The 69,830-nt window shown below is 40.7% G+C and overlaps 7 protein-coding genes across 12 annotated transcripts; 3 read left to right on the top strand and 4 right to left on the bottom strand.

The window, feature by feature from the left end:
- Positions 1-19,807: 19,807 nt before the first annotated feature.
- On the bottom strand, positions 19,808-22,826 carry ECB2 (Tetratricopeptide repeat (TPR)-like superfamily protein). The gene has a single exon (XM_078576189.1). The coding sequence runs from the start codon at positions 22,809-22,811 to the stop codon at positions 20,025-20,027; it is 2,787 nt and encodes a 928-aa protein (XP_078432315.1). The 5' UTR covers positions 22,812-22,826; the 3' UTR covers positions 19,808-20,024.
- Positions 22,827-35,441: 12,615 nt separating this feature from the next.
- LOC144703890 (P-loop containing nucleoside triphosphate hydrolases superfamily protein) lies at positions 35,442-40,215 on the bottom strand. Its single transcript, XM_078576188.1, has 12 exons — positions 40,013-40,215; positions 38,882-39,234; positions 38,622-38,701; positions 38,453-38,504; positions 38,343-38,384; positions 38,147-38,225; positions 36,858-36,889; positions 36,695-36,763; positions 36,537-36,611; positions 36,218-36,334; positions 36,090-36,140; positions 35,442-35,636 (listed from the first exon to the last, which is right to left on the bottom strand). Exons 1-12 carry the CDS (start codon positions 40,149-40,151, stop codon positions 35,493-35,495), a joined length of 1,233 nt encoding a protein of 410 aa, XP_078432314.1. The 5' UTR covers positions 40,152-40,215; the 3' UTR covers positions 35,442-35,492.
- A 95-nt stretch (positions 40,216-40,310) lies between these two features.
- CYCA2;4 (Cyclin A2;4) lies at positions 40,311-46,152 on the bottom strand. Of its 3 annotated transcripts, XM_078576186.1 has the most exons (14): positions 45,910-46,152; positions 44,726-44,861; positions 44,603-44,630; positions 44,215-44,537; positions 43,889-44,102; positions 43,642-43,787; positions 43,470-43,562; positions 43,258-43,391; positions 42,941-43,016; positions 42,771-42,847; positions 42,654-42,687; positions 42,413-42,580; positions 41,462-41,596; positions 40,311-40,515 (listed from the first exon to the last, which is right to left on the bottom strand). In XM_078576186.1, the coding sequence occupies exons 4-14, from the start codon at positions 44,479-44,481 to the stop codon at positions 40,459-40,461; spliced, it is 1,401 nt and encodes a 466-aa protein (XP_078432312.1). In that variant the 5' UTR covers positions 44,482-44,537; positions 44,603-44,630; positions 44,726-44,861; positions 45,910-46,152; the 3' UTR covers positions 40,311-40,458. The 3 variants fall into 3 exon arrangements, with proteins under 3 accessions (XP_078432312.1, XP_078432310.1, XP_078432313.1); XM_078576184.1 differs by lacking the exon at positions 44,603-44,630 and having other exon boundaries at positions 45,910-46,151; XM_078576187.1 differs by lacking the exon at positions 44,603-44,630 and having other exon boundaries at positions 42,413-42,562; positions 45,910-46,151.
- Positions 46,153-46,498: 346 nt separating this feature from the next.
- Positions 46,499-50,190, top strand: LOC144703888 (uncharacterized). 2 transcript variants are annotated; one of them, XM_078576182.1, is made up of 3 exons: positions 46,499-46,641; positions 47,196-47,531; positions 48,219-50,190. In XM_078576182.1, the coding sequence occupies exons 2-3, from the start codon at positions 47,209-47,211 to the stop codon at positions 50,071-50,073; spliced, it is 2,178 nt and encodes a 725-aa protein (XP_078432308.1). In that variant the 5' UTR covers positions 46,499-46,641; positions 47,196-47,208; the 3' UTR covers positions 50,074-50,190. The 2 variants fall into 2 exon arrangements, with proteins under 2 accessions (XP_078432308.1, XP_078432309.1); XM_078576183.1 differs by lacking the exon at positions 46,499-46,641 and adding an exon at positions 46,676-46,774.
- A 578-nt stretch (positions 50,191-50,768) lies between these two features.
- LOC144703887 (uncharacterized) lies at positions 50,769-55,745 on the top strand. Of its 3 annotated transcripts, none has more exons than XM_078576180.1 (6): positions 50,769-50,926; positions 52,734-53,052; positions 53,135-53,233; positions 53,348-53,461; positions 53,562-53,660; positions 53,740-55,745. In XM_078576180.1, the coding sequence occupies exons 2-6, from the start codon at positions 52,736-52,738 to the stop codon at positions 55,493-55,495; spliced, it is 2,385 nt and encodes a 794-aa protein (XP_078432306.1). In that variant the 5' UTR covers positions 50,769-50,926; positions 52,734-52,735; the 3' UTR covers positions 55,496-55,745. The 3 variants fall into 3 exon arrangements, with proteins under 3 accessions (XP_078432306.1, XP_078432305.1, XP_078432307.1); XM_078576179.1 differs by lacking the exon at positions 50,769-50,926 and adding an exon at positions 50,971-51,168; XM_078576181.1 differs by lacking the exon at positions 50,769-50,926 and adding an exon at positions 50,995-51,113.
- Positions 55,746-59,373: 3,628 nt separating this feature from the next.
- LOC144703885 (Pyridoxal phosphate (PLP)-dependent transferases superfamily protein) lies at positions 59,374-64,059 on the top strand. The gene is made up of 9 exons (XM_078576177.1): positions 59,374-59,680; positions 59,763-59,810; positions 60,809-60,937; positions 61,337-61,396; positions 61,879-62,035; positions 62,741-62,853; positions 62,947-63,005; positions 63,169-63,277; positions 63,422-64,059. Exons 1-9 carry the CDS (start codon positions 59,618-59,620, stop codon positions 63,872-63,874), a joined length of 1,191 nt encoding a protein of 396 aa, XP_078432303.1. The 5' UTR covers positions 59,374-59,617; the 3' UTR covers positions 63,875-64,059.
- Positions 64,060-64,061: 2 nt separating this feature from the next.
- Positions 64,062-65,747, bottom strand: LOC144703886 (2Fe-2S ferredoxin-like superfamily protein). The gene is made up of 6 exons (XM_078576178.1): positions 65,438-65,747; positions 65,256-65,369; positions 65,142-65,195; positions 64,994-65,056; positions 64,615-64,677; positions 64,062-64,202 (listed from the first exon to the last, which is right to left on the bottom strand). Exons 1-6 carry the CDS (start codon positions 65,678-65,680, stop codon positions 64,167-64,169), a joined length of 573 nt encoding a protein of 190 aa, XP_078432304.1. The 5' UTR covers positions 65,681-65,747; the 3' UTR covers positions 64,062-64,166.
- Positions 65,748-69,830: the final 4,083 nt, after the last annotated feature.

The raw sequence follows: 69,830 nt of genomic DNA, 5'->3' as shown, positions 1-69,830 counted from the left end.
GAAGTAAAATCAGAAGGAAAAACCAAAAATTCTTACATGATAATGTGCATAATTCCCCAACCACTGTGCTATTTGATGAATGTAACTATGCAATAATTAAAATAAAAAATGCGTAGCAACAATAATACTTCAAACTCACTGAAAGATGAAAGAATTCAAGTATAAGAATGAATAAAGGTTAAATCTACGAAGAATAGGGGTAAATCACAATGATTTAATGCACTCAAATGTAATATTGACAATTTGAGAATAAAAAATGATCAGAATGGACAGATCAATGTAGATTTAGATAGAGGATGAAACAATATTTCTAACAAACCCAAAATCTCACAGAGAAGGCGTAGATCGAAGGAGACAATATAGAGAGAAGTTAGAGATAGAAAAGCGTGCATGGTGAGAGAGAGAAATAGGGAATTCTGTCCAAGTTTCCTATTCAATTAAAACCTAATTAAGCATCCAATTGATGAAATAACTTAATGCTAAAATGAATGTGATGTAGAATTTATCCAATTGATACTAGATCAAGGCTTTTGATTGAGAATTCTGGTTCAAGCACCACATTAATCCATTGAACATACACTCTTGGCTCTTGAGGGTTTTCTCCCCGTAGAGGAGGAGAGGAAGTATCAGGGATCACCAAGAAGCAACGACGAAAACAAAACCATGACTAATTTGACATTAAGAGGAGACCCCATCAACATTTGGGAAATCCCTTTTTAAAAAGGATCGCTTCCATTCCTAGTCATCAGATTATCCTTCAAAAATGTCCCAGTGGCTTAGATTATACCATGTGAATGGAAGTCAATAAGAGGAAAGGTAGAGGATATCTAGCCCATTGGATTGGTGGAACAAGTGGCGTGAAATGAGCCTAGACCATTGGCGCAATGGCCTAGATGCTATTGTGTCATCATTAGTAGAAGAAAGAGAGAGATCCTACGATGGACATGAAAAAAATTATGGCTGTCCCATCAGAATGAGTGAACGAGATGGACAGCCCTGATCACACCACACATATGCCATCTTTTGGTCTTCCTATCTTTGGATTTCCTCCTGATCAAAACAGGCCACAACCCCCATATTTTAAAAGTACAATGGACACTGATTTTTAAATCACCCTGATGGGACAAAATGTACAAGACCTTAGTCCCACAATGAGAATATTTGCAATTTAACATCTATTTATTAGCATTACTTTTTACGAGTTAATGATTCTTCACTCATGCATAGTACCTGTATCTCTCCATGACATCTCTAATGTGCACCACATAGGTGCATCACATATGCAATCCTAACATGTGCCAACTAGGTGCCACTTTGGCTCCACCATGCAGCAAACCTCACACAATGTTAGTGTAGTGCACAGGTGACACATGCTACAACATGTAGCATGTGCATCCAAGGGGTCCCACTCTCCGGTCACATGGGGTGAAAAATCAGAAATTTTCATTTAGACTCATAATATTTTATTTTGAAATAAAAAATAATTAAAATTTATTAAAATTTTCTAGACAACTTAGAGTCATATCAATTTTCCGCCTCCAAACAATGATGTTTTTCAATAAATAGATTAGAATTGGGTTAAAATTTTACCAAAATCTTCTATTAGAAATTATCATTCACCCTGAATTTAAAAAATATATGAGTAATTCATCTGAAAATCATGCCAAATATGGCACTGTGGTTGAGATTTATCAGGTTAAGTCTTGATGCATGTGACTTTATCCATGATTGATTTCATTCCGCCCCCTAAAATGATGTGAACTCAAGTTCTATGATTAGTACACGGTGGTTCATTCTTAAAAAGGTCAAACAGAAATATTATCATTTTATTACTAATTTATGCAAAATAGCTGGATGAGTAACATGCATTAAATACATACAATATATATATTAAGTTGGCTATGATGATTAGAATGAATACAATCATATCACATATCAACTGGCTATCATCCACTTCATGCTCCTTGGACAACATATGGTATGATCAACTATCAAACCCTAACTGGCCATGTGAGTTAATGTTGATGCCTTAAAAAATCATTAGAGAAATCTTCTTTCATATTTTGTTGCCTTACTCGAGGACTTCATTGCATCATCTTACTAGAGTTGTCTTATCTTCTACCGAGGTAAACAATCCCATCTTGATCACTCAATCATTTTTGTAAACTTCTTGCAACACTCCAACTAAGACTATTCAGAATTCTATGATTAGGAACCTATGAGTCATCGACCAAGTAGAATTTTTCATCCACAAGAACTTTGGGATCTTAAGTCTGGGGACCACATACACAATTGTGATTTGATTCAACCTAATTAATACTTTGAAATAATAACATTCAGGAATTCATACTAATTAATTCAGTGAACTCTTCACAGTAAAGAGCACCTTATATCTATCCTTAATGTCTCCACATTAATGGCTACTAGATCAACCATACTTTTCATCTAGATTTTTTTTTATATCCTACTTGAGTACCCTTTGAATATGAATATTTTTAACACATGCTTAAAGACCAATGGTCTATGTATTATGATATCATCATGATTCACTCAGTTAGGTTATATATTCATGGACTTCATCATAAGTATCACACATGCATTATAATGAGCAAAATATATTATTGAATATGATTCAGATATAGAATGTGTAATTGGCTTATCTACCAAATATATTTCCATCAACAGTGCCACATTTACTGTTGACTATGTCAGGAAAAGAAACCTAAAAGTGGGTAACATGCGCAAATGTAGATATAGTCGAGAGAGAAAAAAAGAAAAATAGAGATTGGGGGGATCTAGTGGGTCAAGTACAAATGCAGTGGGAACTGATGGCTGAATAAGGTCTTGCATTTGTTTTATGAGGAATCACCAAAGCTTGTTTGTTAGAATTATCTTTCTAGGTATCCAAATTTAAAATTTTATATTATGACTAGTTAGATTCTCTGCTTTTGTATTTTTTGTTGACATTATCATTGGAGATATGTCTTTATTGCCTATTGACACCAAAGTTTCAATTGAATTGCTAATACATTTCAATTTTGAAAGTGAATATTCCAAGTATATATCATGTCAAGACACTAAAAGTTTGAACAGAAAAGGTCTAATTTAAAAAAGTTTATCACATTAGTTTATAAAGTGTCTATCACAATCAGCACTTCAAATACTTTCTGAACAAGTTCTCGATCTTAAAAAATTTAAATTAGAGAAGATGCAATAGGAAAATGCATGTAAATCTATGTCAAAAAGGTTTAGCCAATATATTTTTCATGTTTTAGCTTAGTAGGATATGGCACTGTTGACACATATTTATACTGTGCATCTTAACAGAAAAATGTAGCACAAATGCAAGATATTATGGATTCAGTTATTGGTTATTAATATTGTGATCATTTCTCATGTCCTAGTTATTGTGATTTCATTGGAGTTATAATGTATTTTTTACTAAGGCACTTGACTTCATAGAAGTAAAGTGGTTTTTTTTCATATTGGTATATTGAGCTTTAACAATATTTGGACAAAGCATTACTTAAATATCAAGTGATGATTTAGAGGAATGAGATGACCCAAATAGGGAATTGGGCTTCGAGCCAAATTTTGACAGAATATTTGGGCAAAAAATTGTATTGTCTCAAAAGATATTCCCTAATTTCCTTCCTTAAGAATATGCATGAAAATTCAGATTAAATAAGACAATGTTTAGGAGGAAGAAAATTGATGGGTATTATGTGGTTGTCAAGCCAAATCAGACTACCATGTTTATTTAAGTTCATTGAATAAAATATTATGTTCATTATTATTCTAGTGTGATGTTTATAATGAAATTGAAGTCCATGAATACGTGCAATGTCATAGTGAATTATGATTAGATCATAATACAATTATTAGTAGTCTTTAAACATGTATTTTAAGTGTTTCTATTTGATGGATAGTCGAGATGGACATCGAATTATCCAAATAGAATAGCACTAACTGATCCTACTTATACGATAAGTATAGATGATCTTGTGGCTACAAGTATGGCAACATTAAGGACAAATAGTGAGTGTTATTTGGAGAAAGAGTCCATAAATTGATCTGTATGAATCCCTGACTGGTATTATGCCTAAATGAGAATCAGGTTGATTCATGTCACTGTTGTATAAGTGATCCATTGACCTACGACACCAAGGGCATCTTGTGGATTGACGACTACATTTTGACTAAGACTTGCGAGCATCTAATCATGGGATTCAAGCAAGTCATAACTTGGATGTAGTAAGAAACAAACAAAGGTGATTGTGTGGTCAAGAGGAGATCATTCACCCTCTATATAAAAGGAAATTGACTAAAAAAAGATGATGCAACAGATCCCTTTCCAGGGTAGTGAAGATTTTGGACAAAGAATTCTCCAATGATCCCCACACACATCAATACTAATTGAATGATGGATTAAGGTTTGACGATCAACCCAATACCTTAAGTCATTCGAGAACTTAGCACCCCACGGGCTAGAAACTTAACTTATCGATTGGGTTAAATTGATCCTTCGTTAATCAATCTATATGTTGGTGTAGTTAATTAATAAGGTTCTTCAATAATTGTTATCGGGTCACTAGAATTATTAACTAGAATAATACATAAGCCTAGAGTGTCATATGCATAAGATCATAGGGGCATTTGAAACTATATATTTTGCTTTATGGGGTTTTTAAGAAAAAATAGATAAAAATATAAATAGAGTAGGGACACTCATCTCAAGTACCCATGACAGCCAGAATTGAGATCCCCCCTTTTCTCCACTCTGCTTGAAATTAACCTTAGAAATTTATGTTATTTTGAAGGTAATATTACATTTTAAAATCATCATGAAACCCTGCATGAAATGTTAAGCTGAGAAATGCAAAAGCTTTACCCAATATGTCTGAAGTTGAAAATCAATATTTAATGGAAAATCTCATGAAGAAGTGGGAGAACCTCTAAAGTACTGATAAACTCAAGAATAAGGGTTAAATATGTCATTTCTAGTTTTGAATTTAATCAGTAAAATTACATTTTGAATTTAATACACAGGTTATAATTCTAGATAGTGGATGAGCACATATCATCTGAACATAAAATATATCTTAAGGATTTAACACAATGTGTAGTTATTCAAAGGGATGAGAAGGGATCCATATTGGATAAGAAATAATGATGTGAGTGATCTTTGTTTTTGTTATTCAAAGGGATGAGAAGAGATCCGTATGGGATACATATGGGATAAGAAATAATGGTGTGATGAAAAGGTGGAGATGAGACAGAGATAATGACTAGGTAATATCTAGAGAAGAAAAATAATAACAGGAAAGACATAGAAGAGATTTCTCTGACCCTTGAAGGACCATTATGGAAGTATATTATTATGTTGAAATTTTCTCCCTCTCAGTGTTGTCTTTGTTAGAGAGTGCTCTTTGTTTGTGGACTCAAGGGTTGGATAAGCTAGTTATATGGATTCAGGACTTGGTTGCTTGAATTAGAGAAGGATTTTGGATTGAAGTCACATTTCTGTACTGCTACTATATTAAGGCTGTGTTGATTCCCCCAAGCATTGGCCAAGATTTGTCCTTTTCTAGCTCAATTGCTGACGGATTGTAAGCCACATGTATCTGCGCATGAAAAAGATGAAAAAAAAATCATATATTAATATTGATGAGCATGTGACTTGGCACCGTGTCCTCATCAGCCAAATCCATGCTCAATCTTTCTTCAACCAATGAAATATTGACACATAAATATCACATATATATATTTGAGTTGCCATGCGTACATGTGGGCTCATTCAAATGTTAATCCATCCTACAGTATATATGTTGAGCAGACAATGAATAACAGTAGAAAAGAGAGGTTCTCATTATTTTATTTCACTTTCTTTTTTTTGAAATTATATTTGTAGTGAAAAACCGCTGTTCATTTTTATTAGGCCACTTCACCTCCTGTGCTTAAAAAATAATATGTCTGAGTAATGATTTGTAATCATTATAATTACATAGAAGCCATTTTCACAAAGTTGCATAAATCATTACAGAAAGCAGTAACTGGTCACCATTTGATAAATCGAATGGGGTCATGTGGCATGGCAAAGTATTCACCCCATAACTCCTTTTTAAATTTATATGAATTCAAGCATAAGTTCAAAAATATGAAAAAAAAATCAACTTATAACAAAGAACATCATAATGACCTAAAAGAATTTTATTTTAGAAAATAAGTCAGAACAGTCCCTAAAAAATCCTAAAATTAAGACATTATTGTAAAACAATATAATCATTTTTTACTTGACAACACACATAGGTCATCCACTTAACACAAAATAAACATGTAAATAAGGTCATATTAACCCACTAAATATGCATGTTTTCAAGAACCTGATCCTAAAGATTATGTTTTTCCTATGCTATTTCCAAATGCTTTGAAAAAATGGTCAAATTGAATGAAAGCCTCCTTAAATATATTTGAAATAGTAACGTAGAAAGTTCATTTGATGAAATCGATTCAACATATTACTTCTTATGATAAGTTTTTGAAAATCTATGCACACTTAGTTGAAATGAGATAAGAATGAAATTGCTAGAAAATTGAAGTTCAACTATTCCAAATATTTCTGTAAAATGTAGGGACCCTGGAGTTCTTTTATTTAAGCATGAATTAGAGTGGAACTCTTCTTTCAAAGTTAGTATTTTTTTAGGTTCTAGTGTTAAAATTTTGCCTATAGGTTGATGGGATAGATCTAAGTTTGGAGATTAAAACCAATATTTTGTCTATGTCTTAATGGGATAGTTTTAATTTTGGAAATTCAATCATTAGATGGACCTATCAGGCAACCCTCTGGATTGTAGTTTTAATTATGAAGAAAGAAAATTGTAATTTTCTAGTTAATTTCATCTTCATTTCAAAGCAATTGTAATTGAAGATTCTAAGAGTGCTCCTAGTATTTTGGGTCAAACCTTACTGGCTATTGCAAGGAGAAACACATATTGGGAAAAAGGAATAGCACAATTGAAATTTGGAAAAAAGGTTAATGTAAATATTTCAAATTACAATAGCTTACCTCCTTTACGTCATGACTACTGGTTACTTGATGGGTATTTTGGTGCATCTATCTTGGTGGGTATTTATGTTGAAGCCACATTGGGAGGATATGATGATGATGAAGCGACTTGACTTCTATATTTTCATATGTTTGAGTTCATGTCTCTCTCTTCATATTGGAACAGCATTATGCAGATATGGTGATGGTGGAGTGCTTTAGTCCCATAGTTGGATTTCACTCCTCTCTCTCTCATCCAAGGTGTGTCTCTACTCTTTATTGTAGTATATACATCCTCCTTGGCACATTGACTAGTGTGATATGCTTCATATGGCACAAAATCCCAACCACTTTATCACTTACGAGTCATACGATGACCATAATCTTATCATGGGTAGTCCCCTAACCCAGAGTTCCATATCAAAGATGAAATAAGAACCATAAATGGTTTTTTTATGGCCATATTGTATGTCTCCCCCTCCCTTCTGCCTCATTGTATATGGAGGCAGTCAAAGAAATCTAGATTAAGTTGGTGAATTTCTTAAAAGTCTCAATTCATCTCCCTCTTAGGCTTCTCCCTAGATGTTACCAACATGAGGTTCATATTGTAGTTGATCTATACAGTTATATACATATACCTAGACTCTAATGTGATAGTGCCTTTGTGCGCACAAATTTATGTGTGCTCTTAAGGCACTTCAACTTCCGGATTAGAATTGAGTTCTCTCATACCTCAATAGGACAGTGGAACACAACCTTTTATTATGGCGCAAAAGACATCCATTCACAACTTGGGGAGTGTTGAGATATATATACCTCAGTTTTTTAAGGCTTTCATCTTGTTCTCCTCACTTGGAGCTCATTTAGCACAGTGCCTGGTGGTGTTTCACCCCTATTTCATAATCACGGTTGAGCTTCAGAAGAAGATACGAGGATGCTACAAATGTGCTTAGAGCGGTGCTAGAGCCAATGAGTGATATGTCAACATATAAAAGCATCACAAAGGTTCCTAGATCAGTAAGAGGTCCATGAGGCTGAGGACTAGGTAGTCAGGCCCAAGACATGGCCATTATGCTTGAGTGCTTGAAATGGTGGGTGTAGTTGATGGTAGGGAAAGAAAAGTGTATGACTTGGGAGAGCATCACACCAGGTATGATGGGATTGGGCATGAGGATGTAATTGATGGACACAAGGCCAGCGGTATCTAAGTTGAAAAGACAAATGGTAGTAGATATGAAAGTGGCCATGAGTCGGGGAATGTTGAAGCTAACAAATTAGAGTAGAATAGGACAGATGAGAAATAATAAAAAAAGGATAAGGACTGGAGAAAAGATACAAAGAAGAAAATGTTAAAATTTTTGGAGTGACCTGACTATTCAATACATATGCCTATTATGAGGTATGGACATGAAGTTTTTGAGTCTATACAGTTATCTTTTTTTGTCCACATCCATTATCATGGAAGCTTCCATATGATAAGGTGAGAGGTTGTGACATAGGGCAGTTGAGCCACCATGCTCTATAATGGTGAGATTTAACATCACTTTGTATATGGAGAAGTTATTTGTTCTACCACCTTGATGTATATACCTTTTTTAGTGATTTTATCCAGAGTGCTCATTTTTCCTATTGCCCTGGTGTCTTAAACATGCCACAATAAACTCAAGCTCTGATCAACATTGAATTTGGGTGTAATCTGGCTGAAATGTACATCAATTAGGGTTTTTGTAAGTGTCTTAGTGATTTCAATAAAAAATGATCATTTTTCCTACCAACTTGATGTCTTTAGCAGGGATGGTGAGGTGGACGGTAACTCATAGATGGCCACCATAGCAGTAGATTTCATGGGCTAGAAAAAAATGGGCACACGAAGGCTTTTTTATTAAGTAAATGAAAGTGAGAAAATTATAGATGTTGGGTTTTTAGATATTTTACTAAGTACTTAAAATCAAATTTGATGTAGAATCAGATTCAAATTAATGTGCAATTGATATATTAAACCATATCTAATTGCATCAGCTTGTCAAGGACCAATTCCACTCTCAGTTTTTGCATTTATATATTTTCTCCAAGTCATTCACATGTTTGGCCTCTAGATCAATGTGATGTTGGATCCCTTAACTTATTCAACTTGTTGGTTTAAGTGGCTAAGTAATAACCTAAGAGGGGGGTTCAATTGGGTTCTCTATATATATTATAGTTTTATTTGTAATTAACCTAGGATTTTTCTATCCAAGAAATGAGGTAGAGAAAATTTGAGACACAAATTTTTTTTTAGACAGTTTAGGCTAATCCTTAATGCTGTTAGGGGGTATCCGTCCCAAGGTGATGATGTGCAATAACTGTGTTTGTGTGAATGCCCCCCAAACAAATCACTCCTAAATAGGGCTGAACAAGGATACCAAAAAGGAAAAAGTCAATGAAGGTTTATCGTTTTCAACCCCCAAAGGCTTCCACAAAATGACAATGCTTGATCTACTTCAATTTGTCCTCCGAAGCCTTCTTCTTCTGGCCCCCAAACTCTTAACCTTACTGAGCTCAAATATCTAGCAAGAAAAATATATTTCTGAAAAATATCTTCTCCTCAACAACAATTAGTATTAAAACTTCTAAAATAGTATTCTAGGCAAGAACCAATTTTCTATATTTCAACAAGAATGTTTTTAGGTCAGAAGTTTACTAATTTAAAGATAAAAATTCATAAATGTAACAATGACTTCCCTGGATTAATACCTCCCTGTTTCTGGTCGTTCTTTCTTCAAGTCCTATTCTCCTCCACATTTTTCTTTCGATGAAATTATTTGATTTGTGTTTGACATTTGGTGCAAACTCATATATCTTTTTCATTCATGCACCAAATGTAAAGATTCTACCTGGAATAGTTCTATAAAAAAAAATTTCACAACCCAGATAAAATACTCAAAATAAAATCAGATAAATATCTGGAGATCATCTTTCCACATTCTAAATTTACCAACCAATTCCTTCATTTCCAACTTCAAACCCCTGTTACTCTTACAAAACTCAACCAAATAATGTGATTCTAAGTTATTTGGTTTCATATGGATGTTAAAAACTATTCATATGTTTAAAAAAATCACAAGATCACTGTAAAAGTTATGCTAAAGATTGTAAACTTATCACAAGGTCAAGGATGTAACAGTTTTACTAACCAGCCTTCTTAACTTTGAATCTTGAAACACCCTGCACCAAAACCCACGATTCCAAGTTCTATGGACTTGGAATGATGTTAATAACAAATGATCTCTGAAAAAGGTGCTAAAAAAATTCTTGACATTTGCTCCAAGGATTGAAAGATCTCTCTAGCGTTTGGACTGTGATTTTGAAAGGGCATGGAGAAGGGAGTTCAAAATTAGGGCTCAAAAATGTATTTATGGACTAAGAATTCCAAAAGTGCATAATGGTCCAACAGTCCAACAGTCAGATATATTGATTGAGATTAAATAATATTAAAAAATAAGCATTTTAATTTTTAGTTATATATTTATTATTTTTCCATAAGTTCCAAATATTTTTCAAGTGTTAAGAGAAAAAAACTAGTTGTTATGCCAGGATTTCAGGTTTAAAATAATCTTAAACTTTCAGGTATGTTTAATGCATCATTTTAATTAAGGTATCAACATTTGATAGTAATACCTTTATGTGATTAATTTTCATCAAACCATCAGTAAATTGAGTCTTAAATACTCAAAGGTAGTAATTAGGAATTTAAATACATTATTTAAAAAATAAAAAAAGAATCAAATTCAAACAAGTATTTGAACAGTGTTCAAAAATATGTTTATTTTAATGTCATAGAAAATACAAGTCCTTAATACATGATTTGACTTGTTCACCGTATGGTCCAACTAAATAGCCTTTTTATATAACTAAGGCTGCTATTTTCTCTTCACTTACAATCGGTCCAATAATTGATGGAGGACCTTTTGGTATTTGATCATTAACCTTATTGAGGAATGCATTACTTTAAACACTCATCAAAATACACATTAAAGCATTGTACTAAAATGCCCTTAAAGCTTATTATTCACAACTCTTCTCTAAGATTTTGTAAATATTCTTATCGTTTAGTCCCTCTAGAGGAAGAACTGGTTTGAAAAGAAGAGAAAACAAGGGGAGGGTTTGTCCAGATATGGCTAGTATGGGCACCTCAAATGAATGCTCCCTATATTTAATAAAATATAGGGAGAAATCATTTGATACAAGCTCTTATAATTTCAATAAAAATTTTCTATGGAAGTCCTTTTATATTCATGAATCAATAGATTTAATAATTTTAGAGGCCCAATACATTTATTGGACAACCTGATTAATTAGATATATCAGCACACATATTAATTAATAAAATAAGTTTTCATCCCATGTTGTGCTAAGCTACACCTCATGTTCTAGAATACATGATTTCCTCAAAAACCTCTGAAACATATTCGATACATAGAAACGACTCCCTTCAGATCCTATGTAATTTGTGTTGTGAATTATCTTAAGTGTTTTTATAAAAACTTTCCCTCAATAAATTTTTGATAATAGATGAGATTTTAAATTTTGTGATTTTTTTTATTTTCAAGACATTGAGCGGAAAATAAGTATGTTCAGATATGAGACTACATTTTAAATTAAAATGATGCCTTTGAAAACATACTTGCATTTTTATACCCTTTTGAAAATGCACCCCGAGGAAACCAATCAGATGTAATGTATCTCCTTGATGTGGAATTATTTATCTTCACTTAATTATTAAATTTTAATATATTATCTAAGCATTATCTGTTTTCTGTCTTTAGTTATTAAGAGTGAAAGGACTGAAAGGCCTTAGGCTTTCATGATTATAGCATTTATCAAATATTTTTTAGATAAATGCCTTTTGTCGTGCAATACGAATTATAAACAATAAAATTTATTTATTTATATATTTATATATGTTTAATCAAAATATTGATCCGTCTCTACGCATTCCACTCGTTAGCATATTTGAATTTACTTATACCTAGCTTCTTTGGTTATTTGGAGAGAATTCAGAAGAAACTTTTCTTGACAAAAGTTTATTAATAAATTCATATATGTAAACTTTCTCAAATAGTGTTGACTCAAATTATTTTATATAGTTGTCTAGTTAGAATATTTTATGTTTCAAATTGGCCGATAGAATTGGTCATCATTTTTAAACCTTTGATACTAATTCAAAAATTGTGAATATGCTGGATCACGCCTGCCTTTGGCTGACTATGAATCTGCCACACATGGTTGACAAGTCGTCCTCTTAATTTCATTCCAACCAATGCAGTACTAAAGAACAAGAAAGACAAAATAACATAAATCAAAATATAATCACTATCAGAATACAGACGCCATCCCCTTAAATTCTATAAAGTCAATGCAGATAACCCAGGATGCCAGAGGGGGTTTGAAATTGGTTGCTATAGAATTTATTTTAAAGGTGTCATCTGGGATTATTCAGGGAAGAAGCACACATGAAGCAATCATAATAAAGCAAAAATGACTTTATAAAGGATAGACATACAAGGGAAGGCTGCTCATGAGGAGCTGGTTATTGAAGGTCATCTGATTCCAGTGAGGAGTCACAGAGATTATGATTCAAAGTGACAATAGATATAATACAGCCATAGAACTACCAATGAATGCCTCAGATGAGATTCAATGAGGAATGGTAGATGATATGCTTTTTAGTAGGGAAGGTCCTTTCGTGTGACCAGTGCAAAAAGCATGCAATGTGTGGTCTGGTTCACTTTTCTGAACTGCACATCAAACGTATCCAGGGTAATTAGCACCATGCATTATGCAAGGTCCTGTGCAGTGAAAATGTAAATTTTTGTGCGAAAATATGTTACAAAATTCAAGTTCTAACAAATGTGGCAGCACTTGTCCAAATATGGCGGCACTTCATGAATTATCACGACTTTCTGGGATCGATCAGCTCGTGTTACACCACAGGGAGAGTGACGAAAATCATGATGCAGCTCGTGTTGATGCAAATTTAGTAAGATAAATGGGAATATATGACAGTAGCCGTGGACCTAAGGAATAAGACCAAGTAATGACAAAAGGGGTTTAAGGTAGCCGACATGCTCCCAATGGTTCGATGAATCAGCTTGAGGACCAACGGGGTGGGGGATAATCACTGTCCATGGCGTCCACGACTGTCATCAAGAGCAACAAGGGTCTGACACAGAGAATGAAACTCCTAACCATTGGTGCGAGGGCTATTCCTATTACTCGTAATTTCATGGCAGAGGAGCAAGCAAGGCCAACACTAACGGAAGTAATGATAAAGGCCTAGGCCGGGGGTGATTGGGACGTACGCAAGTTCTGTTCCAGGGTGGGTTGACGAGGCTGACACGAGTCAGCAGCGTTCTAGCAGGCGGGCGGTTGAGTGCAAACGAACGCACCACACTAAGTCTTGGCGTGAGTCGTCGGCGGTTCACCCTCTCCCTAACTAGCAGAGAGGGTAATGGTGGCCAAGGGTCGATTCGACATCAGACAACCGTGCGAAAGCTGAAAGAGCACTGGTCCGCGCGTTCATCCACCAACCTAGGGTTCAGATGATTTAGCAAAGGGTGAGGAAGGCCCGCAGGGATGCAGGTGACCGAAGAATCCCGAGAGTTTTCAGTCTCGACTGACAATCGCTTGCAGTGATTTGGGCAAATCAGCACGCGGGTATCGTCCGACGCACTATGGAGTCGAGCATGGTTGCCTGTCAAAGAGTGGCTGCACCACCTTGGGCAGAAGCTTGGCAATGACTGCGAGTGCAGGGTCTGATGGTCAACGATGACGCGAGGGAATTGGGGTAGACGAGAGCGTCCCCCCCCCCTCCATGATATGGTTTGGAGTGGGGCATCTATAGTGCTCATGGCTTAGCCCTGACGTCGTCGGTGCCTAATTGAGGGCGCCTGGGAAGGGATTAAAAAATCATCGATGGTTCAGTGCAGCAACGTCGGTAAATGGTACCAAGAAGTCTTGGCAGTGCATGAGGATGGGCGACGACAGCGAGCAGCAACGGCTATTCTTATGGCGGCAGTAGTGAATCTGGTGGCAATGAACGCGACGGCGGGGGGTCCTGTGGCGTTGCCATCCTCTGAATTTCTCTAGAATACGAGAAGGGAAAATCTCCATTAAAGAAGAACGGTGGGAACCCCTCAAGAGAGGAGAACAACAAAAGTCAAATTTTCATAAGGAGTTCCAACCGTATCCTTGGACATACTTCCCTTATAGTTGACTTTAAAGATCAATGAATGTGTAATCTGTTTACTCTCAGTTTATTAGGAAAATATGATTAGAAAATAAAATACTTATTACAATTGAGACATCTGATTAAAATCAGCTGTCTTGAATGTAATAAGGTGGCTAATTACATTTGTAAATGAGACTATAACACTAGTTGAATGAACAGGTGATAGAGTTCTTATATCTTCCTCCCTACCTCACCCTCTCTCCCTCTCTATCTCTCTCACCTACATTGTCTCTCTAAAACACACACAACACCTCTCATCTCTCACACCAGAATCACACATGACATCCCTCTATATATCTGTTCTTTAAGACACATACACTATCGCTCTTTCATTTGTCATGTTACAATCGAGACATCTAATTTTAGTCAGATGTCTCAAATGTAACAAGATTAACGGAATCCATTAATGTTAATATCGAGAGATCAGATTAAAATCAGATGTGTCGATTGTAATAAGGTGGCTAATTTCATTTATATTATTAAAATTAACACGTCTGATTTAATTAGATGCCTCAACTATAATAAGATTAATGGAATCAATTAATGGTATTATAGTCGAGACAACTGATTAAAATCAGATGTGTCATCTGATTTTTATAAAATGGCTCAGCTGTAATAAAAGTAATGTTATGAGATATAGAAGATGGCATAGAATTATTGATTATTTTTTAATTTTTTTAATTTTGAAAAAAAAAAAATCAATCCATGGAATTAACCACTCCATGGATAATAAAACATTGGGAAAAGAGTTCTTGGAATGACCTCTTCCAAGATTCGCTACTCATCTGCTTTTTCTTATTACAGGTACAATATCCCTTATCTTAGAAATGATGTCCCTTTCATCTATGTCATAATGTTGCTTCCCCATGCATCTACACTCATTTCATAATACTTCAACTACAAGGATGGAACACGATGAGTCCTCACATGGACAATACTTTATAGTCATGTATACAAATGAAATTTAAAGCGATAACATGACATATCAATAATGTCATGCGCTTAAACAGTGTCAACCAGGCTTATAAAATACGCCCATGCTTCCAGTTAACAGTGTCATACCATCACCACAACAAGATTCTCTCTACATTTTTTTTTTGGCAATGAAGACCAAGCTGACTAAACATGCAACTACCCCCACGATCAACCAGGCCTGCACCATTGCTGCACTCATCGATTCATCCATGAATGTATGGTTAATTGACAATGACTATCAAAACATAGTCATAAGTAATGTGTCAAATTTATTAACTATGCATGGGGTCATCAATGATCAATACATATATGATTCAGTTTCTTTTGGATGTTTTTGTACCGCTTGGACAACTATAGGTTTTTTGAGTGAAGCACTTGATTTGTTTCCTGATAATGAGAATACACCTACCACTGATCTAGCATACAAACTAGATGTCTACATTAGCTCACCTTCTATCAAGGGAAAGGCCTTAGTGCTTGGACAAGAACACTAAGCAACCTTCCATTGTACAGCAGTCGTGTTGAACAATAGCTTTAGAATGCTTGGAGGTTAAGGAGAGAGGACGGGTAAATGAATTGGGTCACTACATTATGTATCATCATATATTACATTGTAGTCATAGCCATTACATGGGGGAAGACCATGGATGATACCGAAGTAACGAGATGAGGCACAACTTGCCCAGGAAGTGTCATTCTTGCTCTGTGACACCTGCAGCCCACGCATGCACTTATTAGTACCGCCACTTCACGCGTGCATCTCGGCCGGGCGCCGCACACGCATGGGCCTCGGCACTCGACACACCTGCCAGCCCAACCCCAGCCTTGATGCTCTCCACGCCACTAGCACCTCTCTGACACCATCGCGTGTGCTCCACGCAAGCATCACCATATTTAGCACCTCAATGCAGTACTACTCACATCAGCGATGCGTGCCCTGCGGTCGTCTTGGCGCTCACATTGTGTTAATGCCTTAGTCTCCTAGCAAGAAGTCTCTGTCCCACACCCGCACACGCATGGTGCGCGGCGTGTGCGCGCTAACCCCAGAGTGCACGCACGCACGTGATGTGCAGTGAACTCCACGCGTGCAGCGTTGAACGCTCAATTTCCCATGCACGACGCTGGAACGACGCCTGCTCCACTACCGGCCAGCCTGCGCTTCCTGCTCACACGCGCTTTTGGCAGCCTACGTGCCATGCAACCTGCCTTGATCCAGTACACTTGCGGGCTGATGAGCACAAGCACCTAAAGGGCATTGGCTTTAAATATCAGGGTTGGTTGTCACTACTCATGATGCATGTGGTGTTCAAGCTTAATGTCTCAATCCCCTATCTGAGTCCAAAGTACACAAACATGTCCTCACTGTTGTGTTCTAGAGGCCTTAATATGGATGAAAAAATCAAAACATTCCACAGCGTAAGACTTAAACAGACTCAAACGGCATCGTTAAAATCATGAAAAGAAAAACCTCTACACGAGTTGCATCTCTGATTCCTTTGATCCTCGAACAAGTCACGTTGATGTACTCATGTGTGCAGACTCTAGAAGTATCCAAGCAGTCCTCGGCACGTCAGATCTCCTCCTTCTCTTTGATGAATCTCGTTCAGACTCTGTTGGCGTCTTTATGCTCGCCCAATCGCATCGGTAGTGGAGAGGAGGTGTGGGGAGAAGGGAGAAGAAGGGGAAGACCCCTGAACAATTCTGGCTTGGGTGAATTTTATTCAGGGCCTTCCCCTATTTATACTATGTGGATATCATTCACAAAAACCCCCAAAACTATATCATCATATTGATTAATTAATGTCAGATTGATTTAACCTAGTCAATAGGTTGAGTCTCCAATACATGGGGTGTCAAGCTGCACTTCGTGCTCTAGAATACACAAAAGAGTGTGTATCGACTCATTCATGGAACTTGTTTGTCATCAATTACTGTGTATGTATAGTCTCTCATTCACTTGACGCTCCTAAGATGACTTAGGGTATAGTCAACTATCAAACCCTAATCGTCCATGGAAGTTAATACTAATGCATTCAAAAATCATCGAATAACTCTTCTATGATATTTTACTACCATGGCCAAGGACTTCATCGCATTGTCTTCCTTGAGCTATCACCTCTCATACCAAGGGTGGATGATTCCATCTTGACAAATCAATCGTCTTCATGAACTTCTTGATGCACCCGAACTAAGACTATTTAGAATCACAAGACTAGGGACACATAAGTCTTAGTCTAAGTACAAAGTCCATCCACAAGACGTCTTTGGTGCCGCAAGTCTAATGATCGCTTACACAATCATGACGTGAATCAACCTAATTGACAGTTTGGTATAATACCATTCAGAGATTCGTACGGATTAATTCAGTGCACTCTTTCCACTAAAGAGCAACCATTATATGTCATGCGTCTCCACACTAATGGCTATGGGAACAACTATACTCATTATAGGAGTGAGGCTAGATAGTGTTATTCTATTCATATTCTTCGATGTCCTTCTCGTGTTTCCTTAGAATAGGAATAATTAGAATACATGCACAAAGACAAGTGATATCTGTATTACGATCTCCTCATAATTCACTAAGTCAGATCATGTATTCATGGACTTCATCATAAGCATCACATGTGCACTATAATAAACACGTCGTTTTAATGAACATGGAACGAGACATGGAATCTGTGATTGGCTTGTTAGCCTCATATGTGTCCATCACTCACAATAAGCATGGGCACACATAGAGCATCGAGATGGTAGCTGGCATAGGGGCGCATTACGGGTAGGGCTAGAGCGTGCGACGACACTGCTTGGGGCACCGAGCACGGTGGCATCAGTGTAGACCGCGCGTGATGGTGTCAGCGCAGGAGGTAGTGGCGTGTGGAGCATCAAGGCAGGGATGGATTGGCGAGTGCGTCAAGTGGCATGACCCATGGGCGCGCAACGCCCAGGGTGGGGGCATTTGTGTAGCGATGGTGGCGGCGGTCTTGCGCCCAAGGCTGTAGACCTCAAGGGGCAGAAACGCCACTACTCCAGTGCGCTCTTATTACGTCAGTATCATCCATGGTCTTCCCCCCTGTAATGATACAACTACAATGTAGTCTGTTATGATACATAATGCAATGGCCCAATTCATGTATGGGGCTTAGTCCCTACCCTCTCCCCTTAACCAACAAGCATTATAAAGCTAGTGCAAGAGACTTCTGTTGCACAAGCAAAGGCTGCTCAAGGTTTATGCTGAAAGCATTGAGGCCGGCATGCGTACGGTAAGAGCGTTGTCCCTAGCTCGAGATTTAACCCCGTGACACCTAGTTATAGGTAGAATCAAATAGTTATAAATTCAATTTGTGATCATAAATTTTTTATATAATACCGAGAGCCCATGTAACACCTAATGTTCTTAAAATATAGAACACAATGCCCTAAGTTTGAATAACATTATAGTTATTACCTAGTTAGAGGTGGAATCAAGTAATTATAAATTTAATTTATGACTCATAATTTTTTTTTATTATACTTTGAGCCCACATAAAACCTAATGTTCCTAAAATATTAACCGTAATGCCCTAAGTTTGAATAACATTATAAATATTACCGTGTTAGAGGTGGAATCAAGCAATTATAAATTTAATTTGTGACTCATAAAACTTTTTATAATTATTGGAGCCCACGTAAAACCTAATGTTCCTAAAATATTAATGCCCCTAACTATGACTTACACTATAAGTATTATCTAATTATAATTTTATTATTATGAAATTAATTACATAATAGTGAAATTAATTTTACAACAATGATTGATTAATTAACTTAACCATCTGGGCCGATGTCCAATTATTGTTGTTTAAATATATTATATATATGCTTTAACAAGTTTTAAAAAGCACAATAATGGACCTTCCGCTGTGCGAATTAGTGCAATGAGGATGCAAATTTCCACGCATATTCACGCTGGAGATGAAATTAGGCTTACCGTGAGACCAAAAAAATTCGCACAGTGGTCCAAATATTCGGATCAGACTGCACGACCACCCCAACCCCTACTTTGGAGGGACAAAATTTTCTTTCAAGGACCTGGAACAGAGAAAATACTAATGCAGAAGAGAAATGTGCTCAAAGTTAAAGAGTCCTAGATCAAAATAAACCACAGAGTACCCAAGTACGTTTCAAAATCTGCTGTTTTGTTGGTCTGCAATGATCCAAAGCAAAGAGATAGACTGAGAGAGATAGGGAGCGGTGGACAAGAAGAATCATGCCAGATGCAATTAAATCCTCTAAACAAACTCTGCCCGATCTTTAAACCAGTTGATCCAAAAGCGAAATATGAAGAAAACACCAAATTTGTTGATCCAAATCAGAGTCAGATTTTACCACTGCTTTTACTCGGTAAATATTTTCTGAATCAAGTGAAACTAAAGCCAAATCAGCAGCACAAAAAATGCATGAATTCATTTTGTGGCGCTGTAATTTTTTAGAGAGACATGGGCTTAATGTGAGGGCAGGGCTCTCTTGACACAACATGATTTCCATCTTCAACCCTCGTTCTCTGATCATTTGCAATCATTGAAATCCAGAAGATAAAGTTACATCAATCCTTGCCTCCGGACATTTTTTCTTCATTATTCATCTCAATACTCAAATGCGCCGGTCATAAGATCCGCGGATGCTTGGATCCAGAACCCATGATCGACGCTTCCTGCCATGCTCCAAAGTATAACCAAAAATCTTTAGAAAAAACCATCAAGAGGGCTGCCTGTGACTGACCCAGTACCCTTGATCGCCGCAGGAGCAGGACCCATCTCTGAAATGGTGAAACTGCTCAGTGTCCCTGATGACAATCTCGCGGCGGACAAGCTTCGAGATGGCCTTGACGACGGCGTGGCAGCTCCCGCACATGTACAAGTTCTTGGTCACCCAGACAGGAGTGCCGGGCGTGGTGTTGATAAGCCCAAAGACCACAGCCAGCCTCTCGCTGTGCCCGCACAACACCTCCGCCTCGGACCCTTCCTCTTCCTCTCTGAACCCTTCCATGCCCATGAGCTCCATCCTCCGGTACAGCGCCTCGAGCGCGGCCCGGACCCGGCCGATCTCCGGGTGCGACCGGTCCGCGGTCAGGAAGGCATGCACCGAGCCCCTGGCCTCGACCCAGCTGCACCCCTGGTCCGAGCCCAGGCCCTTGTCCCGCATCGCGGCCCGCACCCTGGCCACGTCCCCCCACCGGCCGGCCTCCGCGTACATCTTCCAGACCAGCGCGTAGTACCCGGCGCGGTCGGCGCCCCCCGCCTCGAACATCTCCCGCGCCGCCGCCTCGCCCATCTCGACCTCCTTGTGGATCCTGCACCCGTTGACCAGCGCCCCCCAGACCGCCGCGTCGGGCCGGACCGGCATCTCCTCCACGAGCCGGCGGGCCTCCTCGAGCCGCCCGGCTCGAGCCAGCAGGTCCACCGCGCAGGCGTAGTGCTTCACGTTGGGGGTCACCCCGTGCTTGTCCTTCATCCCCAGGAAGAGCTCCTCCCCCCGGGAGACCATCCCGGCGCGGCTGCAGGCCAGCAGCACCGCCACGAAGGTCACCTCGTCGGGGACGACGCCGGCGGCGCCGCCCATCTGCTCGAAGAGCGCGGCCGCGAGCTCGCCGGCGCCCCGCCGGGCGTGGCCGTGCAGCATGATGTTCCAGGAGGCCACGTCGCGGGCCGGGTGGGCGTCGAACTGGTGCTGCGCGTAGTCGGTCCGGCCGCACTTGGCGTAGAGGTCGAGGATGGCGTTGGGGAGGAAGCCCCGCGCGCTCAGCCCGGCGCGCAGCGCCCGCGCGTGGATCTCCTTGCCGCAGTTGAGAGCGCCGATCTCGGCGCAGGCCGAGAGCGCTACCACGAAGGTGACGACGTTGGGGCGCTGCCGCGGCTGCATCTGCCGGAAGAACTTGAGCGCCTCGAAGCTCCGGCGGTTGCTGCGGAACCCGGATATCAGCGAGCTCCACGAGATCACGTCCTTGTCCGCCATGGATTTGAAGACCTCCGCGGCCTTGTCCATGCACCCGGCCTTGGCGTACATGGCGATGAGCGCGTTCCCGACGGTGGTCCGAGGGAGGAGCTCGTTCACCCGGGCCAGCTCGTGGAGCTCCGCGCCGGCGTCGAGCCGCCCGAGCGCGGCGCAGGCGGAGAGCGCGCTCGCGATGGCCGCCTCGTCCAGGGCCAGCCTCGTGGCTCGCAGCCGCGAGAACGTCTCCAGGGCTCCCTCGGGCAGGCCGTTCTTCTCGTACCCGGATATCATCGTCGTCCACGAGACCAGATCTCGCGCGCCGCTGCCCAGTTGAAGGAAGATCGTCTCCGCTTCGCGAAGCCGCCCCCCGGCGAAGTACATCTGCATCAGAGAATTGGCCGCCGGGGTTTCCCCCGCCATCTTCGCCTTCGTCGCCATGGCGTGGAGCTGCTCCCCCAGCTTGCCGTCGCGGAGCGCCTCGGAGGCGGAGATCAAGCTCGTCATCGTCATCAAGTCCGGCGCCACCCCCTGCTCCTGCATGCCCGAGAAGAGCTCCATCGCCAGAAGGCTCTCTCCGTTCTCGACGTACCCGGCGATCTTCGCGTTCCAGGAGATGATGTCTCGCTCCGGCATATTGTCGAACACCTTGCGAGCGCGGGCCGGGTCTCGGCATCTGGAGTACATGGTGATGAGCGCGTTGAGCACGTCGATCTCCGCGTGGAGCCCGAAACGGAGGACGTGGGCGTGAATTTCTCTGCCGCTGGCGGCGTCGGCGGTGGCGGCGCAAGTGCGGAGAACGCAGGGGAAGGTGTAGACGTCGGGGATGACGCCGGCCCAGAGCATTCTCTGGTACAAATCCATGGCCTCGTCGAAGAAGCCGGACTTGGCGTAGCCGCCGACCATGATATTCCAGGAGAAGAGATCCCGGTCAGGCATTTTCCCGAACACAACCCAGGCCTCGAGGAGATCGCCGAAGCGGACGAACATGCTGAGGAGCGCGTTCCCGAGAGGGAGGCTGAGACGGAGGCCGGCCTTGGTTAAACGAGAGTAGACCCGGTAGCCGTAGTCGGCGGCTCGCTTACGCTCGCAGAGGCGGAGCAGGGCGAGAAAGGCGTCTTCTTCGAGCGGCAGAGGCCCGGAAGAATCCATGGCGACGAGGGCGCGGTTAAGGTCGCCATTCAGACAGAGATGGCAGATGGTCGTGCTCGGGTCGGATGGAGAGGCTGAGACCGGCGAGGAATTGGCGTTGGCCGCCGCGGATAGCTCTCTCGGAGAGGAGAGACGGCGGCGGCGGTGGAGCTTCTCCGGGGAAGAGGACGACGAGGTGGAGCAAGAGGAGAGTCGCAGACATCGCGCTGTGTGAATGAGGGGTTCAGCGGCGAGGTCCGGGAGAGGCTTGGAGGGGTTTACGAGAGCTGAGACCGCCATATCCGGGCCGAGAGAGAGGGCATGATGAGCCAGAGCTCCTGTCGCGGTAGCTGCGATGAAGGGGTGGACTTGCTGTGGGCTCTCTCTCTCGTATGAGGGGAACTGGATATGGTTGAACTCCATTACAGCCCAAATGGGCCTCAATGTGAATGTGGATCCATTTCAAGGAAAGAAATTCTGAGTCAGGCCGTAGTCGAAGAAGATCCGCATCTGAAATCCACGTGTCGTCGGACGACGGTCGACCCTTATAATTCCAGATCGTCCCGGACATGGACAATGGATGGGATGGGACGAATTTTGTCCCGTCGGACATCCGGATTCAGTGCAGGGATGATGGGACGAATTTTTCGTCCGACGATACGAAAACCGTCCCATCCAGTCCTCCCAGAACGAATTTTCATCCCGTCCGGGGAAAAAACCGTCCCGTCCCTCGTCCTGGACAAAAAAACCCATTTTATATTTTTAATATCTTAATATAGATTTTTCTAATTTTTTTAGGGAAATAAACAGGAGAGAGAATGCAAAGGGACATTTGTATAATTATTTCTGACGGCGTCAGTTTGTGCACGTGTAAAAATACTGGGACTTTGATGCAAATTTTCATAGCGAGGCCACGTGGCTACATCTCAACCGTCAGATGTGAATCCGGCGGTTTTTCGTCCAGATTCGTCCGTCCATCGTCGGAGACCTCCAAACGGACGGTTTTTTCATCTGACGGGATGAAAACTGTCCTGTCCGGTGGTCCCTAGGACGAATTTTTGTCCCGAATTTTGTCCGCGTCCCTGCACTGTACGTGTGACATGGGCATGGTTTACAATGCTTTGCTTTTACCATTATCTTTGATTAGAGATTTAAAATCAATGAACAAAGCATGAAAATATTTTCCAAATTGCACTCAGCTTGTTTCACATGAAAGACTTTTTAAAAGCCAGTTTACAAAATCAGTTAGTGATGCCCGTTTTACTCGATTTATTAGCCACGTGGGCTAAAAAGATGCTGGCCGGTCTCTTATTATATGTGTGTCACATGTACATTAGCTAAAATTTTCAAATGCGAAGGATGGAAAGTTTCTCCAACATTTGAATTTATGGTGAAACTCAAGACAGCTTTTATGTAATAATACGTTCATTCTGTAACTTCAAGGAAAAATGAGCATAGTGGTACTAAAACCTAATAAATTTTTTTTGTAATTGAGGATCAAATGTTATACTAGTAGATATGGAAGATACCTTGACTTTGAATTTGGTATACTATATAGATTACTAGATAGATGCTATCATTTGATTTCTGGATAAAGTGCGGCAAAGATAAAACAACTTCCACTAAAATGGGTTCATGAATCTGAGCCGCATCAACTCTCATTTTTCAAATTGTATCAAAAAATTTGATAAATCTACATAACCTAATAAAAATAATCAGTATATAAGAATTTCATTGCCTTTAAATCAACATAAAATAGAAACATATCATTAACAATTGAATTTTAATATTTCATGTTATTTCATACTGAACTAAACATATTTATGGTTAAGCTATGTGACGATAAAAAAATACCAAGTTAAATACAAACCGCTTACTATGGTTCGTATCCTCCCCACAAACAGTACGTTTTAATAAATGAAAAAATAATAAAACAAAAACAGAAAATGGTCACCAATATCAACTTTGACTCTTGAAAATTAAGGCATGTTTCACAAAGCCAGCCACTCTAGGCCTAAGCCCCAAGACTTCAAGGGAGAAAAAGCGAAGGTTTTTATACATATATCTTATGTAGCCCTAAAATGTCATTTTTGTTGGGTTTTGTGCCTTGGTTCAACCATGGAAAACCTAGTCTATGGATGTGGAAGTGTGAATCGATTATTAATTGATCTATAAAACAATACATCGCATGTACCTTATGGGGAACTGATAAACCTAAAAAAGATGTGTAAATACGTCGTTGATTGAGCGTTTAAACTTATGCAATAAAATTTGTAAATACCCTTATTCATTAAATACAGAGTAAAGAGCAAGCAAGGGGTCTAACCATAGGGAGGTAGTGAGCAAGCATTTTTATCCAATTTTTTTAAAAATTAATTCAATAAATAATTAATTTTGCAATGAATAAACCTTGATTATACTTAATGATGTTTTTAATTAATCAAAATAAAGTAAAAAATTAATTTTGCTTTTAAATATTTTTGGTCAAAACACTAAAGATAGGATAATTTTAATGATAAGATCATATAAATTCTAGTTATTAATTTCCCAATTATTATAAAATTTTAAGACAATTTTTATGAATTAAAATTGGGAATTTAATAATCAAGAAAGGGGTTTTGAAATTGGACTTCAAGATGGATGAATTTTCAGATGAAATTTTATATTTAGGTTTTTTAAATATTGAATTAAATTTTCAGACAATCAATTTTGAAATCTAGAGAGAGAAAATAGATGAATTAACTGAGGGAGAGAGAGAAAGTGAAGAATTTGGGGAAAAGGTAAAATCTAACCCTAAATTAAAAATCTAAAAATGCAGAATTGTTCCGAATCTATTTGAAACTAAAGATTAAAAATCAGATCTCAAATCAGACTCAAATTGCAATGCTAATTTCATTCAAAAAACCTTCTAGGGCATGTACATTCCGCCCATGCCAAGGCGTTTTAGAATCTCTCAAGAAGAAGTTCAAAATACAAATCAGAAACTTACAACATTGAATGCAGAATCAATATCTTTCAACTTCCAAAGCAACTTCTGTGTCCTTCCAGGCCAAATCCTTGGGGAGAGGTTCAAAAAGTGAATTTTGCCCTTTTCCAGACCTCTATTTAAAGATCCAACCTTCTGGATTGTAGAGGGGGAGAAGACAAACATGCCCTCAAAATTTTGGCTCAATCTGACATCTTGATCTCAAGATATCAAGGTTTTACTGAGGATTATCCATGCCGTTAGATCTTTTAAAATATCTCATAAAATACCCTTTTCTAATTGGTCGACGCTTTATTTTGGTTTTCCCCCTTCTCCAATCACGTTCTGACACGTGTCGTGTGCTTCCACAGGCAAAAAATGATTGAATAAATGATGCTCCCTTTGAATGGTTAAAAATAAGCCACGTTGCCCTGTTTTAATAAAAAAATAAAAAAAGGGGAGCTTACCGTTTTATTAAATGTACGTGGAATCGATTGCTGCTTGCATTTAATGTACATGGCCACTCAATTCTGCGTACAAGGAATCTATTGACTTTTTAAAAAATTAAGTAAATGCGAAATAGATTACTAACGGTACGTGTGTCGGTTGCCGCGTGCATTAAATGCACGCGGCTAACTGAGAGGAATAATCATATGTTATAAATGCACACGGAGATTGGTTCTCTGCGTGCCTTTAATACACGAAAGGTTAAACTAACATACCTTTTTCTTGTCGCCCGTGTCATGCAATTCCATGCAAATTAATAATGTGCTCATGATGGCATTGCGCTTTGCGACGCTATCATGAGCCAACAAAATATTTAACTTAATGCATCCGATCATTCACCTGAATTTCGGGCGAATGACGTGAATGCCATGTTATTAAATAAATAAATATTATTAAAATGCCAAATAAATAAAATATGTATTATATAAATTTGAAAAAATCATTTCTTGGCTATAGAATGGTCAGAAAATTATATAAAAATATGGGAAAAATTATATAAAAATAGGAAAAGTGTTACCAACCTCCTTCTAAGAATTTAATGCCCTATAAAAATTATTTCTTCAATGAAATGAGGTTAAATACCATGTAAACATACTATAAATTTAGAAATAACAATAAAATCAAAATGTATATCATTTATCTCTATTTGTATATGATAACATGCAAATATGGTCATTAAAACACATAAATATAATGTAAAATTCATCAATTAAACATGTTAATTTGCAAGTTATCAGGAACTTGTTCCACCCTTGACCTCCTCACTTTGAGATCATTCTGAAGCAGTTCCATGCCCAACCTCTAGAAGTATCCAAGCAATCACGTTGCGCTTGGATCTCCACCTCTTGTTCTTCAACCCTCCTAGAAAATGTTGAAGATCTTTTCACCATGAAGACATTCTCCTTAGTTGAGTAGAGAAATTTATATTATTTTGAAAGTAACCTTTTATTTTAAAATCATCATGAAACCCTGCATTAAATTTTAAATTAAGAAATGCAAAAGCTTTACATGATATGCCTGAAGTTGAAAATCAATATTTAATGGAAAAGCCTCATGAAGAAGTGGGAGAATCTTAAGAGTACTAATAAACTCAATAATATGGGTTAAGTATGTCATTTCTTGTTTTGAATTTAATCAATCCGATTAAATCTATTTTAAAGTGATATTTTTATTTGTGTGGGGTTTATGATAGTTTAAGGGTTCTTCTGACATCATATTCTTAAAGAAACAAATTTTCTGATTTGGGAATATTTTTTTGACTTTTTTGACCTTATATTCATGGATTGTGAATATGTAGTTATTATATTTTTTGTAATTGATTATAATTTTATAATGATTTGTTAATGTACTGTTGCCTTAAATATGTACCCCCCCATGTGCCACCATTGGATTAAATTAAATGGCAAAGAATAAAAAATATTTACAATGATTAACACACTAATTATTTTGAAAATGTGCAATTCTAGCATCATGAATCGTGATGCCATAATGCGCTAGTCATCAACTGACAATTTCTATGTTTTATTCATAGGGGCTATGTGAACCGATAAAAAGAAGAAATTTAAAGCATAGATTAAAAAGAAGAATAACAAAAAGTCAAAGTTTTGGCGGTACACTTGGTGTGCATGTGTGCCACCGCAATTGGTAAAAACTCAAATGATGGTACATCACACAATCACTGAATGAATGCCACTTTCTTCAGCAAAAAGGACACTCGTGAGCATGTCATTTAGTAGACAAAGAATAAAAAAAGGGAAAGAAGAGAGAGATGATGATGTGTCGCTGCATCACAATGATAAAAATAGTTAAAAAGAAAGATTATGTCTTTTTCTTTCGCACGTACACGTGGCACTCTCAGAGTGGAGGATCACAGAAAACAAGTCAATCACACCAATAATTAATACCTGACCATTGGAAATCTCAACCACCAATGGAAAATGTGAAAGTGTTAGTATCGGTTATGAGGAGAGAGAAAAATGGATGGCTAGGATTAGTCAACTTCAATTCTTCATGTCCGACAATCCAAAGTTTATATTTTATTGAATAATATAAAAAATGCTAACGAAAAATTAAAACCCTAATTTTTACTTATCAATGAGCTAACAAGGATGACAATTAGGGGTGGACAAGGACAATATTACCCCGAGCCATCCAATCTCATTAACATGTGATCAAACGAGTGTGATTAAGTCACAGCCATGCTCCCCATTTATCTCTGGTTTACCCCTTTTTTCCACATCAGCTTCATACCCATTAGCATCATCACCATCAGCTACGGACTTCTGATTGGTTCATCGTGCAACCCACTGTCAACACCAACAATTCATGATGAACTAGGAGCCTGAAAGAGAGAATAAAAGGAATTACCGATAAATCGGACTATATTATCTTTAATAAGAAGACTAGATGGCTAATATTATGTAGTCCCTACTAATTTTTCTTAAAAACCTGTTCCACCTCTTAATATCGTAATACAAAATGTAGTTCAATACAATGACCTAATTAATCTATCAAATATAGTTTCTCATTAAAATGTAAATACAACATACATAATGACATCAAAGTAACATTTAAATGTGCATGAATGCATGCATCAAATAAGAGTCGTCAAGCATCATCACACTTGTAGCCCCAATCAGTCACATGTTGCTCTATAGGCCCTTCTCATGATGTAATGAGTCAAAATAATAATGACTCATGAGGTGATATCTCTGATGGTATTGGTTGTTTCCCTCATCATCAGACTTCTATCACTTATTAAATGCATGATATCTACTTCCTCTTTGAGCTATCTCTATAATCATATTTGGACAATCACTTTTACAGTTCATGGGATTCTCTCCTCCTTTTTGTTGGGCTCTAGGGCCTTAGTCTTAATGAAAAACATAGAGTGATTCACACTGGAAGATTTAAAGCAGAAACATAACATCATCAACAAAATCATGAAAGAAATCACCTGGGCACGGACCATATCCCTGATTCACTTGATCTTCGAGTGAGTCACATTGAGCTGTTCATGTATGTAGCCTTTAAATGTATCCATGCGATCCCCAGAATTCTCCTCCTTTGCTTTGACAAGCTCCATTCATTTTCCATCGTCGTCCTTATGATGTTCAAATCACATCTAAAAATGGAGAACGTCTATGGGGGGAAGGGAGAAGAAGGAGAAGGCCCTTGAATAATTAAGGCCTGAGTGAAGTTGATTCAAGGGCTTCCCCTATTTAAACTAAATGGATATTTTCCTAAACCCCCCGAAAGACCATTTGTGTGTGACCATATGGGCCCATGTATTAGTCTGGTTAATAACTCTAGTGTCTCAATAACCTTTATTGGCATTTGAAATTAATTATCTATCAATTCATATAGATTAATTATGTCAAATTAATTTAACCCAACCAATAGGTTGAGTCTTTAAACCGTGGGGTGCAAAGCTACACCTCCTGCTCTAGAAGATACAAAAGAGTGTGTATAAACTCACTCATGGAACATGTTTCATCATCAGTGACCATGTATCTTTAGTCCCTGATCTACTTGATGCTCATAGGATGAGTTAGGGAATGGTTAACTATTAAACCCTATCAGTCATCTAAGTCAGTATTGATGCATTCAAAAATTATTGGAGAACTCATCTCCGATATTTGACTACCTTGGCCTAGGACTTGATCACATCGTCTTCCATGAGTTGTCTCCTCTTATATCAAGGGTGGAAGATTTCATCTTGACCACTCAATCATCTTCATGAGCTTCTCGATGCACTCGAATAAGGACTATTTAGAATTCCATGATTAGACACTTCTAGATCATATTCAAAGTACAACTGTCTGTGCACAATACATATTTGGTGTCTCAGGTCTAAGGACCACTTACACAACCATGATATGAATCAACTTGATCGAAATTTTGGTATATTACCATTTAGGTTTTTGTACCGATCAAATTTTGTGAACTTTTTCCACTAAAAAGCACCCATTTTCTATCCTTAGTGTCTTCACACTAATGGCTATGGGTCTAGCCATAATCATCATATGAATGAGGCTAGATAGTGGTATTATATCCTAATACTTTGATGTCCTTTAAATAATAATATTAGAACATGTGCTTAAAGACTAGTGATCTACATATCACGATCTCACTAAGCATGATCATGTATTCATGAATTTAATTATAAGCATCGCCCGTGCACTATAATGAATATGTTCTAATAATGAACATAGAATGAGATATGACACACTGAATAGCTTGTTGTCCACAATATTTTCATAACTGTTTCCCTTTATTTATAATATACTGCGCTACATTCTCTCATGCATCTTCTGGCAATAGAAAAGCTAGTAGTGTGAGGGCTAGCACTTTTGATCAAAACGGAGGCATTCAGCTGGCAAGGCAAAGGCAATTAAGCACATAACTATTTTGGTGGATGGTGTGTATTTATTTGCTTCTTGGGTTTGTAGTTATTTGTGTTGGGATATGTTGCCTTGGTTAAATCATTGAAAGCAAGTTCTTCTGTACAACACTAGCAATTAAAATTAATAAATCTAGTAGTGTGAAAATTGTTTAAAATTAATAAATCATACATACCTTGTGAGGAACTGGTCCACCCTTGCATTGCTCACTTTGAAATTCTTTTGAAGCCATTTAGGTGCACAGCCTCTAGAAGTATCCAAGTGATCAATGTGTTTTAAATCTCCACTTCTCCAACTCTTAATGAAAATCTTGAAGATCGTATCACCAAGAAAACTATCTCCTTGGTTTAATGGAGAAAGGGGGGGTGCCCAGCTCTAGTACACATGGGTGCCTAAAATGGGTGGCCCTTCCCCTATTTACAGTTAATTAATATTTTTTTCTCAAAGAACCCATCATGTAAAATGTATTCACTTATGCCCCTACAATCTTATGTGTGTGATCCTCGAGGCCCATGTATCATTCTAGTTAATAACTTTAGTGGCCCAATAATATTTTTTAGCCAACCTTATTAATTAACTATATCAACAAATAGATTAATTAACTAAGAATCAATTTAACCCAATCGATACATTAAGTTTACAGCCCGTGAGGTGCCAAGCTACACCGCGTGCTCAAGAAGATATCAAGTAGTGTTTGAACTCTCACGTGGAATATTTACCATCATTGGTTATCGTATATGTGTAATCCTTCATCCGTGCAAGACTCCCAAATGACTTATAATTTGTTGATAGTCAAACCTTAAACTGTTATTCCATTAGTATTGATGCGTACCAAGAGTCATTGGAGAATGCCTTCTCCATTATCTTCACTACCTTGGCCAATAATTTTTTGAATCATCTTCCTTGATTCAGTCTCCTCTTATACTGAGGGCGAATGATCCCGTCTTGACCACTCAATCATCACTGTGAGTTTCTTTCTACATCCAAACTATGACTTGTTTGAATCTTGTGGTTAGAGACTCATAAGTCGTAGTCAAGATATAGTCGTCCATCCACAAGATGTCCTTGGTGTCTCAGGTCAATGGATCACTTATACAAGCATGACATGAATCGAGTTTATTGACGTCTAGGTATAATACCATTCAATGATTCTTTGCATCAGTTAAGTGAATTCTTCTCTGAAGATCCACAGTATAATACTATATGTCCTTAATATCGCCACGCTGACATCCACAAGATCAACCATACTTATCGTATAAGTAGGATCGGATACTGCTATTCTATCCAGATAATTCTATGTCCATCTTGACTATCCATAAAATACGAATGTTTAGAACATCTGTTTAATGACTAACGATCACTATAGTATGATCTTATCGTAATTGACTTGGTCATTGTATATATTTATGGGCTTCATTATAAACATCACACTAGAATAATAATGAACTTAAACAAAACATGGTGGTCTGATTTGACTTGAGTTCCACATAATATCTATCGATTTGGACTGGTGATTTAGCATATAAAATCTTGTTTAAATTATGTGTTTACTTAAAAATAAATTTATTTTAGAAAATGGTATAATTGAAGTTTTAAATTTTTATTTTGTTTTTATCAAATGTATGTATTTAAGTTCTTAATCATTTTCATAATGCAATTATAATATAGTCAAAAAAAATTTAGGGATGTTATACAACTATTATTGCTACAAACTCCAAGTTTAAATTGAACATATATGATGACAATTGAATAACTAAAACCTGATTAAAAATTTCAGCCCTAGATCAACCATCACTAAATTTATAAACTCAACTTATTTATTAAGAATGAAAATTTCTGAAAGGGTGATTCAAGGTGCTCCATAAATATTGGAATTTTATTTTTATTATATATTTTTTATGTGATTTAAAAAAAATTATGTAAGAATTATATAAAAAATTAACTAAAATGTGAATTGAAGTCTTTCATATTCCTACATGTTAAAAATTAAGAGTAAAATCAATACATAAAGATGAGGATTGATCATTTATTATGCTAAGTTTTTTATCAAAATTACGATATTTATTTGATATGAGATAATAAAAAATCAAAAACTAAAATGGTATCAAAAAAACTGCTGAATATTTGACAAATCTTGACTTAACAGTGATTCCTCACAACAATAAAGAAATAGATTCAATCCTGGTTTTGTTCATCCTCAGGTAACCAATTTTGGGTGATCCTATGCTGAATCAACATGACTACATCTCAAATTTTGATGAAGCACGAGAATACCTTCTGACTGCATAAAAATTTTTCACAATGTCCAAAAATAATCAGTCTAGTACCAGGTGAAGAAAAAAAGATGAAGAAATCTGAATAAATAGGATTTAAGCCAGTCCTCTAATAAGAACGAGCTGGCCCAACCCATGTGCGCTCTTGATTGTGCAACCCTATCGTAGTCCTTTCTATAAGTGCCATGTGCATCCCCTCTGCTTAAGGATAAGGCATGGGATTCCCATATGCCTTGACACCCTCGGCTCCCTCCTCACCCCTCTTGTGATGATGATCCAACAGCCCCCTCCCATTACCGACTAGGTCGCTCCATTTATTTTCCAGCCCCCTTAGACAATATGCTTGTAATTCCTGAAAAATCATAAACCCCTCTAAAATATGTACTCGTCCTCAATAACTTTATTTCTTCATGAACTAAATATCTTAAAATTTTGGAAAATACCTAGAAAGAAGTCATAATTACTCTGGAAAATTCAAATTTTATATTTGACACCTATTCACGCACAATATTTTATAATTATCATTATAATTAATATAAAATATTAACTATGTGTTTATACCTTAATATGTAGTGTAAATGATAAGATGCATTATTTCCACAAACAACATGTATAAAGTGCTAAGAAATGCATATTGTAAGGGAGCTACATGATTACGTCCATTACTATCTTAATTTGAAGTATCGTATATATTTCTTGACATTGCATCATGTTTGAATAGTTCAATGAAATTCAATGACTAAATATATTATATCAAATATGATGTTAAAGATAATCATGGATTTATTTAAAGATATTAAATCTGGTATTGGATTGGACACTTTCATTTAAACTTAAAACCTTTTTGATGACACTAGGAATCTAACAATAATCTTCCTATCATGATATCCTAATCATAATTTTGTGGCCTCAGTATTAAGTTATATAAAAGGAGGTCAAAAGTTATCAGGTCATTAACCAAAGTTGAATGTTCTGATCCAGAAATAAAAATAACGAAATCTGTATAATCACAATATATAATCAAAGATGCGAACATATGATAGTGACAGCCCAAACTTTTTATGATTAAGATTCTACTGTATTAACTTAAAACCTATTTTGATAACCATAAGGTTATTGGAAAAAATGGTGTCTATATGGTTCTACAAGGCATCATGAACCTTCCTATTTCTAGTGATTCACACCATCATTTCACATCTCCAAGCACCTAGAAAATTCATATAGTAGTTGCGACAACATACATTACATCAGCCATGACTAAAAACATTTTTAACGCTAATTTGTGCAACTTCTTACAAGTCATGATTACGACAAATTAAAATTACTCTTTATTCTTATCTTATTTTGTTCATCTCTTATCTTTATTTCCTATAATGTAATCTATGCTAATGTTGACCTCTTTTGATGGAACACTCATTGTCGATCAAATGTTCAAGGCCCTTGATAGCTCCAGCTAGTAAGTATTTTCAATGTGTTGACTTTTGCTTTGGTGCATTCATGGAATTTTGAGACTAAGAAGGGTAACTTTGTTGGATTTTGTGGCAGATTACTTAATTTCTCAATCTATCTACCTATCTATCTCTATATCTCTCCATTTATCTCTATATCTGTCTATCTGTCCATCTGTCTTTCCATCTCTCTATCTCTATATATCTATCTGTCCATCTGTCTATCTATCTCTCTATCTCTATCTATCTGTCCATCTGTCTGTCTATCTATCTCTACATATCTATCTGTCCATATGTCTATCTATCTCTATATATCTATCTGTCCATCTGTCTATCTATGTCTCTTTCTCTATATCTATACATATCTATCTGTCCATATTCCATCTGTCTATCTATCTCTATATCTCTATATATCTATCTGTCCATATGTCCTCTGCCTATCTATCTCTCTATCTCTATATATCTATCTGTCCATATGTTTATCTATCTATCTATCTCTATATATATTAAGTCCATCTGTCTATCTATCTCTATATCTATATGTCCATCTGTCTATATATCTCTATCTCTATACATCTATCTGTCCATATGTTTATCTATCTATCTATCTCTATATATTAAGTCCATCTGTCTGAATATCTCTATATCTATATGTCCATCTGTCTATATATCTCTATCTCTATACATCTATCTGTCCATATGTTTATCTATCTATCTATCTCTATATATTAAGTCCATCTGTCTGAATATCTCTATATCTATATGTCCATCTGTCTATATATCTCTATCTCTATACATCTATCTGTCCATATGTTTATCTATCTATCTATCTCTATATATTAAGTCCATCTGTCTGAATATCTCTATATCTATATGTCCATCTGTCTATATATCTCTATCTCTATATATATATATATCTATCTCTATATATCTATATGTCCATCTGTCTATTTATCTATCTATCTCTATATATCTATTTGTTTATCTGTCTTTACATCGATCTATCTCTATATATCTATCTGTCCATCTGTCTTTATATCTATCTCTATAAATCTATCTGTCCATCAGTCCATCTGTCTATCTATCTATCTCTCTATCTCTATATATCTGTCTACTGGTCTATCTATCTCTCTCTATCTCTATATATATGTCTACCTGTCTATCTATCTTTCTATCTCTATAAATCCATCTGTCTATCTATCTGTCTATCTTTTTATATCTCTCTATCTATTAACATATATATATATATATATATATATATATATATATATATATATATATCGCTATCTCTATCTATCTTTCTATTTCTCTAGTCCTGATTGACTGAATACTCCCCAAAGCGGTGGATTTGAAGGGAGCTACTGTCTCGGCTTAAGTAGACACTCTTTCTCCTAAATCTGTGCAGTACCGAGGGAGAAAAGGGTAGACTTTCTGGGGGCTTCGACAAGGGGGGAAGATTGACAGACGAAGAAAGGAAATAAATAAAGATGAGCAAGCGTGAACGTACATCAGTGGGCGGCGATTGGGTTCCTCCCGTTGTCAACCTCGATGACTAAGAGCCTCTCTTCTTCACTCCCCCTCGGCCCCTCCTCGTACAGCCCCGGCAGGTACGCTTTGTACGCTGGTAGATACCTCGACACGAAGTCCATCACCTGCAAATACATTTCATTATTTCATTTTCTCTTTCTTTCAATGGATATCGATCTGTGGCTCAAGAAGATAATGTTGGAAGCAGAGATAGCGAGGTGGACGAGAGTGGATTTCTAATAATGAGAGTCAACGGCGTAGGCAGAAGAAGATAATGTTGGAGGGAGATGGATGAAAGATGAATAAAATATAAAAAAGTAAAGACGCCAGTGATGGCAGAGAGAGAGAGAGAGGGAATATATAGAATCTATATACAGACGGGGAAAGAGAGAGAGACAAAACGGAAAAAGATTATAATATTTAGAGAGAGAGAGAAGGGACAAAGGGTATTCAGATTTAGAAAGAGAGACAGCAGGGATGAAGAAAATTTCATACGTAGAGGGAGAAGGAGAGCGAAACATGAGGAATATTTTACGTAAAAAGTTGAATGTCTAGGACAATTGGTAGTGTTTGAATACCTCTTCGTCTGACATGCCGGGCTTTCCGTCTTGCCTCATAGCGATCTCGGCCTGGAACCAGGAGAGATAAAGTTAGGGTTTTTTACAGAAAAAAAAAACAAGGAAAGAAGGCGAAGAGACTGACTTACCTCAAGTCGCCATTGGAACACGCATTTCGGATCCTGGATCTTGATCACGATCCATGAGTCGACGAACTTGTCCCACGAGTCAAAATATGCTTCGAGGTTCTTATTGACCATTTCGAGCTGGAGTCAGAGATCGAAGAACAATATTATTTACCAAAGATATTCTAATATCGAAGAACAAAAGATCTTTCTAAATCAACCCCTTTGTCTTCTTCACTTTTTTCTCTCCTCATGGAAAATTTAAAATGAAAGAAAATTAAGAATACTAGTTAGAAATAGAAGAACTCAGACAGAAGTAGGAGCTAAGAAGGTTGATTTTGACCTGAGGGTCAACAGCTTTGACCGTCTCGTTGGGAAGTGGCTTGAATCCGAGCATCCAGCCTTCAAAGAGAATGACCTAGTTGACCAAAGCGAAAGAAAAAGAGCTGACAAAGGCCGTTTACCATCCGTTTACTTTTACCCTTAATCGGATGGGCTTACATGCAGAGGCCCTTGGACCTCCGGCCAGGTGGAAGGGTCAGCCCTGTCACCTCTCCCTCCGTATGCCGACTGCCCAAAAGAGAAGAAGATGATGAAGAACATCTCATATGTGAATGATTTTTACCGTAATAGATGAATATTATTGGGTCCATCAGATGCTTACCTTGTCATAACGTGGGAGTTTCATTCTTTCACCTGAAAGATTTTTGCTTGAATCAGTTCCTCATCGAAACCATTGAAGAATTTTGTCCAAGGAAAATTCATTTGTGAACTCTAGTTCAAACGGATGAGGAAGGGGAGAGAGAGTGATAGGGGGAAAGGGACGGGAAGAGTCTGTGTGTGTCAGTGAGACAGAGTCTGTGCGTGTGTTTATGTGTTACTTAGAGAGTGTTCTTGGGTGTGTTAGAGTGAGGGTGTGAGGGAGAGAGACTCAGAGAGTGAGAGATAGAATGTGTTAGTGAAGACTAAGTTATATAGATAGATAGTGTTCGAGGGTGTGTTAGGGAGAGGGAAGGTATGTGTGTGTATAGTTCTGGATAGTCCCGGACGTGGACGATGGATGGGACAAGACGAATTTCCTCCCATCCAATATCCGGATTCAGTGTAGAGACGAAGGACAGGACGAATTTTCATCCAACGGTATGAAAACCATCCTGTTCAGTCCTCCCGGGACAAATTTTCGTCCCGTCCAGGGAAAAAACCGTCCCGTCCCTCGTCCCGGACAAAAAAAACCATTTGATATTTTTTATATTTTAATATAGATTTTTGTAAGTTTTTTAGGGAAATATGGAGGAGAGAGAATTCAAATGGACCTATGTACAATTATTTCTGAGCGACATCAGTTTGCATGCTCGAGAAAATGCAGGGACTTTGATGCAAATCGTCGTAGCGAGGCTAGGCTACGTGGCTACATCTCAACCATCGGATGTGAATAGTTTTTTGTCCACATTCCTCCGTCCATCATCCGAGACCTCCGGACAGATGGTTTTTTTTGTCCCCGGGACGAAAACCGTCCCGTCCGGTGGTCTGTGGGACGATTTTTCGTCCCTAATTTCGTCCATACCCTTGGACGGGACGATTTTTTCGTCCCAGGGCGAAAAAATCGTCACGTCAGCGTCCCTGAACTATATGTGTGTGTGAGGGAGAGTATTTATGTGTAAGTTATACAGATAAATAGTGTTCATGGGTGTGTTTGAGAGAGTATGTGTGTGAGGGAGAGACAAAGAGGGTGTGTGTGCGGCCGCATTTATGTGTACGTTAGATAGATAGAGAGTATTCGTGAGTGTGTTTGAGTGTGTGTGTGTGTGTGTGAGAGAGAGAGAGAGAGAGAGAGAGAGTCTGCGGGGGAGACTCACAGAGAGAGAGGACAAGTGAGGATGTGTGTGTGAGATATATATATTTATAGAGAGAGAGAGATATATATATATATAGAGAGAGAGAGAGAGAGAGAACCTTCTTTGGTCAGCCTGGTCAAAGCCGTAAGAGTTTCTACGGAGAACGCCAGGTCATGACTTCCCGCATTACCACGGAACTGCAATTAACAAGGGCACCGAATTATGTGAAAATTAAATAGATAGGAAGGCAGATAAATGGATTAAGAGAGAGAGAGAGAGAGGAGAGAGAGATGCGCATGAGAGAGAGTGAGCACCTCCAAGAGAGAGTTTCCTGGGTTCTCGTTCCTTAGAGCAGCCTACGATTAACACAAAGAATCAGAACGCTGTAAATTTCGAAGAAGTATTCACAGTAAAAAAGCAATACCTGACCCTCCGCGGTCAAGTAGAAATCGTCGATGGAGAGAGTCGCGGAATTTCTGGCCATAAGGTACAAGTAGTATCAGTTATCTTCCAGAAACCTTCAGAAAAATTAAATAATAACAGTGATATACGAAAGTTTCCAGCTTCACGCTGTCCAAAGTCTATGAACTGACTTGCCCGTGCGCTTGAAGAGAAAATCAAGGGCGAACACAAGAGTGGTCTTCCCGCTTCCCTGCGGAGCGCTGACGCCGATCTAGAACGCAAAGAATAAAATGACTGTTCTTTGCTTGGGTTTTCTGGCCCTAGACCGAATTATCAAGAAAAATGAAAAGAACTGACGGAGAATCTTCATGGGAAGAAAATATTCGCAATATATTAGAGTAACACCGCGTAAAAACCACTAATCGAAAAAAAAAAACAATCTATAGCGTACCACCAAGGGAGGGATTTCCTCGCCATCTTTGAACTTGGATCTGTGCTGTTCAATGAGATCTTCGCACCAGAGGAAAACGGGAATGTAATAATGGTAGAATCTGGCTTTCTGAGGCGTACTTAGTCGAAGTTCATCCAACTTGAAGAGTCTGGAGAGAAGTAAACCGCATTCCAACCACTCGTCGATCCTCTCGCCGATCTTCTCTGGCGTGTATCCGAGTTTGTTCAACAGCGGACCGGCGCATATAAATTCAAATAGATCAGCTACGGAGGCGACCAATGCAGGCGCCGACGGTTGCGTGGCCCTTGATTTGACTTGCGCTACGGAAGCTCTTCCGGAGGAGAGGCGCAGAGCTGCGAAATTAAACGGAGAATGCTGGTCAAGATCATCTCCAGTTCTAACAACAAGATGTGTTAAAAAAGCAATCCACTTGTAAGAGAATATGGCAGAGTTGAATATTGAGTCGGGACCCAGGAAATGTTTGTAAAAAAACTAGAGATCGTCACCAAGACAGTCGGATCTGAGTAAAAAATCGGACAGGATATATTAATACCAGTCCACGTTAAAATATTCTGGGACAGTTTTTCCGAAAAAAGAGATCATGTCCAGTGCATATAGATCTGAGCAAAAATCCGAACACGATGCATCAATACCAATCAGCAAATAAAAAAATATGCGATAGGTGAGTATAAACAAGGAACCCAGGAAAAGTCTTTTTAAGGAAAATATCTATATAGCATCTCAACCATGCACTCAGATCTGAGTAGAAATCCGACCAAAATGCATTAATACCCATCAACACGTAAAATTCTACGACAGTAAAAGACCCAGAGAAAGCTTTCTCAAAATAAAATAAAAAATCATACCATCAGATCTGAGCAGAAATCCGAACACGACGTATCCACACCAATATCAACACGCAAAAAATTCCACGATCATCACCAAACGCACACAAATCCGACCAAAAATCCGAGTACTCCAAAACAACCAAGGCAAAATCCAGAAAAATTCACAACCACATTCCCAAAATCACAGAAGCAGAATTCAGCAGACAGCCCGAAAACCGAGAATTCCGCGACAGACGGGGCAAGAACAAGGAATCTCCATTCTCGCTCAAAATTGAGCTCTCACCGGCGGTCGAATGGGGCGCCGCGACGATCGAATTGTGAAGAATTGGGAGCTTGGGCGGAAGATTGACGCCGGAGGAGGCTGCAGGCACCGCCAACGTCCATCCTCGCGACGACGCCGCCACCGCGCTCGGAATCCTCATCCGCTCTCTCTTGAGCGTGAGGACGACGCGCGAGCTTCCAAATTTTCAGATCACTCGTTCCCGACTAGCCATAAATGACCCGGTCCACGCCCGAGTCGCCCCCCACACCGAGTCCGACTCGCCCTCCGAAAATACCCCTTTTTTTTAATAATAATTTGGAGAAAAATCGGAGCGGAAAATGTACATACACTGCGCGGACGGGTGGCGCAACAACAGTACATTATCCGGCTGAGAAGAATAATAGATTAAAAGAAACAGGGTCAACGGGTCAGGAAAAGTCAACTCTTTCGTTGACCCGACTCAACGCTCATCGGAACAGCGCGGGCAGCGAGCTCCGTGGGGTCACCGCGGCTACGGACTTGAACTGTTCAGAAATAAAAAGATAATTAAATAAAAGCAATGAAATGAATGAGATAGAACGAGGGTTGATTGAATCTTACTTTGAGCTGTTCAGATCTAAATATATGATTGAATAAATGTAATGAAATGAATGAGAAAAAATATGGGACTGTTCAGAAAAAATAAGAGAAAATGCTTGAATATTACTTTGGGCTGTTCAGAAATAAACAGATTATTGAATAAAAGTAATAAAATGAATGAGAAAAAATAAGGGAAAATGCTTGAATTTTACTTTGAGCTGTTCAGAACTAAACAAATGATTAAGTAAAAGTAATGAAAAATGAATGAGATAAAATAAGGGAAAATGCTTGAATATTACTTTGGGCTGTTCAGAAATAAACAGATTATTGAATAAAAGTAATAAAATGAATGAGAAAAAATAAGGGAAAATGCTTGAATCTTACTTTGGGCTGTTCAGAACTAAACAGATCATTGAATAAAAGTAATGAAATGAATGAGATAGAACGAGGGTTGATTGAATCTTACTTTGAGCTGTTCAGATCTAAATATATGATTGAATAAATGTAATGAAATGAATGAGAAAAAATATGGGACAATGCTTGAATCTTACATTGAGCTGTTCAGAAATAAACAGATAATTAAATAAAAGTAATGAAACGAATGAGAAAAAATAAGGGAAAATGCTTGAATCTTACTTTGGGCGGTTCAGAAACAAACATATAATTAAATAAAAGTAATGAAATAAATGAGAAAAAATAAGGGAAAATGCTTGAATCTTACTTTGAGCTGTTCAGAAACAAACAGATGATTAAATAAAAGTAATGAAATAAATGAGAAAAAATAAGGGAAAATGCTTGAATCTTACTTTGAGCTGTTCAGAAACAAACAGATGATTAAATAAAAGTAATGAAATGAATGAGATAAAATGAGGGACATTGCTTGAATCTTACTTTGATCTGGCTGTACTTCTGGCGGATGGCGTGGAGAGGGGAGTTCTTGGCGTTGACCTGTAGTTCTTGCAGCTCGAGCGCCGCCGCCTTCAAGTCTGAGAATCTGTACCTGGTGTAGTGTTCCAGCGTGGGGGTCTATCCACAGAAAAATGAGTCTCCTGTCAGGTATTTCTGAGGAAAAACTAGAGAGAGAGAGGGAGAGACCTTTGAAATTAGGGAAGAAGCAAGGGATAGAGTGATCTTTTAATAAACTAGAGAGAGAGAGAGAGAGAATTTACGATTAAAATGCAGAAAGTCTCACAAGAGGGGGGGCAGCACCTGTCAATTATGAATAAACAAGGTAGAGATACCTTTTCGAAAAGGAACTGGTGGGAGAGGGATAGAGAGAGAGATGCCCACTTCGGAAAAAGAGGACTTTTGAGCGAGCTCATTTAGAAAATCAAAAAATTAGATAGACAAAGTCCATGTAAAATGAGGTTTCCCCTCTCATGTTCTTCATTTTGAACGTGGGTTCTCTCTCCTTGGCGGGGAAAGAGGACCCAATTAAAAATCGAGAATTGAAGAGAGAGAAAGAGAGAGAGAAAAGAACGAACCCAGGGAAAACAGGAACTATCGACTATGAAGAAGCAAGATAGAGAGACCTGTTCGAAAATGAACTGGAGAGAGAGAGAGAGAAGCCATTAAGAAAATGAAAGAGAGACCCACTTCGGAAAAAGAGGAGTTTGAAGAGAACCCATTATTTTTGAAATGAAAAAATAAAGAGAGAGAGAGAGAGAATCCATTATTAATAAAACGGGGTTTCCACCCTCTTGTTCTTCATTTCCTAAGTGGGTTCTTCCTCTCCTTGAAAGAGAAAGAAGACCCATTAGAAAATCGACAATTTGAAGAGACAGAGAGAACTAATTTTAGAAAATTGAGAAAGGAGAGAGAGAGAGAGAGAGAGGAACGAACCCATGGAGGGGAGGACTCATCGAGAGTCCATCTTGCTAGGAAGACGGCCGCAGCGGCGATGAGAGAAGGGAGAAACCGGAGGAAGGCGTAGTCAACGAGGGTCAACTCAGCCAAATAGTTCGCTAAAAACTCCAGAGACAGACTCGGAGCCTGCGCGTTGACCGGAAGCTGCTCGTTCAGAAAACAATTCTCTCTGAATCAAAGACATTTACTTCATCAAGATCAAGGCGAGAAGAAAAACCTCGTACGATGCCTGCGCCGCCCGTAGAAATCTCCTGCGATTCAAACAAGAATATTTGGGGGATTTCCATTAGAGATTGAAGACGAGAGATGACACGTGGCAGTTGAGTAAACATACCTGAGAAACGTCTTCACCGTCGGCACTGAGAGGTGGAAGTTGAGATGGCTTAGAACTTCGCTCTCCATCCTCAACACCTGTGACAATTTAAATAAAATTATCATCAAGTTTCTTTCATTAAAGATTTAAACTTTGATCAAACCCGAGAGGTAAAACAGCCCTGAGTTTACATCGTTCCTGGTGTAGGTGTTATCCGTCATGATGCAGAGTTCTTCTACGCGGGGAGCACAGATTTCCTCGTACTTGCTGCCCAGAAATTTAGAGTATATTAATTAAAATAGCCAAAAGTTTATCTCCCACTGCTCTCCTAAAATTGAAAACATAACTGCACCCCGTCCAAGAGTTTTGACGATTAAAACGAAAGACTGGACGAATTTTGCAGGAGTTTCTCAGTTTCAGAGCTGATATATATTTAATGGCTGAAAAATAGAGAAAACTAATCGCATCTAGGTAAAAAGAAACCGAGTGCATCATGCAAAATTCTTACGAGGCGATCAGCATGGAGGTTATCCCTAGAAGTTGAAGCTTTTGCCTCTCTATGAAATTATCTGAGAGAAATCGGTCAATGATGGAAACTGTAAGGTAGAGTGTATCCGGAACTAGTTTGTACTCCTCCGAAACCTGAGGAAAAAGGATATTTTATGCGGTAAAAAAAAGAAACTGAGAACCCTGAAGACGACGCAATTATGAAAAAACAACCTCGACAAGCCAATCAACCAGAATCGCTCGCATGCCCTGAGTGATATCCCGCTGTCGGGTCTCCATAAAATCACAGTCCGGTCTTCTTAACAGCTGCGCGAAGTAAATAAATAATTCAACCTCAGACATACATATTAAAAAATTATATAATATGTATATAAACAAATAAAACCTCTGCTGCACGTAGATTCAGGTATATATCAACAGCGTAAACGGTGCACATTTGAGGATTCTTATGGTCGCGGTCAAGATCTATGAACTCCCTTTTCGGTGAACAACGCTGCAACTCCTCTGGGGCCTTGTTCTCATCAGCACTGTCTACAAACGATATACTTGGAGTTTATGCATTATTCAAAAATAACAAGAGAAATCAGAGCAGTAAATATTATCTCTCAAAGTGATAGATTTAATATACGAACCAATGCAAGATTCTTGAGAACATTGGCCCATGACAAAACCCATTAAAGAAGCACTCTCTTTCTCTCTTGTGTCGCAGCCATCCTCCTCTGCTGACGTGGCAGCCTCAGTTGCATTCTGTGCCACGTGGACTTTTTGGTCTGTCTTCGTTGGCCTAACCCTTGAAAACTCTCTCCCAGATGGGCGACCCGCTTGAGATTTTGGGATCTTCTTAGGCTACAAAATTATGAAAACAGGCCAATGTATTTTTTAGAGAGGACGCAATTATTTAATGTTAAGCAAAAAATTTGAAAAGATAAAACTCAGCTTTACAAAAGTTTCTGCTAACCTCTGTGTTTCCTGTCCTTTTCAAGCCCACTCCACAAAAATTACTCAGATCCCCAAGAACAGCCCTCCTTTTGGCTCGGTTAACCTTAGGACAATAAGCCTGAGCGTTTTCATCATTCGCTGTCCTCTTTAATGTATTTAAATTATTCTTTACAGAAGGCTTCGGCGGCAATACAGAACCAGTTGCCTGGTTTACAGCCGCTCTGGACCTTGTAATCCGAGCAGGAATAACTCCATACGCACTATTTACTGTATTTTCCCTCCTCATGCTGTAGTTTCTCAGACGCAATGGCTTTATAATATCTGACTAGGCATTATCACACACTGCAAATTATCAAGTATCTAGTTCAGTTCGTGGGTTAACAAAAATAAATGTAAAAATCAAATACCAGAAATTTAACGAAATAGCTGAGGAACCTGCAGCAATGAACAACAGAAGAAGAAAATTATAGACAGTGACAACGCAACTTAACAAAGTCAATGCGATGAATTTTGGAGGAAATAAATCATACCTATCACAGACTTGCAACTCTGTTCATAAACTCAACTCTGGAGGAATAGAGTACCCTATTCGCAATTGTGATGATAGTGATCCGTATAATAGCTTGTATGGATTTTCCTCTAATGAGATACGCCGTTGCAGTGTGCCTGCTCTTAATGAAATGGCAATTTAATTATGCGATAGGAACGAATTCGAGAAACAAGCAGGAATCCATGACGGACAGATAACTGATTGGAAAGTTCAAAATCAGTTAATTAGCCGTGTCTATTCGGAGATCGCACCCAAAATTCAAGCATCGAGAACAGGTAAAGACGGAGGTCTCTGCATTCTTTGTGCTCTTTGTTCACCAGTTTTTACAATGTAGCTATATTAGTTGCATTACAACGTGGCTCCACGAAATTTCAAACATATTTCGGAGCCCTGTACTAATAGATATAGTTATAATCTGCTCGCCGATGTTTATCTTTCGCGAGTTACAACCAAACTTTCCTTTCATTTGGTGAAAATACATCTGCATTAAAAAATGCAATGGATATTGCTTCCGATCCCAGTACTCTTTGCTATTGATCATTAATACAAAAGTAATACACCAATCGACTAGCTATTAAAAAATGAAACAAGTACAACACCAATGTGTTTCAAAAAAAAACAAAAAAACAAAACAACACCAACGCGTGAACAACCCCAACTTCCAGTGAGGGTTAGGAAGAAGTTAGCGTCAATAACAATGCTGGCCGGGTTCCTCTCTCGCGAGAACTTACATTGATTCTTCAAGTACATGTGGATTGACATTATCTAGAGTGTCATTGTCTATGACAAAAGAACAAAACAACGTTAAGATCGCCAGAAGAAAGGTCAAACGGTTCAAGTTTAGGAGCCTCAAGGGCAGCAGCCCACGAACACCCCCAAACGCTCCCCAGGATACAGATGAAAATGTTATACCAATCTTTACACACCCTTCAGAGAAACAATAGATCTGAAGAAGATCAAACTCGAAGCCAAGAACAAGCCAACGACAATACAATCCAGGGAACTCATAAACGCGAAGCGAGCGCGACAATGCCGACTCTAAAAGCTCGAAACTGTCACCAAGTCCTCAAGATCCGGAAGCTTACAGCTCAAGAAAACCCAAATGACTGAAATTTATACGTTATTAAAATGTTTGGAAAAATGGGTTCGGCGACAATCACTGACCTCCATCGTGGGCCTCGGAGCTCCGTTTCGATCTCGATGGCGATCAACCGCCACCCCGAAAACCAAGCGCCACCACCCAAACGAAGAAGAAACCCAAAAACTTGACAAGAAAGAGAGAGAAAGAAAGCGAAGCTGTGCAAATCTGAGAAACCCAGTTGACGGGGCCGGAAGCTCTCTCTTCTCAGCGATGGGTTTTTTAAAAAGATCGAGCAGAGAGAGAGAGAGAGAGAGAGAGCGAGAGAGAAGAAGACCGCCATAGACAAGGAGAGAGCGGGATAATTGATAGTTCAAACCTTGGTCCTCTAGAATTTCAAGAATGACAAAAAACCCCCCGTCCGTCTAACAGCGTCACTAGTAAACAAAGGATGCACGGATCGGACGGCGGGCAGCGCGTTGACTAGCGGAGACCCACCGATCGGAAGGCGGATCGCGGTTTTTTGAATTTCGAAACGTTAAGAAAGATCAGGGTATGGCTGCAACTTCTCGTGACTTATTCCAGGGAGGCGCCACGTGCCGGGGCAGAAAAATAAATGTCTGGAGATGGGCCGAAGAGAAGGCCCATTTACAATTATACCCCTAATCTTTTGCGAATAATTCACAGCGGTGTTGATTTTTATTCATCGCCCCCGGCGGCGGCATCTTCGTCTCGGTTCAGCCCCTCGGATTTTGCTCTCTGCCCCCGCCTTTCTCGTCTGCGGGGATTCGGAAAAGAAAGAGCCGTCGCCATTAAAGGTAACGTTCTTCTTCTTTCCTTTTGCTTTGAATTACTTGCTCGGAAAGAAGGGGGCGGGGAGAGGAAACCCTAGCCATGGCGGATTCGATTCCGCGGAAGGGAGAGCCGTCGGATTTGGAACGCTCCACTGTCGTGAGATTCCTCTCGTTTTTCAGATTTTCTATCTGTTCCTCGATTTCTAGCGTTTGAATTCCGGCCGAGTTGCTGGAGATTTGGCGGAGGTTTGCGCTGTTCTTGTAATTCGACGGATTTCTGGGCAGCAGACGGTCAGAAACCCGTCGGATGAATTTTGTTTTGTTTCATTCTTGTCTCAGTCTTAGTATCCTTCAAAGTGCTGAAAATATACAAGTGTTTGATAGAGCAGGCGTCGATTTTTTTCCTCTTCCGGCTCCTCCTGCTCGAAATCCAATTGCCGGAGCGTTGACTGACCATCTGTCGTGTCTGAAAACTACTTCAGACTGTTTCCCAATTGCGGATTTCATCCACTGCAGTATGATTTCTTGTGGTCAACCTTAGAGCTGGCGTTGACTGACCGTTGACTTGGCTCGTGCAGGCCTCGTCGTACCATGCCGGGGGCCAAGATCCTCGCCATCTGCCAGTCGGGTGGAGAGTTCATCAACAAGGGGGACGGCTCCCTGGCTTACGTCGGCGGCGAAGCCCACGCCTTGGAGATCTCCCGGGACATGTCGCTTCTCAACCTTCTCCACGAATTCTGTGGCATGTTCAATTGGGAGCCGGATGCCGGCGCCGTCACGGTTAAGTACTTCCTCCCCGGCAACCGCCGCACCCTCATCTCCGTCTCCAGCGACAAGGACCTCCAGCGAATGGTCGACTTCAACGTCGGCTCCGTGACAACCGACGTCTTCGTCTCCAAGAAGCCAGACAGCAGGTCTGCCCGCTCCCCGCTATAGTTCCTGATCGTCCCGGACGTCGACGAAGGACGGGACGGGACAAATTTCGTCCCGTCCTACGTCCGATGTTAGCTCAGAGACGAAGGACGGGACGGTTTTTCGTCCACTGACAAAAAAACCGTCCCGTCCAATAATCTTGGGACGGTTTTTCGTCCCGTCCAGTCCTCCCGGGATGAATTTTCGTCCTGAAATTCGTCCCGGACGAAAAAAACCCGTTTTATATTTTTAATATATTAATATTGATTTTTCTATGTATTTTAAGGGAAATATGGAGGAGAGAGAATGCAAATGGACATATCTACAATTAATTCTGAGCGGCATCAGTTTGCACGCGCGAAAAAACACAAGGACCTGGATGCAAATCGTCATAGCAAGGACACGTGGCGAGATCTCAACCGTCGGATGTGAATCCGGCGGTTTTTCGTCTGCATCCGTCCGTCCATCGTCCGAGACCTCCGGACGGATGGTTTTTTCGTCCCACGGGACAAAAACCGTCCTGTCCGGTGGTCCCCAGGATGAATTTTCGTCCCCAAATTCGTCCATATCCTCGTACGGGACGATTTTTTCGTCCTAGGATGAAAAAATCGTACCATCCGCATCCCTGAACTATACTCCCCCCATCCCAGATTCATAATTTGAAGCCTAACATGAACAATGACCTGCAGGGCGATCGTGGTGGGGAATGCCGGCTTCCCTGAACCGCTGACCTTGGCGAGCCCCGATGACTCGACAAAGAGGCAGAAGATCTCCGATGGCTGGGACAGCATGATCACTGGAGTGGGACAGGTCTTTGACGATGTCAAGGACTTTCGGGACGCACTCCACAAGTATGCGATTTCCAAGGGGTTCACCTACAAATTTGTCAAGAGCGACGGCATTCGGGCCACGGCCGAGTGCACTGCCCCCAATTGCTCGTGGCGGATCCATGCCTCCAGGTCCTCCGCCAAGCAGAAGTTTGTAGTCAGGAAGCTCAATGACACCCACTCGTGCGATGGGGAGATGGGCAAGCGAGGAAGACGGCTCGCGAACCAGCGCTGGGTCACTGGGGTGATCAAGGAGAAAATGCGGGACGCGCCGGACTACTCACCCCGGGAGATCGTCAATGATTTCCGCCGAGATTACGGCATCCAGATGAACTATTACCAGGCGTGGCGTGTCCGGTCCTTTGCAAAGAAGGAGCTAAACAGCTCAGAGCGGGAGGAGTCAGGGCATCTGTTCTGGTTCTGCCAGAGGATCATGGAGACCAATCCGGGCAGCATGGCAGCGTTGGACATGGCGGAGGATGATGACTCGACCTTTCGCCGCCTCTTCGTTTGCTTCCACGCCACTCTGCATGGCTTTGAGCACGGTTGCAGGCCTCTGCTCTTCCTGGATGGGGTTTCTCTCAGGGTCAGCCGCCAGTGGAAGCTGCTCGTGGCCACAGCTTTTGACGGCGAGAATGACATCTTCCCTGTCGCCTTCACTGTTGTCGAGGACGAGAACCCCGACAATTGGCGGTGGTTCCTCAGCCAGCTCAAGTCCATGCTGCCCATCTCCGCCCCGCCGCTGACTTTGATCTCTTCAGGCCAGCACGGGCTGGAGAAGGCGGTGGCCGAGATCTTCCAAGGTTGTATCCATGGCCGCTGCCTCACTCACCTTGTCGACAGTTTCAAGGCAGACCTGGATGAAAACTTGACGGAAGAGGTGAGATCCGAGCTCGAGGACCTACTTAGATCGGCGGCCTACGCTTACCGGGATTCAGAATTCCGTCTGGCAATGGAGAAGATGAGGAAGATCTCCGGCGAGGCGGCAGAGTGGGTTATAGGGAGCAAGCCAGAGCTCTGGTCCAATGCCTTCTTCAAGGGCATCCGCTACAATGCCATGGCCTCCAATGCGAGTGAGACATTCAACGCCTGGATCACGAAGGCGGCGCGGAAGGAGCCGACAGTCGTCCAGGTTGTGGACCTCGTCCGGTGCAAGCTCATGGACACAATCTACAGCCGCAGGGAGGCGGCCAATACCTGGACCGAGATCCTCACGCCGAGCATGAACCGGAAGCTTCGGCAGGAGTCGGCCGAGGCAGCAGATCTCGAGGTCGCGTCCTCTGGTGGCAGTGTCTTCGAAGTAGCAAGACCCGGGGACGCGCAATCGCAGACAGTGGACGTTGCCGCGTGGGAGTGTTCATGCCGGAAATGGCAGATCGGAGGAATTCCCTGCGAGCATGCGCTGGCGGTGATCGAGCGGACGGGAGGCTCTGTCTACGACTTCTGCGCCAAATTCTTCAAGACGGAGTACCACCGTCTGATATACTCGATGTCGATCAATCCGATACCAGATGTGTACCGGGGCTCGGCGGCGCTGGGGCTCGTCCCCTTCTCGCCTCGCAGCGGCCGCCTGCCGGGGCGGCCGAAGGTGAAGCCCGCCGAGCTCCAGAAGATCAACAAGCGTCTCATCCGCTGCAGCCGCTGCCAAGAATTCGGCCACAACCGAGTCACCTGCAAAGCCCCCGTGTCAGATATCATCTCTCCTCTTGCCCGCTAGCTTCTTCTTCTTCCTCTTCTTCTTCGTCTTCGGCTTTTACATGAGCAGTAAAAGGCGGAGAGTCTGTGGTTCAAATTAGATTTTTGCAGATAAGTCCCTCAATTATTTGACATTCAAGATCACAGACTTCACAGTAGCAGCACGTCCAATTGCGGCCGCGGATTCCGTGTTTTGGGTCAGATCATCCCAGGCTTATCCTTTTACTTAAGAGCCGTAGATTCCTTCTTCTTCTTCTTCTTTCAAATTAGATTTTTGCAGATAAGTCCCTAAATTATTTGACATTCAAGATCACAGACTTCACAGTTGCAGCAAGTCCAATCGCAGCCGTAGATTCCTTGTTTTGGGTCAGATCATCCCAGGCTTATCCTTTGATTTAAGAGCAGTAGATTCCTTCTTCTTATTCTTCTTCTTCTTCTTCTTCAGCTTTTACATGAGCTCTTCAGCTGGTTCAAATTAGATTTTTGCAGATAAGTCCCTAAATTATTTGACATTCAAAATCACAGTTGCAACACGTCCAATCGTGGCCGTAGATTCCTTATTTTGGGTCAGATCATCCCAGGCTTATCCTTTGACTTAAGAACAGAGCCACGTGGGGAGATATGTTAATGGGCTGAAATTGATCGGCCCAATAAGGATACGATCCGTTGGGAATAGCTCGGTCGGGTTTTGTCTCTCTCTCTCTCTCTCTCTCTCTCTCTCTCTCTCTCTCTCTCTCTCTCTCTCTCTCTCTCTCTCTCTCTCTCTCTCTCTCTCTCTACTGTGTCGCGGCCGTCAGTCTCGCTGCGGCGGTCGGTTCGGATGAGGAGCAGAGCGGAGGCAGAAATAAGAAGCGGAGGATCTTCAGATTTATAAGGTTGTTCTTTTTTCTTTTCTTTTTTTATTTTAGTTCGGGTTCTGGCGATCCGTTTTTTCGTTAGGGATTTGTGAGCGATCCGGAGTGACGGCGATATGATCGAGTTCAATTTCATTGGACTCTCTTTTTTCCCAATTTAATGGTTCTTGGCCTCAATGTGTACTGGCTGGTCGTGAATTTTGTCCACGTACGATGCTCTGCCGAACTCGTAATTCGTCCTCGGTTGCCTCTAGTTTTGAGCTGTAAGATCGGGCTAGTTATCGTTATTTAAATTCTTGTTGTTTTTTGCTCCGTTGATGATTGGGGTATTGCGGTAGTATTCGTTGTTTCCCCGGTTTGGAGCGGAAAACGTAAAGGAAAAAACGTCGTTTGAATTCAGTGGCTGGAATGTTGTTCTCCGTCCCCGTTTTTTTTCGCCTTATTGTTATGCTTTTACTGTTGATAAGATTGCCAATGTGGGGGGGGTTTCGGTCAACCAATATATGACGGAGAAATACTGGGAAATAACCCTCGGAAAGTAGTTTATCTAGGGAATTTTGTTCTTTTTTGACCTGAAATATACGGTATCCGAAGATTTCATGGGGACACGGGCAGAGAGAAATTTTCCATTTTTTCTTTTCTGATTTTTGCCGATGTATCCTGATATGTTCTCGTCGTTTCTTCTTTAATTGATATGTGTAAGATTATCTGTTGAAATATTCCGTTCGATTCTGTCGGAGAATCACTCACATCAATTGTGCCGGTAAATTGTGTGGCTGACAATCATCTTAACAACAGCGACTTAATTTCTCACGAAGTATCTAATGTAGTGGTCTGCTCTTTGCGACCCTGTTCCACCCTAGTTGCATTTGATTTGGGGAAACCGTGGTATATTAGTTAATTTACATTTTTTGGCTCCATTTATATCGTTTAAAATAGTGGATAATGAGTCCTCAGACACAGAGGAAGATTCCATATTTCTTCTCGTAATACCTCATTCATTGGCTCTCAAGTACCTCATTCATCTTTATATGAAGTTATCTATTTGGTGCTTTTCAGCAAAACGTTTCATAAATTATCATGAAATTGTGTGTCTTTCTTTGTTATCTGCTATTCCACTTCTTTCGCAACAGTGTCCCCAATGGCTGGATGATCAGGTCCGTAGATTGCTCGAAAAGGAACGAATTGAGTCTGGCATAGAGTGGCCCAGTTGAATTCCTTGTATTGCAGCCAAATTTCAATCTAATTTCCTCGTTTGGATTTACTATTGAATCTGGCATGGCATGTCGTTGAAACATCTGTTTGAATAATTAACCCACTTCTTCCTCTGATAATAAACGAGATAAGATAATGAAATAGGTGCATTTAGAAGTGTGTTCAAGTATTCAACTGTTCCTGGACTGTAGTACTATTTTCTTATTTTGGGTAATCCTTTGCTGAAATTCATTATCAGATGTTACCGAATTCCGTTCGAAATGTCGGGAAGCAGTAGAGCATTTTTCTTGTTTTGCTTAGAAATTAAGGAGTCCTTTAAATATTGCTTCACTGCCAAAAGTCAATGCAATTGTAGAAGTAGATGTGTACAAGGTACCCATAGTCTGCTGAAATTTTCATAATTATGATATTTTTCAACACATGATTAAAGATGGCCTGCTGTTTTTATGCGGATGGTAAACATATAATGGTATAACCTAAACTCTTCCATTCGAAACATATTAAAGTTAAATTTATTGTTTGACTCTGTGATGACCGTTCTGAATTAGAATCATGTGTGACATAGTATTCTGGGGCTTCATTGCTGATTGTGTAAGGCTGTTGGATAATGTAGGCATGGAACACGGAAGAATTGTTGCCATTTGCCAGTACGGAGGTGAATTCACTTCAAACGGTGATGGATCGTTGACTTATGGGGGGGGAGATGCCCACATCGTCGACATCGACCATACCATGCCATTTGAAACTTTTAAAGCAGAAATTGCGGGTCTCTTTGATGTGGACTCTGGCTCTATATCCATCAAATACTTTCTCCCAAACAACAGGAAAACGCTCATAACGGTATCCAGTGATAAGGATTTGAAACGCATGATCAATTTTCACGCTGACTCGGAGACAACTGATGTCTACATCTTAAACAAGGCTGAAAAAAGGTACCTTCTTTCTGCCTGTTACGTTTTTAAAAAATATTTAAGTAAAACCGTTGACCTGGTAATCCAACGTGGCCCATCGCAGGGAAATTACGGGAAATTCTGGCGAGATTTTTGGCACCTCTGCTTCTGCTGACCGGATCTTCGGGCAGCATAAACTTCAGTTGGGCCGCAATGGCAACGGGTGATTATTTTAATATTGTATCTAATATATAGGGAAATAGTATAGTTCAAAAAATATATATATATATATGTGTATAGGGAAATAGCTTAATCAAGGAAATGGATCCGTTTTTAGGGCAAATGTGACTTGGACTGGTGTAGCCGATGGCAGTATCAGTATTGCTGCCGGAGTCCAATCAGAGAATGGAAGAAAACGGCGGGTAGGCGCCATTGATCGGTTAAACTACGGGTACGTAAGTCAACAAAACATTCCCCTCTCTTATTCCTTTTTTTCCCTTCCGTGGCAAAGTTAAATTAACCACGACTGTCATCATGGCCAACGTCTGCAGGTCTTCCCACGTCGTTGACCCGGCGGTTGCCTTGATGCCCATCCCTGACCCCACAAGACCTCCGGCACTTATGACCGCCATCGACTGCGACTACAACAGGTTTGCTGCTACCAAATGAAAAAATAATTAAAACAAAATTTTCAAAGTGATTATTAATTTTTTAAATATGTTGTGGCAGGGATGCAATACTGTCCGGCGTGGGGGACGCGCTCAGCACGTACAGCGGCGGGGTGTATGATGATGTGATCTACGTGGGTCAGGAATTCGACAACGTGAAGGTGTTCCGTGATGAGCTATGCAAGTTTGCATTCCTCAAGGGGTTCAAGTACCGGTTCATCAAGAACGAACACAGCCGACTGACGGCCAAATGCGCAGAGGACACATGTCCATGGCGGATCCATGCGTCCCAATCGTCGCGCAAGAAGACATTTGTGATCAAGAAGATGAACCCAGCTCACACATGCCGGTTGGGCTACAGTAAAGACCGGCGCGCCACAACACAGTGGCTGGCCAGCATCATCAAGGACAAGCTCCGAGAGTCACCCCACCTGCGGCCCAAGGACATCGTCGCAGACCTCTTCCGTGACTATGGCATCAGCCTCAACTACCACCAGGCGTGGCGAGGCAAGGAGATGGCCCAGAAGGAGCTCTTCACTCTCCATGAGGAGGCCTGCAACCAGCTTCCCTGGTACTGCGAACGTGTCATCGAGACCAACCCTGGCAGCGTCGCCATGCTCGCCGCCTCAGCCGACTCCAAATTCCGCCGCGTGTTCATCTCCCTCTACGCCTCCCTCCGCGGCTTCGACCAGGCCTGCCGTCCCCTCCTCTTCCTCGACAAGGTCCCCCTCAAGAGCAACCTCCAGTGGAAGCTCCTCGCCGCGGCCGCCGTTGACGCCGACGACGCCATCTTCCCCCTCGCCTTCGCCGCCGTCGAGGCCGAGACCTACGACAGCTGGCTATGGTTCCTCGTCCAGCTCAAGTACGCCGTCCCCAGCCCGCGGCCTCTGACCTTTGTCACCCCGCGCGGCCGCGGCCTCGACCAGGCCGTCGCGCAGGTCTTCGACGGCTGCTTCCACGCCTTCTGCCTTAACCAGCTGCTGGACGACTTCCAGGCAGAGCTGTCCAAAGGCCCGTGGTCAGACAAGGCCCGCGATGCCATGGCCGAGGACCTCCGTACCGCCGCACAGGCAGGTTCCATGGAAGAGTTTACAGCCCATATGGCCCGCATCCGTGCCGTCTCCAAGGAGGCTGCGGACTGGGCCTTTGCGGCGCGGCCCGAGACCTGGTCCAACGCCGCCTTCAAAGGCCAGAGATACGAGCACTACTCCCCGCAGATGGTCAAGTCCCTCAGCTCCTGGATCCCAGTCAAGCACGAGGCCTCCGTCGTCCTGATCATCGACGCGGTGCGGGACAAGCTGATGGAGCTCATGCGGGCGCGGCGTGCCGCCGGGGAGACGTGGGCCGGGCCGTTGACCCCGGCCATGGAGGAGAAGCTGAAGAAGGAGATCCCCAAGGCAGCCCACTACGTGGTCTGCTCCTCAGACACTGTGTTTGAGGTGAGGTGGAATGCGGTCCACGTAGTGGATATCGGCGCGTGGGAGTGCACATGCAGGAGATGGCAGATGACGGGACTGCCATGCACGCACGCGATGACGGTTTTCGACCGCCTGGGAAAGAACGTGTACGAGTACTGTTCGAGGTATCTGACGGCTGAGATCTACCGGACGGCGTACGCGGAGGATGTGCGGTCGATACCCGACGTGGAGAGGATGAACAGCATCTTTACCAGCTCGTATCCTCCGCGGAGCAGCAGACCGCCGGACAGACCCAGGAGGAAGAGGGTCAACCCTAACAAGACCACCATTAGAGCACTCCGTTGTAGCCGTTGCAAGGCCCTCGGCCACAACAAGGCCACCTGCGAGGCCTTCTTGTAACATTTCTCTCTCTCTCCCTATTTTCTCTCTCTATCTCTTGATGGCTGGTGAATGGGTTCTCCTGGCTTTGCTTGGTTCTTGGAGAAGTCGGGCTTTAATGCAGATATCTCTCTCTCTTCTTCGCTTTTGCCACTCTCTATCTCAATCTCAATCTCAACCTCTTCTTGTGTATCTTTGTCTATCACCGTTCACCTAGTATACACAAACATAGAATAGTAAATGTTGTGAGTTCTCTATCTTCATTTATTTCTATCTCTATCGCTTTCTTTATCTCTTTCTCTATCTCTTTCTCTATCTCTTTCTCTATCGCGATATCTATCTCTATCTCTATCTCCATCTCCATCTCCATCTCCATCTCCATCTCTTTCTCTTTCTATTTCTCTATCTCTATCGCTATCTATTTATTTATCTCTATCTCTTTCTTTATCTCTTTCTCTTTCTCTCTCTCTATCTCCATCTCTTTCTCTGTATCTATCGCTATATCTCTCTCTATCTCCATCTCTGTCTCTGTCTCTTTCGTTATTTCTATCCATGTCTCTATAGATATCTATGTCTCTGTCTCTACATCTATTTCTATCTCTATCTACATCTCTATCTCTATCTCTTTGTAAGCAATGCAACCCCTCCCGTTAATGGGTCACTTAAAGTCACCATGCACCCTATCTTTGTAAAATAATTATTGGGTGGACCTCCACGCTTTGACGGTATTTCTAATTAGCACTCTTGTCTGGTTTTTACAGTACCTTAGTTAGGGGATAAATAAATCCCGTCATCATAAGCTTATTTTCAAGTTCACCATCAAGATATTCTGCCTAATGGAAAGGGGATTGAAGGCATTATCTTGAACGTTCAAAAATCAACAAAGTAAATTTGGATTTTAGGAGATAACATAGACACGGAGATCGATGTGATAACAATAGAGATAACGATATGATGTCAATCTCAAATCCTTTGGGAATTTTTTTGGGTCCAACAGGAAGTCAAATGCACAAGGAAATAGGTTATTTAGGCGGTGGCTAGATGTTGGATAAATATTCCTTTCAAAAATCCTGCAGATAATTCACTGAAAAGCGTGTGTATTTAAAATAATGTGTCAAAAATGATAATAGTATTTGTCGAATTTAACCGAGCTCTTAGCAGATGGATGACAGATTGGTACAAACTGTAACACTTGATTTATAAGTATAGTAATTTGATTTGATTACGCATGCAACATTTAGTTCATGAAATTATTGAGATGAATTGTTTAGTGCCTAGCATTTCTACAAATCCATAATAAAAACAAGCAACTCATAAGAAAACTACTAATTAACTCACAGCTCTATCTGTTTAAGCTATTGAATTCTAATAAAATAAATGGAAATACAAAGTAAACTCTTTAACTCAACCCTACCTAAATAACCTATTTTAATATCATAAAATGCATGCTATTGAATGAACTGTTCGTATTTTGCTTTTCAAGTATTTTTAGTATGTTAATTTCATAACTAAGGTAATTTTATAATCCATAATATATATTTCTGGATTTATCTAAATATTTTTAAGGTTTTTAATTCATTTTATTTCAAATTAATGTGCTTTGTTTTCTATCCCGATCAGCGTCATTTAGATTATGGCTACTGTTTGGTTGCTGAAGTCTATGATTATGACATGTCCCTAAATACATTTTTGTTGTTACATTTTATGTTAGAGAACACATGCTCAATTGAAAAAATGAACAAACATTTTTGTAAATGCACCAAACTATTCTAATGAGGCTGTGATGGGTTTTTAGGCTATGGTTTAGAGCTTGAGAAACTATTTTTAAGGTTATAGAAGTCATGATCATTTATGAATTGATCTTAGAAGCAATAGTAATCACATTATCTAATGGGGAACTTTTGCCCTTGACTTCCTTCCTAGGAGAGTGCTTTTAAGTCATGCATGTGCTCTGGCCTCTAGACGTATCTGATGGAAATATATGTGGCCAAGATCTTGGATATCCTCTACAAGACTTCCATTTTAGGAATTGCTTTCATTTCATCCAGATCAAGGCCTTGGAAATAAAAAATATTCACCTGATGAAAGGACTCTTGGATCTCCTCTCCTCCTCTCCAACTCTTCTTGAATATTTGGTTGGTACTGTCATCGTCAAGAAATTCTACAGAAATGAGCGGACAGAGGAAGAAAAAGAGAAAGGGGGGTGGTATTGGCTTCTATGGCATTGATCTAGATGGACCTAAAGCAATTCCTTTTGGAAAATAATTGGAACAGAATCAAAACGGCATATACATAATGATTGATCTAATTACATATGCACATATTGAATCTGTGATTTTTTCAGATTCGCAACTGACACGTGTTGAGTTGCTCAAATCTACAGCCTCAAGAGGTATCCATGAAATGCCTGGAAAATAGAATCTCCTCCTTCCTCTTCATAAGCCCCATTCACACTCCATCATCATCGTTATGTCGTCCTAATTGCATCGATAATGGAGAGAAATCAAAGGGAGAAGGGAGAAGAAGGGGACAGGTTACAAACAATTTTGGACAGAGTGCATTTCATTCAGGGCCTTCCCTTATTTATAATAAATAATTGTTTTTCACAAAAACTTCTTAGCCTTTAATTATATCTTCTAATGTCCAAAAGACCATTTGCATGTGACCCCCTGTGCCCATGTATATGTCTAGCTAGTGACTATAATGGTGAAATAACCTTTTACTGGCCTTCAAATTTTATTTTAAATATCATCAAATAGGTTAGTTATTGATGAATAAATTTAACCCAATCGATAGGGCAACCTATGGGGTGCCCAGCTACATCTTGTGCTCTCGAATATACACAACATTGTGTATCAACTCACTCATGGATCATGTCTATCATCTATTCTCATCTACTTATAGTCCTTTTTTTTACATTCCTAGGATGACTTACAATTCAATGATTGTAAGTCATTGAATTGTGAGGGAGAGAGAGTGAGGGAGAGAGAAAGAGAGACAGTGGAAGAGAGAGGGATAAAGAGAGGGCGAGAGAAAGAGAGACAAGGAGAGAGAGAGAGAGAGAGAGAGAGAGAGAGAGAAAGAGTGAGGCAGAGGGAGGGGGAGAGAAAGAGAGACAGGGGGAGAGAGAGGGAGAGAAAGGGAGAAAGAGAGAAAGAGAGAAAGAGAGGGATAGGCAGAGGGAGAGGGAGAGAAAGAGAGAAAGAGTGAGGGAGAGAGGGAGATGGAAATAGAGAGGGAGGGAGAGATAGAAAGGGAGAGAGAGAGAGGGAGAGGGAGAGGGAGGAAGAGGGGGGGAGAGACTGGAAGACAGAAAAGTAGGGAGGGAGGGATAGGGGGAGAAGAAAGATTGAGGGAGGAAGAGACAGGGGGAGGGAGAGACAGGAAGACAGAAAAGTAGAGAGGGAGGGAGGGAGGGAGAGAGGGAGAGAGAGAGAGAGAGAGAGGGGGAGAGAGAGAGAGAGAGAGGGAGGGAGAGAGAGAGAGAGAGGGAAGGAGAGAGAGAGAGAGAGAGAGAGAGAGAGAGGGAAGGAGGGAGAGAGAGGGAAGGAGAGAGAGAGAGAGAGAGAGAGAGAGAGAGAGAGAGGGAAGGAGGGAGAGAGACAGAGGGGAGGAGAGAGGGAGGGAGAGAGAGACAGAAGGAAGGGGAGAGATTGAGAGAGACAGAGGGAAGGAGAGAGGGAAGGGGAGAGAGAGAGAGACAGAAGGGGAGAGAGGGAGAGAGAGGGGGGGAGATAGAGACAGAGAGAAGGAGAGAGAGAGAGAGAGACGGAAGGAAGGGAGAGAGGGAGAGATAGGAGGGGAGATAGAGACAGAGGAAGAGAGAGAGAGACCGAGGGAAGGAGAGAGAGGGAGAGAGAGAGAGAGAGGGGTGAACTTTCGCTTGGCTTCTTCCAAATAACCCAGTTAGAATGGTGGTTTGATGTCGCTGTCGAGCTCTCTCCGATCCGCCCATCTGGGCCGCACGGCGATAATTATCTCTGAATCTCCGATTGATTGCCGGTTGGCAGACCATGCCAGTGACGTGCTCACGCCAGTGACCTCGGCCTTCATTCTCCCTCTTTTTTTTCCCCTTCGGCTTCACTCATCTCTCTCTGCTCCATCTGTTCCCGGAGGAAGAAGAAGGAGAAGAAGAAGAAGGCCATGGAGAATCACCCAAAGCTCTCCAAGAGAGTCTCGGAGACCGAAAATCCAGTCATGGTTCAGGCAAGTCTCCGATTCTCTTCGCAATTGCTTTCTCTAAGCTGAACCCATTTCGATTCTCTGTTTTTTTCCCCTTTTGCTACAGATTCAGCAGCTCCTCCGCGGATCGAAGGACGCGATTTCCCTGGCCCAGGTCGCTTTTTCTCTTCCTTTTCATCATCAGGATCACCATCATCCTCTTCGTCATCTATATCATCGTCTTCAACATCACCATCATCATCATCCTCAGCATCTTCTTCATTATCTTTACCATCATCATCTTCATCATCACCACCTTCAATCATCATCATCGACATTCTCGTCTTTGTCTCCATCGTCCTCATCACCATCTTCATCATCTTCATCATCATCATCGTTGTTATCATCATTTTCATCACCGTCACTAATTTATCGTCATCTTCGTCTCTTCGTCATCATCACTGTAATCATTTGTCTTCATCATCATCACTATCACTGTGATCTTCGTCATCATCTCCATCACCATCATGATCGTCACCACCGACCTCTTCCTCTCTTCATCATCATCACCGTCATTTTCTTCACAAAAAAAAATCATCATCACCATCACGGTCATGATCTTCACCATCATCATCATCATCATCTCCATCACCGTCCTGATCTTCACCACCATCCTCTTCGACTTTTCATCGTCATCACCATCACTGTCATGATCTTCACCATCATCACCATCATCTCCATCACCGTCATGATCTTCCTCATTATCATCTTCTTCTTTGTCATTACTATCATCATTTTGGTCTTCACCGTCTTCACCATCTTCACCATCATAACCATCACCGTCATGATCTTCACCATCATCATCATCATCTCCATCACCGTCCTGATCTTCACCACCATTCTCTTCGACTTTTTATCATCATCACCATCACCATCATGATCTTCACCATCATCATCTTTGTCTTCTTCATAATCAACACTATCATCATTTTTATCTTCATCATCGTCACCATCACCGTCATGATCTTCCTCATTATCATCTTCTTCTTTGTCATTACTATCATCATTTTGGTCTTCACCGTCTTCACCATCATCACCATCACCATCATGATCTTCACCATCATCATCATCTTATTCTTCTTGTTGGGTTTGGTGCTGAATTTGGAGATACAGGGAGTTGTCTACTGGCAGCCTCCGGAGACGGCGCTGGAGAAGGTTGGCCGCATGGTCTGGGATCCAATTGTTAGCCGCTACGGCGCCGACGAGGGCCTGCCCGAGCTCAGGGCCGCACTTCTCAAGAAGGTTAGCTTCAGATCTTCTACTTCTGGTTTATGAGTAAACTTTCTAATTCTTGAGTGAAATCCCCATTTTGCCCATCTTTTGCTTCATCATTATTGGTGGAAGATGTGGTCCTTCGGCTCTTTTTGTTCAAACTTGTGCGAACTGTTCGTTCTGTTCGGTTTTCCGAACAGAACAAAAACGAATTTGAACAAAACTTCGCACAGGCCCGTGTGCGGTTCTTTTGTTCGCTTTGTGCGAATTTTGTTCTAGTTTTGTTCGAATGTGGGAATTTTGTTCGTTTTTGAAAACAAATAAAGAACAGAACAAAGAACAAAGCCCTGTGCAGTTATGTGCGAATTTTTTGTTTGTTTTAAACAAACAGAACAACCATGTCTAATTGATGGAGCACTTATGTTGCAGATAAGCTCTGAGAACAACCTCAACAAATCTTCCATCATGATCACAGCTGGCGCGAATCAGGTGACTTCTGGTCTTGTGGTAATCCGTATTCTTCATGATCAATGCTCTTCCATTAAATCAAATTGGATAAATGATGCTTGAACATGTTATTCATAGGATTATCATAATTTCATCATGTATTTTAAAATCAAGAATAGAATGAATTATCAGAATTATCCTGCTAACATTTTTTAATGATCCGATCCCCTCAAGGTTATCTTTTCCACTTCACCACTGAGAGGGGTATTACGGTCATTTCATTTCCATGGTAGCTTCCTTGAATAGTTTTAGTAATGAATGAATCTAACATAGCCACTTTGCTGAACTCCTCATCCTCCTACCTCTCAGTCATCCCCCTCGACCCTCTGTGATTCCCTTCCCTTGTGATCAATCTCTTCCGTAGTTCCCTCTCTTCCTCTGTAAAAATTCCTTCCTTGATAGGAATTTACATCAATGTTTCTGTCACAATTCAAATGCACTGACACGTTTCTTTTGGGATCCAGGCTTTCGTCAATCTTGTCTTGATTCTGTGCGATCCGGGGGACTCGGTTGTCGTGTTTGCTCCCTATTACTTCAATGCTTTCATGTCATTCCAGATGACGGGTATCACAGACATCATCGTCGGGCCCAGCGACCCACAGACCCTCCACCCTGATGTAGGTAAGGGCCCTGTCAACATTAGTTTACCAAGCATGGGTTAATGGAAAAATGAAATAATATTTATCACAATTTAACTTGGTAGTTTCCATGTGTATGGTGTGTATGTTTCCAATGACCATGACTGAGGGACAAGAACATTCACAGGTCCAAGACCTTCTCTTCTCAGGTTTAGGGTTTTGGGTTTTGGGTTTTCCAAAAGTTGAGATTTCCCGGAGAATCAGGTGGAAAGTATGTGTAGAAACATAGCTAATGTTCAATTTTCTTTATTTTTATTTTACTTTCTGCATCTTCAGAAAATTAATGTTTTTCCAAATAGCGTGCACGTTCCTTGGGAATGGGCAAAGAACAATGTTCATCATTGGCAATTGTTTCTTTGAAATTCTCCTCAGAAGGAAAAATATGTTGACTGTGCAGAAAAATCCTGGTTCAGTTGTTTTAGAAATAATATAGATGACCATGAAAGCAGGATATGAAAACCAAAAACACAGATACCCTATTAAAAATGGGGATATTGTTGTAATTCTCCTTTCTTTGGATTCCTACTCCGTCGTTGAGGGTAGGGAACCCTCTAATTTATTCCACCTTGGCTTTTCTCTCTTTCATCCGTCTTACTCCCAGATTCTAATCTATCCCTTAATTCTTATTTTTTATTTCCTTGATCTAGAATTCAACATTACCCGTAATATTTATATGTTGATTTGACAGAATGGTTGGAGAAAACTCTGTCAGGGGCAAATGGCAAGCCAATCCCAAAGCTTGTCTCTGTTGTGAACCCAGGGAATCCTTCTGGTATCTTTATCCCACAGCCTGTTCTCCAGGTTACCAACCTTTACCCTCTTCAAATCCCATGTTTTCTCCGATTCATATTTCTTGAATTTCCATTTTTTTGTTTTTTTGATATTCCAACCTAGAGAATCTCAGACATCTGCAAAAGGACGGGCACTTGGCTTGTTGTGGACAATACCTATGAGTAAGTGAATGACAATCTCACACATTTCAAGTAAAGACAAGAAAAAAGATATTTACTAGCAGGGCTTAAGAGAATGATTTACTTAACTTATCTTCGAAGTTCTAGAAGCTATAGCCCTGAAAAGCAATATAAGAAGCTTACCTGGGCATGTTTACTCGCGTAGGTACTTCATGTTCGACGGCTTGAAGCATTACTGCTTAGAGGCCAGCCACATTGTCAATATCTTTTCCTTCTCCAAAGTCTATGGCATGATGGGCTGGCGCATTGGATATGTATGCTTTTTTTCACCTCTTTTTGCAGAGTCTTCTTTTCTATTTTGATGAATCCGTGTGACGCAGGGCTGGATCTCAGTGGATTGTGGCCACTCTACCACTTATAGATTCTTGATCACCCAAAACTTATCTTTCATCTTGTAGATCGCGTATCCCTCAGACGTTCAAGGGATGGGTGCTCAGCTCCTCAAAGTTCAAGACAACATCCCCATCTGTGCCTCCTTGATTGGCCAGCATCTGGCTCTGTATTCCATAGAAGCAGGCAGAGAGTGGATCCATGAAAGGGTGAAAACACTTGAAAGGAACAGAGAGATTCTTAAAGAGGCGCTTTCTCCTCTGGGCAAGGGAGCAGTTAAAGGAGGAGAAGGAGCAATCTACCTTTGGGCGAAGCTTCCAGAGAAGTTTCCTGAAGACTTTGAGGTTGTGCAGTGGCTGGTGAGTCGGCACGGCATCGTCGTCATTCCAGGCAGCTCTAGTGGGAGCCCTGGCCACATCAGAATCTCATTTGGAGGATTGAAAGAGGATGACTGTCTAGTTGCTGCTCTGCGGCTCCGGCGTGGCCTGGAAGAACTGGTCAGCGTAGGGATGGCCAGGTGATTCTTCTCTGGTTCTCCAATCCTGCAAGTTATGATCCTGTTTTCTCATTTTCTGATCAGAATCTGATTTGATATTGAAGATAATCCGAAATAATGTGGAAATTAATGTAACAATCTTCCCGCGTGGAATTTGTATCTCCTCATTTACAGCCTAGAATATCACTGCTGGGGATCTTGCACCGATTCCATACATCGACTCATTTACATTCAATCAAGGATATGTTTTCTTCCACGAAATCAAGAAAAAAATCTACAAATCTGATTGCCTGGCCTCGTAGATCAATCAAAAGGCATCACTTCTTCCACTGAGGGATACGCTGCACCACTACCTGAAATGTGAACCAAGGAAATACCCCGTCAGATCTAAGAGAGGATTATAGGTAAATTTTAGAGCGTCCCATCAAGATTCAAAAGTATAAGTTGGAGACTAGAGGAGAAAAGAAGAGGAAGAATGGCGAAATAGAACGTAGGAAAGATTGTAAAGTAGACTAATGGAACCGATAACAGATGACGAACCTTCCTCCACTTTTTACAGTATAGTATACTTACAATAACCCAACTGAGTTCAAAAAAAAGTTTAAAAAAAAAAAAACCAACGAGTTCACAAACGTGAGGGACAGTTTCCCGTCGAAATGGTAACTGGGCCTTCTGATATTCGTCTATGGCAGAATTCCATCAGATTCAAGAAGGGTTAATTGAGGGTTTTGTTTAGATTTGAAGGTATGGCGAGAAATTCATTACCTTGCCGGAGTTCTCCTTGTTACCAACGATGGTCTGGCATGCGAGCCTCCAGGATTCAGGTTTCTGCGGCATTTAAAAACTTCAGAATCGTATGGCGTTTGACAATGACAATTGTATTGACGAGTGGTTGACGTTTAATCCAAAGCCGACGTCAACATCAAACAGACTGGCGCGCATCCCTCGATTTTAAAAATTATCATCATCTTAATTGAAGATCAATTTGACGCGGTTGACAGTTTTCAATTAAATTGAGCCCATTTGATGATGAGGATGATGGAAATTTTTTCAAACCGATGGACGTGTGACGATGATTTTGAAGATCTTTGATGTTGACGTGACAGTTGACGTGTGTTTAACCAGAGAAATTAGAATCGCCTACCTTCTTCAGATATCGGCCTTCGGTGTTTGTCCGTTCGTTGAGGAGTTCCTTCCCATCAAGGATCTGCAATCCAACATATTTGCGCCGAGATTATCAAATTTCTTCCTCAATTACTAGAAAAGAACATGCGTTGTTAACGAGGCCATACCTCAACAATGCAGGTTCCACAGCTTCCTCCGCCACCGCAGTTCATCAATTTCCCCTGGAGAACGAAAAGTCAAAAACTCCGCGTCGACTGATTCGATGTTTTCTTCGAACTTACGTAGGTGGCGTAGAGTTCGATTTTATTGTCTTGCATGATGTTGCGGAGGAGTTTCTCGCCGCTGACAGCCGTCGCGGAATCCCTCTTGTACGATCCATCAGCCTCCGGTGTAGGCTACCAAACGCAAAATCGAGAAGATCAAAGCAAAGATAAGAGAAATTTAAAGAGAAAAAGGGGCTTACGGAGATGAACTCGAGCTCAATTTGAGGTTTCCCTTCGGCGGGGGAAGGAGTGCTCGACGTCGACGACTCCGCAGGTGAAAATGAAGATGCTGCAGAGATTATCAAAGGAAAATTCCTTTTCCTGCTCTTCGATGAGCGGAAGCAAATTGGAGGAAGATCGTCAGATCCGGGGAAGAAATTAGCCGAGTTTGAGATCTTATTCTGCAATTGGAGAGGAACTGAAACTAGATTGACGCTCGCCATGATCTGATCTTCTCGCTCGCTCGATCGAATCAGGGTTGAGCAAGAGTTCCTCGGCAGGGTCGCGCTATTTGCCACATTTTGGATGTTTTTAATGACCGTCCGATTGGAATCTAATGGCTGTTATGCTCTCTTGGCTAATTTCTCATGAACCTTGGGTCCACCAAACTGGAGGCTCTTATGCTTCCACGTGTCAACCTAGGAAGACCTGGTAATTTATAAACTTTTGTTTAATGTTTGGGATAATAGCGCGGTATATCCCAAACTTTCAAAAAAGTCTGAGAGATATCGTAAACTTTTTTTTTCGCACCTTATATCCCCAACTCTTGAAATTGAAAATAGGCTATCCCGGTGATGACGTGGATCTCCACGTCGCCTGCCAGGTGGAATCCTGGCCAGATGGAATCCACCTGGCTGCCACGTGGATATCCACGTCATCACCGGGATAGCCTAAGAGATTAATTAAAGGGAAGGGGGAGAGAGAGAGAGACGCGCTAGAGAGAGAGAAGAGAAGGAGAGAAAAGGGCGCTTCTTCGACCTCCTCTCCGACGCAGAAGCAGGCGCAGGAAGAAGGCGCCGGAAGATTCCGACCGCCTAACGCCGCTTGAGGGAGCTCGTCGTCTTCCTATACTCCCCCATGGAACCTTCCCCGTCAAGGTACCGTATGATTTTTTTGGTTATCCTTCGAAATTTTTTTAGTTTTTTTTTTGTTTCGATTCCTCTCAGTTTTTTTTTCCGATTCCTCTCAGTTTTTATATTTCGATTCCTCTCAATCGAAATTTTATTTTTCTTTCTGGTTTCTCTGTTCTACGGGCGTTCATTCTCTGTTCTGTTTTACGCAAAAAAACAAGCTTGGGTTTCCCCATATTTGTGGTGATATCATCCATCCTCCAGCTCTAGACCCATCATTTGCGCCGGTCGGAGTGGAGCGAAGATGCGAGGAGGCGACGCAGCCAATCTATCAGACGGCGGAGACGGCAGGGCGATCTCTCTGCAATTTTGGCAATTGTTCACGTCGACGGGCCCTTTGCCAGAATTCCCGACGATCTGAATTGCCTCTGCTGTCCCCCCCCTGGAAACAGGAGATCATTCTCCTCCATTTCTCCACCTCGAAGGATGATCGACCTCTATCGGTGATTTACGCTTCATGGGAGAGGAGGACACCTCAGAAATCGTGATTCTCTTCCGCTTTCCTCTGCCATCAATTGACGCCTTATTCATAAGAACTTGACGGCCTACAGGATACGCGTGCTGACTTTCTTCAACCTTCTTGCTCTTGCGTGTTTTTTGTTGGTTGAGAATGGCAGGCCCCAGGTCACCACGTAGCTGTAATTTTGACTATCATTATGCACTAGACCGAGTCTTGACTTTGCTATCTTATTCTTTGGGAACACATTGTGTACCAGTTAAATCAAAGCATGAGTTTGATTATTTCTTGACTCGTATGGCTTCCATTTCACCTCAATTTGGTATAAAAAGTTTCCGTATCTTTCTTTTCAATGCCTGGCACCAGCAGGAGTATAATATACTTATATATATACTCAACAGTGATTAGGTCAATGACCTTGTGAGTTTTGGTGAATTTTTTGGAAGCTAGTAGATGAGTATTGTCTTTGAAATTGATCATTGCATGCAACTTTGGGGTTATGATCATAATGGTCAATGAGCTTGCCAGCGATTATATGATACGCAATGTGTCGTATGGTCACTTTATCGAACATTCTATCTGGCATGTTGTATTAATAGTTAGTAATGTTTATGTTACTAATCAGATAAATCATCCAAGGCCAGGCGACGAGAGTGTTAACAAGGACAACCTTCAACCTGCTTGACTTATGAGGATTAAAGTGACCCTATACAATTGATCGCCCAGATGAATAGTATGGTAGTAATTAGGAGCAACTTGAGGTGAATTTGGGAAAAGGGTAAACACATGTATTTAAAATCACGCCATTGAAGAAATATGGAGTGAAAAAGCACTGCATATTCCTCCTTAATCCCCCTTCCCATTCTATTGAATGAAACAATGGCTTTACTAATGAAAATTATCCATCTGATTTCTCAACCCAGAGAATAGGTGAGTTTTGGTGAAGTTTTTGGAATCTAGTAGATGAGTCTGTCTTTGAAATTGATCATTGCATGCAACTTTGCGAGTATGATCATAATGGTCAATGAGCTTGACAACGATTATATGAATTTCTTTAAATATCGTTCAAATTTCTGAATATCGTTCAAATTTCCCTCACAATGCTTCCCCTAAGAATTTCCTTTCATGAGCTCTGTTCAAAATTCCTCATTTTTTTAGAGTCTGCTGACCTGTGAAAGTGCTCAGCTCGTGTGTTCTTTAATTTTCTGTTTAATTAAATCCTATTAACTTTTCTCATGGGAAGAATTTCGTTTATCCTTGTATTTGTAATTAAATAATTGTTTTTCTTAATTGTCAGCAATCCAGTATCCTGAAATTGAAGGAGCTCAGAGAGAGATGCAAGAAGGCCGGTTCATCGGGTGTAAGGGCAGGTACGTCTCTATAATTCGACGAGTTAATTTTTCTAGAATTGGAGGATACTTTTGGATCTGGTGAAATTTTGAATCGGAGATCCTTTTATCAGTGTTCCATGATTGGATTTCTTCTTTTTTATTTCTCCCAATTCTCTGGTCTGCTCCCTCCAACCTCGACAATGATGAGAGGATCCCTTGTAAGAAAGGCGTCGAGTAATTCAAAATTTCAGGATGAAAATACTCTAAATTGAGGGAAGATCTGAAAGGCTATGCTGCTGTTTCGCTGATTCGATCTTCTTGTGTATCGTCATGTCAAATAATAGATGTCCTTTTTGATAACTATGGAGTCAATCGTAATGACAATCTCTGATTTTTCCAAAGCGGTATGGATTCTTGAAATGTCATACCTTGTATATACCTTCCTCCGCGATCCAAAAAACAAGCTTGGGTTTCCCCATGTTTGTGGTGATGTTATACTTTACATTAAATTGATCTGGCTTTTCAACATAGGAATCATGGGAATCACTACCTCCCTATTATCCTTTCGCTTGCTTTTTCAGAAACCTCTGTAGACTGATTGCGAAGTGTTTATTTTATTTCTTTAAGATAGGCGTTGTTACCTCTGAATATCGTTCAAATTTCCCTCACAATGCTTCCCCTAAGAATTTCCTTTCATGAGCTCTTTTCAAAATTCCTCATTTTTTTGAATTTTTTCATTTGCTTCGCCATTCCTCTTGTTCTTAAAAGTTGATTCAATCCTACTTTCAATTTCAAATGACTTTTTTTAGCTGAGTTTAGGATCTATGTTTCTATTCTGTGTTTAACCACCGAAAATTTTCTGCTTGGATATTCTGTATCCTATCAGAATGGTCCGTTCATCTCCAACTACATGTCCCATGTCATACTCCGTTTGATTCATCGTCCCAAGAAAAACTTGTCATTTTTCATTGTGCCTGTCGCTGTAGGCTGCTAAGAGGACGATGACTGTGTCAAATTTATTATTTGTATTTGTATATATAACTTATGGATGCTTCTGGAAAATTATTACACCTTACTATTGTCCATTTGTTTCTTAAAAGGGCTGTTTATGATAGTGATGCTGATTCTGAATATAATCCATGTGGAGAATATGAAGAATGTGACATGTATTCAAGTGATCTCAATGGATACTCAAGTGAAGAATGGAATGATGGATTTACTGACTGCCAGAGAAATAGAAAAGAACAAGTTCAGCAAGAATTATCTGTATATGGATATCATGGTGAGTATGCTGATTCGGATGAGGACATCTTAACTCTCAATGATACTGATGATGAGGGGGAAAATAGAAGGAACGTAGACAAGGGCGTAACGTATGATCACAGATGCCCCATTGAGAATATTAAATTTCAAGGAGGTGTGAAATTTGAATCGCCTTCTCAATTTAGGATAGCTGTGAAGAACCATGCTATATGGAATGAGTTCAACATTAGATTTTTGAAGTCTGGTGAGCAAAAAGTTGAAGTGATTTGTAACAAAGATTGCCCGTGGAGGATATATGCTAGTTGGGATGGTAGGAAGGAGCACTGTGTTGTCAAGACACTAAATGATATTCATACGTGCAGTAGGGATCCGAGGAATAGACAAGCCGATTACCATTGCATTGCAAACCACT

This window comes from Wolffia australiana, chromosome 5 (genome assembly GCF_029677425.1).
Source record: "Wolffia australiana isolate 7733 chromosome 5, ASM2967742v1".
NCBI classification, from domain to species: domain Eukaryota; kingdom Viridiplantae; phylum Streptophyta; class Magnoliopsida; order Alismatales; family Araceae; genus Wolffia; species Wolffia australiana.
Note: the sequence above shows the minus strand (reverse complement) of the source record. Positions and strands in the feature narration are given on the sequence as shown.

Bases quoted from the DNA above. Each gene is read 5' to 3' on its own strand.
- ECB2 (XM_078576189.1), bottom strand. From the start codon at position 22,811: ATGGAGTTCAACCATATCCAGTTCCCCTCATACGAGAGAGAGAGCCCA.
- LOC144703890 (XM_078576188.1), bottom strand. From the start codon at position 40,151: ATGAGGATTCCGAGCGCGGTGGCGGCGTCGTCGCGAGGATGGACGTTG. The intron at 39,235-40,012 runs GTGAGAGCTCAA...TTAATTTCGCAG, and splicing joins GGCGCCCCATTCGACCGCCG to CTCTGCGCCTCTCCTCCGGA. The intron at 38,385-38,452 runs GTATTGCTTTTT...TGTTAATCGTAG, and splicing joins ACTTGACCGCGGAGGGTCAG to GCTGCTCTAAGGAACGAGAA.
- LOC144703888 (XM_078576182.1), top strand. From the start codon at position 47,209: ATGCCGGGGGCCAAGATCCTCGCCATCTGCCAGTCGGGTGGAGAGTTC. The intron at 47,532-48,218 runs GTCTGCCCGCTC...AATGACCTGCAG, and splicing joins TCCAAGAAGCCAGACAGCAG to GGCGATCGTGGTGGGGAATG.
- LOC144703887 (XM_078576179.1), top strand. From the start codon at position 51,066: ATGGTTCTTGGCCTCAATGTGTACTGGCTGGTCGTGAATTTTGTCCAC. The intron at 53,053-53,134 runs GTACCTTCTTTC...GGCCCATCGCAG, and splicing joins TTAAACAAGGCTGAAAAAAG to GGAAATTACGGGAAATTCTG. The intron at 53,234-53,347 runs GTGATTATTTTA...ATCCGTTTTTAG, and splicing joins TTGGGCCGCAATGGCAACGG to GGCAAATGTGACTTGGACTG.
- LOC144703885 (XM_078576177.1), top strand. From the start codon at position 59,618: ATGGAGAATCACCCAAAGCTCTCCAAGAGAGTCTCGGAGACCGAAAAT. The intron at 60,938-61,336 runs GTTAGCTTCAGA...CTTATGTTGCAG, and splicing joins GGGCCGCACTTCTCAAGAAG to ATAAGCTCTGAGAACAACCT. The intron at 63,006-63,168 runs GTAAGTGAATGA...TTACTCGCGTAG, and splicing joins GTTGTGGACAATACCTATGA to GTACTTCATGTTCGACGGCT.
- LOC144703886 (XM_078576178.1), bottom strand. From the start codon at position 65,680: ATGGCGAGCGTCAATCTAGTTTCAGTTCCTCTCCAATTGCAGAATAAG. The intron at 65,196-65,255 runs GTAAGTTCGAAG...TTCGTTCTCCAG, and splicing joins TCGAACTCTACGCCACCTAC to GGGAAATTGATGAACTGCGG. The intron at 65,057-65,141 runs GTATGGCCTCGT...GTTGGATTGCAG, and splicing joins GTGGAACCTGCATTGTTGAG to ATCCTTGATGGGAAGGAACT.